The sequence below is a fragment of the Crinia signifera genome, chromosome 3 (assembly GCF_055691185.1).
Source record: "Crinia signifera chromosome 3, ASM5569118v1, whole genome shotgun sequence".
NCBI classification, from domain to species: Eukaryota; Metazoa; Chordata; class Amphibia; order Anura; family Myobatrachidae; genus Crinia; species Crinia signifera.
In genome coordinates, this window is record NC_139219.1 from 246,603,003 (window position 1) to 246,675,091 (window position 72,089).

Below are 72,089 nucleotides of genomic sequence, written 5' to 3' on the forward strand. Positions count from 1 at the left end.
GGTCCAGCCAATCAGCTCCTAACTGTCATGTTACAGGCTGTGTTTAAGAAAGAAGATATGGAACAATGGGCCAAATGTATTAAGCCTTAATAAGTGATAAAAGTGGAGAGTGATAAACGGCCATCCAATCAGCTCCTGTTATTTCTTAAACAAGCCTGTAAAATGACAGCTGATTGGCTGGATGTTTATTACTCTTTATCACTTTATCCACTTTTTAAGGCTTAAAACATTTGGCCTATTGTTCCGTATATTCTCATCTATTTACTATATTATTATTATTATTAATAATAATAGTAATAATAATAATAAAATGAATAATAAAAATAATAAAAACGTCCTTGGTGCAAAGAATGTCCCACAGCGTGTCTTTCACCATCTCCATATTCTGGTTCGCTGTCGCTATTTGTAGAGTGATCTATCTTGGGCACAAGGAATGATATGAATTATAAGTGTTTCATTAAGCCTATAGCTAGCGACTAAAAGAATCTGTCTACATGTCAGGTATTGTATTTGTCATCTGAGTCTTGGGGAAATAATTGTCCGTCATTAAGTCTAGATTTATTAATCTCCATTATACTGTTCAACATGATGTTAATCTCTGGAACATTATATTCTGTAAAAACCAGATAATGTGATATTAATAAAGGGTAATGTTGCATCAAAAGGAATAATTTGGGCATTTGGCGGATTGATGTCCTAATAAGGTATCACTATTACCCTATTCATTAGGATCCAGTGTGATGGCCCCGGCAAATGACTGGGAGGCATTTCCTTCCTTTCTAAACCTGTACCCATGCATAATCATATCCAATAAATGTTAAAGATTAGTTTTACATTAACAAAGTATTTCATGTATATTCAATAATCCCTCACATTTCATTAACTATGACACACCTGACAGAATAATTGTATTTCCTCTTGTTTGATGCATTGCTACAGCTAAAACAATGGCTATTTAATCGGAGGTGATCAAATTACACAAAGGAGGATATCTTAATCTTACACTTCCTACATTAAATTATTAATTGTGGGAAATCTATAAAATATAAATTCTCAGTATCAACAAAAGGAATTACAATTTTCAGGTGAAAGAATTAATTTACCTTGCACAAATTATACGTAATATTATTTATTGACATCTTTATTTCACCTAAAGTCCCAACGTCACATTAAAAACATACTGTATGCACATATTGTAAATTAGTTCATTTCCCCTAAAGCCCTGCCAGTGGCGCTATTGCTAGTGTCTTATGTTCACAGGTACAGTAGATGTTAGTCATATATAATTTGTATTCTGAAAATAATCAAAACACATTTTACTTGATTAATAGGTGGACAATAGTAGTTGAAAAACCACACACCCACAAAGCTTTAATTTATCTGGGATTTTAATATTTTTAAATACATAATGTGTGGTTCTAGAGCAGTGGTCAGGGAAAAAGTGTGAATTACCCCAAATGGGGTAAAAAGGAAATTCCTGGGGGTAATGTACGGTCGCGTTGCTGAGACACAACGGGCATACATATCAATCTATATGCATGCACGTCTGTGTCTCGGCAGCGCAACCGTCCATTACCCCCAGGAATTTCATTTCATTGCATATAGAATCTATATATAGATTCTATATGAATGCCCGGCTGTGTGTTACAGTACTGTAGTGTACAAGGACCTGATGCAGTGCAGTATGTCAAGCCCTTGTGTATAACACGCTTCCTGGCGTGATGCTCCGGGCCCCGCCTCCTTTCTTTGCCTGGTATAGGCTCCTGTCAAAGTTTACCCATCTTTTAGTCTACGGAAAAAATTGGGTACTTTGTGTAGTTTCACGGCGCCATACAATATCGCATGCGATGCGATCGGACCCGATTTTCATGGAAAATGGGACCTTTTCATACCCCCACTATCCAACTACGCATGGAGTTGATTTCATATAGTGTGGTGAGCGCAGAGAGCCACCGAGCCTGAAGCGTGGCGAGCGGATGCGGATGACGTTACATGTATTGCGCACCGCAAGGGACGCGCAATACATGTAAATTAATCCGCGTCCGCTCGCCATGCTTCGGGCTCACTGCGCTCGCCACACTATATAGAATCAACTCCATGTGTAGTTGGATAGTGGGGGTATGAAAAGGTCCCATTTTCCATGAAAATCGGGTCCGATCGCATTGCATGCGATATTTTATCTGGCGCCGTGAAACTACACAAAGTACCAAAAATTGCACGGACTGTCATTATATCATCTTGAAATACTGACATCTTGAAATACCTGGACGTCACATTATCAATGGCTATAGCACACACAGTCTGGCAGCCATTGATAATTACCAAATTTTGTACCACACACAGCCATACATGGCAATCATCATCATCAATGGCTGCCAGGCTGTGCACCGTACTAGCAGGATACATCATCAATTTCTGGGGGCACAGTATGTATTATAATTAAATGATTTAATTCCTTTCAAATCAAGGGGTAACATCAGCGTATCTAAATATATTTTGGGTAAAGAAAGGTAAAAAAGCTCCCTGACAACCGAGAGCTTATACCATGCCTCTAGTCACCGCTGCTTTGCTACGTTTATTAAGCAACAGAAAGAAACTCTACAGTTTACCTGCATACCTCCCAACTGTCCACGGTCAACAAGTAAGATGGAGAAGCAAAGGCACACAGAAAAGGGATATGACCAAGGGGTATGGTCTCACAGGATACAGATGCTGTCTCCACAAGCAAAACTCCTCATTTTTGTCATGCTGAGTTCTTGGGATTCTGTACATTTAAAAAAGAAGGCAATTATTCTTCAATGCTAGCCATGCCATGGGGCATCCTCCAGGTGGCTGTTCTAAGCAACGCGGGTGGCTGGCTCCTCTTCACAGTCTTTGTGCATTGACTGAAGAACATGAGTTATACTATCCATCATTAAAATAAAGTGAAGACAGTGCAATTAAAAGCAATGTACACCTCCCAAAACACCACCCTCCTCCTCCTAACCTCTTTTGCTCCTCCTATCCTGCCTACCCTACCCCTCCATCCATTCCTGCTTATCCTATTGTTTTTTGTTCGTCCACCCACCTCCTTTTAGTCTGTTAACTCTTATGAGTAGGGCCCTCCTTCCTCATGTAGGGTACCTCTTTACCTCACCAGTGCTCCTGCCCTGTTCTTCCCTTCCTCTACTTCATCTTCAGTCTCCTCGAAAATTTTGATACCTACTTCAGAACTGATGCTGATTTTAGTTCTACCAGCTATACCCCTATTTATGCTGTATTTTATCAACACACCATGTACGTTACCTTGGAATTTGTTTTTCTTTTTTTGCTATGTACGGCGCTGCGGACACTTTGTGGCGCCTTATAAATAAACGTACTACTACATTCAATGTCCACCGCCCCTACAATGTCCACAGCATTTCCCCCATCCCTTTCAGTGTCGACATCACAGACCCTCCACCCCCTTTATTGTTTACAGCACTCCACAACCAGCCCCTCCATTGTCCACAGCACAGCATTTAACCCTACAATATCTAAAGCACAGCACCCCCCTAGCCACTTTATTGTTCACAGCACAGCAGTCCCCTCCAGCTCCTTAATGTTCACAGCGCATCATGCTTATGCTGCCCATACACTTGTGAGATATTGCATGCAATCATTCGATTTCAACCACATCTGGCCGATAAATTGAAAGATTGTATGAATTTTTAAGGGACCATTCGACGCTATGTGCGTGCCTGCCGTCGCATGTCATGTCGATAGATAGTATGTGCTACACATAATATCTAGAGAATTGCTGGAGCGATTGCTCAAATGCAGTCCTCGGGTGGCGGGAACACTTTCGGTGCAGTGGGGTTGGGGTGAGGGGGCCGGAGGGACCGCTGGCACATGGAAGAGGGCGGTGGAGTAGCATAAAGAGCTCAGCCAATCAGAGGACTGCCCAGTGTTTTAAACAATTCTGCCACCACCGCTGACCACCACCACCGCCCGCTAGCACTACTTCTAATGCTACGCTACTCCATTGCCCTCTGCCCACCCTCTCCCAAAACACGATGTGCCATCTCAAGATGGCATGCGACATTGGGTGCTGAAAGGGAGCAAGTTTTGCACCATAATATGCAATCGGATTCGGTAGACCACGCACTTCGATGTCACATGAAATCCGATGGCATAAATGTATGGGTAGCATTAGACCACCCTTTACAGCAGCACATTACTACACCGGGGGTCAAAGGAGCGGCAAAGAGCCCTGATGACCAGAAGTCCTCACCGGAGAACCGATCACCAGTCCCTGAGTATGATATTTTTTTTTACACTGTGATCAGTTGGGTGTGCGTTGGACACACATAGCTGATAACACTGGCCTGGTCCCTGCACTGCTTTGTCTGCCTAAAGGCAGGGAAAGTTGTACAGGTTCAGGCATATCGCAATGAGCCCTGTGATTATGCCAGCTGAAGCTGGTGTTATTACCACACTGTGGTATTTGTTACAATTTTCCCCACATTTTTGGCCACATTGCATTTCCCATTGTAGATATGGGAAATGCGATATGAGTACAAAAAAAAGTGAAATATAGGGTTTGGAGCCTATTCAGGTGATACTAAAATAATCCAAAAAGGCAAAACACCATTTTTCACATTATATGAGTAAAACATTTTTTTTTTTTTATAAATCTGCCCCTAAATGTTTTTGGAAGTGAAAATATAGGCCTTATGGTGAGATCAGGTGGAGATAGGGTTGCCACCTCATCCCTTTAATCCTGGAGACACGTTAATTACACAAGTTTTGTGGCTGATTAAAAAAATACAGTTGGAATGAAGTCTGATGGCTGTTTAAAAAAAAAAAAAAAACAGTTGAAATTGAGTCTTGAAGTGAGCCAGCCACAGAACCTGTGTAATTAATATTTCTCCAGGATTAAAGGGATGAGGTGGCAACCCTAGCTTATAATTTATCTAGTTTATTCCATAAAATGATAGGTAGAATCTGCTTGGTTGCTATGGTAACAATTTCACTTGTCTTTTTAAGATGGTTGAATGCTTTATATCAGGAGTCCAGAATGACTATTCTTTATTATAAAGCCCATGTAGAGAAGGATTTAAAATATTACATTGACCACATAACAGTATTATTAGTAGAGAGACCAACTCTTCTATAAGAATGCAGATGTAGCTCCAGGCAGCGGAAATGACGTTGCGTTACCAAGTAACAGATATGGTCTCTGAGGAAACCAGATCCATGAAGTCCTCCTAAAGATCCCTCTGTCACTGCCGGCAGCAGAGGGTTCGCTATGGTGAGCACGCAGAACAGAAACCTGCAAATGAATGTCACATTTATAGAGACACCGTGAAAGAATGACCACATGAAGACATGTCGGAAAGGTGAGACAGCATGAGAAATGGTTGTATTCTGTCTACTATCAGTAGGAAAACCAGGCAGTCTACTGTTACAGGATTAGGTGTCCGTTCTTATAAAGTGTACAGAGGCCTAAACAGCTAAATGAAATGTGCACAAAAACCCCTTGATTCAATGAACCTTGTAGTTTTGATGCTAGCTTAGGTAGGAGGATTTTTTTTATATATGAAGTTTGAAACCAGTTTGAAACTAACTTGCAATTATTTATTGGAGTGACGTTTAAAAGTACTTGGAATTAATCTATTTTGTACTGATTGGCCCTGCTTGTAGCATTCTTCATTAATAACCACTAAATGTTCTTTTGAAGGGAAAAATACAATGTTATTATGTAGAACTATGCAGTTCCATTACATCTCATTCAAAGTGGCATTAAAACAATGTAACATTGGGCCAGATGTACTAAGCTTCAAAAGTGATAAAATGGAAAGTGATAAACCACCAGCCAATCAGCTCCTACCTGCCATACTACAGGATGTGTTTAAAAAATGAGAGGTAAGAGCTAATTGGTTGGTGGTTTTTCACTCTCCATTTTATCACTTTTCAAGAGTTAGTACATCTCACCCATTATGTGGTAAATTTACTAAGATGGGAGTTATATTGAAGATAGGATGTTGCCAATAGCAACCAACCAGATGATATTCTCTTGTAGAAGGTGGCTAATAAATAGGAAGCAGTCTCTGGTTGCCATGGGCAACATCCCATCTTCATTAGAACTCCCATCTTATTAAATTTACCCCTAAATATCTATAATAAAAGCTGTGTTATGTATAATTTTCCATCCCTGCACCTCAGCACTTTGCATTGGACTCTATGGCAATAATGCAGTCACAATCACTTGTAGCAACATACTGCATATAAAAGCAATGAATGAGGAATACTGAATGCGCACTATAATCCCTCACACAGCAAGTGTTCTGCTATAAAGTGCACACAGTATTTGCATCTGATGGCTTCTAATAATGAATGAACACTCCCTGTGTTGGATGTTTCTTATGTAACCATAATCTTGAAGATCGCATTGTTTGCATAGGTTAGTAGGATTGCACTTTAAAGAGGACACTTATGAAAAATGCATGTTGCAGTGCAGCACGGAAACTATTGGTTCTCTGTATTGTGGATGTTCTTTTTCTAGAGAGGAAACAATTTTTTCGGTATTATATCACTGTTATAAGTCTCAAAAATATAAAGATTAAAGTAACAACAAAAGGGCACCTGCTACTTATTACTGAACACACAAGAAATACAAATGCTGATGACTGTGCTGCAGATATTTCAGGAAAAAAGGCTACAGTACAAACCATTGCATTGTGGGTCCAGGCTAGCTATTAGTTTGAACCGGTAACCATAGCAAATCCAATTGCTGCCATTCTGGCTCCTTTTTTTGTAGTAAGATAAAAGCCAGTTCTTCATTATGCTGGATATACTACACGCTAAAAGATGTGTGTAACCAGCAAAGGCATGATACATTGCACCATCCATACACACTGCGTGTTGCAGGGGAACATGGCATGATGTGCTGTTGGCCGCCACATTTAAAATGCATTCTGTCATTCCCTGGGTTACACCTTTGGATATGCAGCATGCCTGACAGGATAATGCAGAGAACAACCTGCAGGAGTGCCCAATCTTGGATACACACTGAACAATGTGGCCGATATATCCTTCCAATCCACATATGGCAGATTAAGGGCCATAGTGTACCGTCTTAATATACTGCTGTAATTTAGTTACACTGTATTATCTCACTGTGTAGTGACAGGTATATTGGCAGGTAGGGATGGAAACATCCACTCAAAGGTTAACCCTTGGTAAGAGAATGCATGAATAGTTAAAAGTATCAAAATGTATTTATTAAACTTTATTATGGTAGGAAATATACTGTATAAATTGCATGACTTCAAAGCAAATAATAGCGGTCCACCTGAGTACTTGCATAGGTACAACTGTAAGCATGGCAGATGAGGCAGCCCTACACATGGTACATTGTTGCATTGCACTCTATACAGTATGGGCCCTAATTCTTGTTCACTCGCAAAAGCAAATTCTCTCTAATGGACAAAACCATGTGCACTGCAGGTGGGGCTGATGTAACATGTGCAGAGAGAGTTACATGAGGGTGGGGTTTGTACTTCAAACTGATATCTATATTGCAGTGTAAAAATAAAGCAGACAGTATTTACCCAGCACAGAAACAAAATAAACCCAAATGTAACTCTCTCTGCTCATTTTACATTTGCCCCGCCTGCAGTGCACATGGTTTTGTCCATTAGAAAGAGAAATTGCTTTTGAGAGTGAACCAGAATCAGGCCCTATATCCTTCTAAGCCAGAATATGTTCCAAGGAGTGCTTAAAGTGGTCATGGAGAGGTGGGGGAACTAATTTTGCTATGCCACCTAATTACCCCCCTCCCCTCCCCCATTAGGCAGAGACAGAGGTAGTGCTTGGGTTTTTGGCACCCCCCCTGCAAACTAGAATGCTTTTCTGTGAGAATTACTGTGCAGGGTAAAAATCTTCCACCTCACCATTTCTCGGTTCCACCCCGTTCCCCCTCATATTAGCACTTACAGGTAGCCCCTGGTTCCGGGCCTACACTATGTGATTATTACATAACAAAACTTGGAATGGAAGCAACATGGCTTCCGTAAGGGAGAGTGTGAAATGAGAGAAGTGCCAATATCTGCAGTAATCTTTCTACAGAGCTATTCTGGCCCATACTGATAGCATCAGCTTTTGGCTAAATGTTACATAACTGACCTGCATTCCAAACAGCTATTGGGAAAGAGAAATACAGTAGAGCTTATTCAGAGTGTGGCTTAATGCACCTGACTAACTTTATACAGTATGTCAGTGATGGCTAACCTTGACACTCCAGCTGTTGTTGAACTACACATCCCAGCATGCCCTACATCAGTTTTACTATTTGGCCATGCTAAAACTGATGCAGGGCATGCTGGGATGTGTAGTTCAACAACAGCTGAAGTGTCAAGGTTAGCCATCACTGTAGTATGTTCATACGATATGCAGTCCCTGCAGGGGCGGATTAAGGTCTGTGGGGGCCCTGGACAACAAAATTGTGGGGTCCCCCACAGACCCCCCCCCCTCCTGACATTTTTTTGCCCTTATGTCGACACACATGTAAACACTAAAACGTACTACCGCGTCCCCTCGTATGGCTTGCTGCGCTCGCCATGTCGGGCACGTTATATCGCTGCGCTCAGCACACTATTTGATTCTCCCACCACGCGCTAGTGGATGGTAGGGCCTGAAACACCGCCTGTCGGCACATAAGTGGTGGCAAAAATGCAGGTGTATTGCATCCGTTTTCGGGCCGTTTCAGATCCCATATCCAGATAAAACGACACTCATTCGCAGCATTAGCATTCATCTCTGAAACAGACTCATAAGGGTAAACTTACTAAAGCTTCTAAAAATGAAGAGGTGATGTTGCCCGAAGCAACCAATCAGATCATGTCTTTCAATTTCTAAGATGCCACAAAGAAATGATATAATCTGATTGGTTCCTACGAGCAATATTACCTCTTATCATTAGTGAATTTACCCCATTGTGTGCATACACAAGCTCATACTATTGTGAACATTCTATCCTGCATTCTGTTACCGTAAAGTGATACCGCCCTGCACGACAGATAACAGTAACACAGGTGTTTCCTGAAATATTCATCAGCAGCTCAAACCAAACTTTTCAAAGAAGTGCTTTCGGAAACAAGATGGTATAATATGCATTCGCAAAGAACTAACATCTGTTTGTGAGACAAATCTGTGTAGTAGGAATATAATGCTGAAATGAGGCATAGCTTGTAATTTCCATGCTCTGTTTACAATGATATCTCCTCAGCTCCTCAGGTGTGAACACAAGCAGTAACAGCTTTTCCAAATCCTATTCATCGCACTGCTCTGATCTAAGCGAAACCAACCCATCTTTACCAGCTTTGCCAAGTAACAGAAGGACACTGCATCAAAGCAGTGATTCCGGCATTTCATCTCCTGTAAGTATTGCCCCAATACCCCTGCCCCCCTTCCCCAATCCTTTTCCTAATTACCTAATAGGGATGTACTTATAAAAAAACTAGAATGTGATTTGTGGAGTTTATCCAGATGCCTACCCTTTAATGCTTTGTATTGCTTTGATCCTTTGAAAGCAGCATGACCCATGTAAGACAGATCCACTGACCTCCAGAATAAATCAAATGGCATTTCGCACACACACTTTTTCGAATTTTCAACTACTTACCTCACTTCGGAGCAGGAAATCAATTCTACACATGTAGATGCAGCAGATGGCACAGTCTTATGGGATATGACCATGTCAGGTAAAGCCCACCGGGCTGTGACCGTATCTCATATGACCATAGAATTTGGTAAGAATGATACCAGTCTGCCCTTGGGGTATTAGAGTTAGGGATTATATTATTATGGATGGAGTATTAGGGTTATTTTAGTGGTTTGGGCTAGTGATGATGCCTTGTAAGTGGTTAAGGCGGAAAAGGTAGATTAAAAGAGGTTTTGATGCATCATGAATTTGGAAAGCATCAGCTATAGGTGTTAATGGGACAAATTAAATCCAGTAGGTGCTTGTAAGCACAAATTCACACCATACAGATTATGCACATAACTAATTGTTTGAAGCGTGCTCCCACAAATTCTTATAATTCCATTGCGGCAATTTCACAGTGATGGAGTGCAGTTCACAGTGATGGAGTGCAGTTCACAGTGGTGGAGTGCAGTTCACAGTGGTTGAGTGCTGTTCACAGTGATGGAGTGCAGTTCACAGTGATGGGGTGCAGTTCACAGTAGTGGAGTGCAATAATTCTATAGCACTTGATTAAGTAAATGAAAGTCAGAAAATCACCATGAACCCCACCAAAATAGCAAGTAAGATAACAGAATAGTATTAGAGGCTGCTAGTGGCTATAAGCAATGTATTTGATGCACTTTATTTTTACATATTTAAAAAGAATACTAGTTGAATTGTGGATGTCGGATGTCACCACTGGAAGGGACGGCTGCCCACCATTATTTATTTATTTACAGTTTCTTATATAGCGCAGCAGATTCCGTTGCGCTTTACAATAGTAGACAGTGATAAAACAAACTGGGTAACAACAGACAGACTTGGAGGAAGGAGAACATTCTAAACTTCTGTGCACAGAACGGCTTCTTGGCCGTGCAGGGTTTCACCGCCCAGCAGGAGCCAGAGCGTGTGAAAGGGGCCTTAGAGGGCCATTGATACTGCCTTTAGGAGGGGAGGCAGCATTTTAATTCTTAGAATGGCTGAAACGCAAATACAAATAGGCCAGATTAAGCTGAGTTAAAGGTGCGGATGAAAGGAAAATCTCTTTTTATTATATATTATTTGCCCTGTAATGCAACATAAAGATATCCTTTCATCAGTGGTCATATATACTATATATATATATATATAGACAGGATGAGGATGGCACTCCACGTGAAGCTTGTGCAATAACTTGCCGGGGTGCACTTGCAGAGGAAAGATATAGGAGGGAAATCAAGGCACACACTCGGACTTGCAGTAAAGAGGACCAACACACAGGGTGTGAAACGTTTCGGGGTTTATTCCGTTTTCAAGGTAAAGAACAACTGACAATGAAACAAACACATACCTTTGTACCCTCTGTTCAGCACCGCGAGCCCAGACATGTGCGCCGGCATCCCCACCTTCCCGCCTGTCAGAGTCCGCCCGCTTAGATGACGTCACCATCTCCAAGCTCCGGGATCTCCTGCCCGGCGTGGGTGGTTGCTAGCCGACACCGAGGTCTGTGCACTGTGTCTGAGATATAGGTGTCACACGCAGCCGCGGCGGTGCGCGGCAGGCATGCTACTCACCCGTCTGCGCCCGCCGTCCGCTAGCGTGTAGTGGTCTCCAGGTCAGCGGCAGCAGGCAGCGGCAGTCTGGTGGGCAGCAGGCAGCGTGGGATGCCGGCAAGTGTAGCGGTGTGTGCTGTAGGGGCGCCGGGAGGCCGGCGCCGCCATCTTGGTTAAGGGCAAATAGCAGATTGGCTCATGTCTGAGGTTTCCGCCCATACTGACCTGACAGCCAATGGCAGCCGCCCTCTAGGGACATAGGGGATCTGCCTAGGCCTGTTCAGTGTCAGTACAAAGAGTCTCCAGAGGCGTTCACAGCTCCCAGCTGACTCCAGCTCTCTGACTCACCTCTCCTGACGTGGTGCCTTGCTTCCAGTGCTCTGTGGTTGATCCAGGTTCTGCTTAACCCCATCGCTGCCAGTTCTCTCCACAGTCTGGTTCCTGCCTGCATCCCTGAGCTCCCTGGCCTCGCTCTTCAAGTCTTCTGCTTCCAAGCAAATTCTTCATTCATCATCCATCTTCTTTCAGTCTTCAAGGATCCTTCATACCATCAAGTACATTCTCTTTCCGGATCCTCTCATTCTTCAAGACCCCAGCCTGCCGTCCTCAGTGCCTTGAACTGTCATTATTTAAATTAACTTTTCTTCTTTCAAAGTGCCGTGCTGGCTCAATTATTATTACCACTAACTGCCACTTAAAGAAAGTATTCAAGTGTGTATTGTTCCATTTATGAATTCTATTATTAAACCTGCACGATTTAATCCTTCCTCCTCTGGTCCGTCTCCGGTTGCTACACACCACACGACTTCATCCAGCCCTTTAGTTGTGACAGTTTGTACTGACCCGATGGAGTCGGGTGAAGAACAGGCTTCCATGGCGGACGCATTTCACAGCATCGTGGCTCATCTGGAGCAAGTAGAGGCTACCCAACGCCAAGTGGCTCAATTTCTTCAGGCCTTGTCTCCTCAGTTTCTGTGGCTACAGCACCAGAGGTTCCAGTTCCTGTTCCTATACCTGGACCTGTAGTTCCTCATCATATGCAATTACCAACCCCCAGCAAATATGATGGTTCACCGAAGGGATGCCGTGGGTTTCTGAACCAATGCGATGTTCATTTCACCTTACAGCCATCTCACTTCCCTACCTCCAAGGCAAAAGTGGCATATATTGTGTCTCTCCTGGCAGGGTCAGCTCTGGACTGGGTGTCCCCTCTCTGGGAACGCGCTGATCTCCTGCTCAATGACTATGAAGCTTTCATTACCTCTTTCTGTCGCATCTTCGATGAACCTGGCAGAGTGTCTTCTGCCGCTACTGAGATCCTGAGGATTCGCCAGGGTAGACGTTCAGTGGGACAATTTGTTGTGCAGTTCCAGACTCTGGCTTCGGAATTAAAATGGAACGAAGAGGCTCTCATCTCCGCCTTCTGGAATGGGCTGGCAGGTCGTATCAAGGACGAATTAACTACCCGTGACTCTCCTGCTACTTTGGTTGAACTCATATCCTTGTGCAACAAAGTAGATATACGGATGCAGGAGCGTCAACTAGAGAGAAATCGCTCCGATCGTCTCCGCCCTCGTTTCACCACCTACGCTGTTCCTGTTCCTAGACCAGGTTCCTCCACAACTACACCACCAGATGAACCCATGCAGATCAACCGCTCCCGGCTCTCCTCAGAAGAAAAATCCCGTAGACGTCGAGAGAATCTTTGCATGGACTGCGGTTCTTCCGCTCATCTGCTGTCTTCCTGTCCACTGCGTCCGGGAAACGACCGCTCCTAACCTCCCCGAGGGAGGTCAGGTTAGGAGTCCTGCTTTCATCTCCCTCCTCAACTGTTTCCACCATTCCGGTTACCCTTGTGTGCCCTCAGGGGAAAATCAAGATTCAGGCCTTACTAGATTCCGGAGTGGCTGGAAACTTCCTTTCTTCTTCTTTCGTCTTTTAACATTCCTTGGCGGTGCAACCTTTGGTCCATCCCTTGGTCCTCACTGCAGTAGATGGGAGTCGCATCAGCAGTGGGCAAATCACTCTTCAAACCAATCCTGTGACGGTTCTCGTGGGTGCTTTACATCAAGAGACTCTAGAGTTTTTGGTCCTTCCTCAGTCGTCACACCAGGTAGTCCTGGGCCTACCATGGCTTGCTAAACACAATCCTCATATTGATTGGTCCAGTATGGAGATCAAAGCCTGGGGTACGAACTGCCTAACTACTTGCATGCCTCGTGTCATTCCACTCCATCAAACCAATCCTCAAGAAGAGGGAGGCCCCAGTCTTTCGTCTTCACCAGCTTCACCCTTGTCGATACCCACACCCTATTCTTCTTTTTCTGACGTCTTCAGCAAGGGAGGTGCCGATACCCTGCCGCCTCATCGTCCCTGGGACTGTCCGATTGAGTTGATGCCTGGGAAGTTTCCACCTCGGGGCCGCATCTACCCCTTGTCTCTACCTGAGACCAAGGTTATGTCTGACTACATTCGTGAGAACTTGAATAAAGGGTTAATTCGCCCATCTACTTCGCCAGCCGGAGCGGGGTTTTTCTTCGTAAAAAAAAAAGATGGAACTCTCCGGCCGTGTATCGACTACAGGGGTCTGAATGATATCACGATCAAGAACCGCTATCCTTTACCCTTTATCACCGAACTTTTTGACAAGATCCGAGGGGCTTCTATTTTTACTAAACTGGATCTAAGAGGGGCGTACAACTTGATCCGGATCCGTTCTGGAGATGAGTGGAAGACGGCTTTCAACACCCGAGACGGCCACTACGAATACCTGGTGATGCCATTTGGTCTTTGCAACGCTCCAGCCGTCTTCCAACAATTTGTAAACGACATATTTCGAGATTTGCTGTATCATTCCATTGTGGTGTATCTCAATGACATCCTCATCTTCTCGTCTAACCTCCATCTCCATCGTCAAACGGTATCTGAAGTCCTGCGGCGTCTTCGCCAAAATAAACTATTCTGCAAGCTAGACAAGTGCGTCTTTGAGGTCACTTCCATTCCATTCCTCGGCCACATCCTCTCCAGCACTGGGATAGAGATGGATCCAGAAAAAGTAAAAGCCATCTTAGACTGGACAGCCCCCACCACGCTCAAAGGCATCCAGAGGTTCCTGGGCTTTTCAAATTGTTATCGTCGCTTCATCCGGAACTTCTCCACCATTGCTGCACCCCTTACTGCTCTAACCCGTAAGGGGTCAGATCCAAGTCAGTGGTCACCTGAGGCCTCTCAAGCCTTCCAGCAACTAAAGAATGCTTTTATCTCCGCCCCAATCCTTCTCCAGCCAAACCTAGACAACCCCTTCATTCTCGAGGTGGACGCATCCTCAGAAGGGGTAGGGGCAATCTTGTCGCAGAGAGGGGAGGACCAGGAACTTCACCCATGTGCCTTCTTCTCCAAGAAGTTTCTTCCAGTGGAAAAGAATTAACCCATTGGGGAGCAGGAGTTACTGGCAGTCAAATCAGCATTGGAGGAGTGGCAGTACCTCCTGGAGGGGGCACGACATAAAATCACTGTATATTCCGACCATAAGAATCTCTCATTCCTCAAGCACGCCCAATGTCTTACAGCTCGTCAAGCCCGCTGGTCCATGTTCTTCGAACGTTTCAATTTTCAAATCAGATTCAGACCCGGGACGATGAATGCCAAGGCCGATGCTCTTTCACGCTCTTTCGAAACCCCAGCAGACCTTGAGACTCCGCCTCGACCAATCCTCGACCTGCTGGTCTTTGCTCAAGTAACAGTCCAGCCTTCACCCCCACCAGGCAAGACCTTCGTTCCTCTCAATCTCCGCAAGAGAGTGCTGTCCTGGGCACACGCTTCCCGTTTTGCAGGGCATACGGGGGCACAGAAGACCTTAATGTTCCTGTTGCGTTCATACTGGTGGCCTACCATTCGTCGTGATGTAACCAGCTTTGTTGCCTCCTGTGTAAAATGCACTCAGCATAAGTCCTCCAGAACGTCCCCTGCCGGTCCTCTTCTACCTCTAGCCATACCAACAGAACCATGGTCCCACCTGTCTATGGACTTTATCTGCGAACTTCCTCCCTCCAAAGGGCATACGGTAATCTGGGTGGTAGTTGACCGGTTTTCTAAAATGGTGCACTTCTTCCCATTAAAAGGCCTCCCATCCGCTCCAGTTTTGGCTCAGCTCTTCATTTCCACCATCTTCAAACAGTACAGTTCGTCGCAAAGTTTTGGAGGGCCCTCTGTTCCACTGTACAAATCAAGCTCAAGTTCTCCACTGCTTTCCACCCACAAACCAACGGACAGACAGAACGTGTCAACCAGGACTTGGAAGCCTTCATTCGTTTGTTCATCTCTTCCTCTCAAGACGACTGGGTAGACCTTCTGCCTTGGGCGGAATTTGCGCACAACAATTCCTATCATTCATCCTCCGGCACCACTCCCTTTTTTACTGTCTTTGGCAAACATCCCCGATCTCCAGAGTTCTCAGATTTATCGTTGTCCCTGCAGCTGCTTCTTCTCTACAACGGTTTGCAAAAATCTGGTCAGACGTTCATACCGCTCTCCTCAAAGCATCCGCTCGATATAAAAGGATGGCGGACAGAAAAAGAAGAGCGGCTCCTAAATTGAAGGTTGGAGATCGAGTATGGCTGTCTACCCGCCATATACGCCTTCGGTTACCCTCCATGAAGCTGGCTCCCCGGTTCATCGGGCCGTACCCAATCACTCAAGTGATTAATCCAGTGGCCTACAGACTACAGCTCCCTTCTTCCTTGAAGATATCGAATTCTTTCCATGTGTCTCTTCTGAAGCCTTTGAGATTGAACTTATATCAGAAGAAGGTGCCTAAGCCACCCAAGATTGGCTCAGAGAGAGAGACAGAGTTCGAGGTGAGGCGCATTATTGACTCACGTTGTCGCAATACCCATCTTCAGTATCTGGTAGAGTGGCTTGGATTCGGTCCTGAAGAGAATTCCTGGGTTGATGCTGCAGATCTCCATGCTCCCCGTCTGGTGAGACAATTCTTTCAAAGGAATCCACACAAGGTGCGTAGGTGCCCTGGGGTCACCCAGAAAGGGGGGGGGGTACTGTCACACGCAGCCGCGGCGGTGCGCGGCGGGCATGCTACTCACCCGTCCGCGCCTGCCGTCGGCTAGCGTGTAGTGGTGTCCAGGTCAGCGGCAGCAGGCAGCGGCAGTCTGGTGGGCAGCAGGCAGCGTGGGACGCCGGCAAGTGTAGCGGTGTGTGCTGTAGGGGCGCCGGGAGGCCGGCGCCGCCATCTTGGTTAAGGGCAAATAGCAGATTGGCTCATGTCTGAGGTTTCCGTCCATACTGACCTGACAGCCAATGGCAGCCGCCCTCTAGGGATATAGGGGATCTGCCTAGGCCTGTTCAGTGTCAGTACAAAGAGTCTCCAGAGGCGTTCACAGCTCCCAGCTGACTCCGGCTCTCTGACTCACCTCTCCTGACGTGGTGCCTTGCTTCCAGTGCTCTGTGGTTGATCCAGGTTCTGCTTAACCCCATCGCTGCCAGTTCTCTCCACAGTCTGGTTCCTGCCTGCATCCCTGAGCTCCCTGGCCTCGCTCTTCAAGTCTTCTGCTTCCAAGCAAATTCTTCATTCATCATCCATCTTCTTTCAGTCTTCAAGGATCCTTCATACCATCAAGTACATTCTCTTTCCGGATCCTCTCATTCTTCAAGACCCCAGCCTGCCGTCCTCAGTGCCTTGAACTGTCATTATTTAAATTAACTTTTCTTCTTTCAAAGTGCCGTGCTGGCTCAATTATTATTACCACTAACTGCCACTTAAAGAAAGTATTCAAGTGTGTATTGTTCCATTTATGAATTCTATTATTAAACCTGCACGATTTAATCCTTCCTCCTCTGGTCCGTCTCCGGTTGCTACACACCACACGACTTCATCCAGCCCTTTAGTTGCCCAAAAGGAATCTCTGTTGCATCTGGTCCAGATTGGCAGCCAGTGCAGATTCTGAGCTGGTGATACGTTTAACTCTTAGAAGTTGTGAGAAGGGTAACCCTCTCTTTAGGGCAGGAGGGTGGTGGCTTTGTGCCCGCAAGAGGGTGTTCCGATCCGTCGGCTTAGAGTAAATGGACGTGCAAAGCCCATCAGACTCTTTGGTGATACAGACGTCGAGGTAGTTGACTGTGTCAAGGCTCATGTTGTAGGTGTATTTGATGGGGCACGGCAAGGCGTTGATGTCGTCCATGGCTTTAATGAACTCCTGTTGAGTGCCCGTCCAAAATAGTAGCACATCGTCGATGTAACGGGTGTAGAAGCTGATGTGGTCTTGCAGCTTGCCACTCAGAAAGATGTCTTGTTCGAGGGAAGCCATGTAGGAATTGGATCAGTAAACTGTCAACACAAGTGTCGACATTTAAGAAAGAACTCATCGAGTTCAAGAAAAATAAATTCAACAAAGTCAACAAAGATTACATGGAGCAGAGTGTCTACAGATGGATATCGGGCCCGCACAGACCCCCGAACAGAGACAGACGATACCAACGCCGGCCAGCTCGCACTACCGCTCAAGACACCAACAGTGATACCTTGTCCTCAGCGAGTGATTCAGGTGCTAGAGCTCCGGTCTCAAAAAACTCCATGCGCCAACCACCAGGAGTCAAGACCCGGGCAGAACGCATAAGAGGCAACGACCCCCTCGACGCGGAGGACAACACCGCAGGCTCCAAAAGCCGAGTGAAAGCAAGCAAGAAGCCCTGATCTTTAACATTTCCAATAGAACCTTATCCCCATTGGAACACAAAGTGCTCAACAAAGGGCTATCATTTGTCCCAACTAATCGTTTTGATCCCTTCGCATGGAAAATTGAGAATATGCACCTTAACCGTAATTCACGGTTACAAGAATACTTCAGCAAAGAGATGCCTGACAGAATGCCACTGCAGCCTTCGATCTATGACAAATTCAAGCTCAAATCTAAATTCGACCCCCTTTCACAGAACATCACCATCCAGAGCTTGGAGATGGTGACGTCATCTAAGCGGGCGGACTCTGACAGGCGGGACGGTGGGGATGCCGGCGCACAGGTCTGGGCTCGTGGTGCTGAACGGAGGGTACAAAGGTATGTGTTTGTTTCATTGTCAGTTGTTCTTTACCTTGAAAACGGAATAAACCCCGAAACATTGGTATCACACCCTGTGTGTTGGTCCTCTTTACTGCAAGTCCGAGTGTGTGCCTTGATTTCCCTCATATATATATATATATATATATATATATATATATATATATATATATATATATATATATATATATATGTAGCAATGTAAAAAGATGTCGGCGACTAATTATTGTAAATGAGATGATTTAGAATAATAAAATATTTAATGGGATGACAATAAAAGGATATGAAAGTAAATAAAAAATAAAAAACAAGTATATATAAATGGACATATATTACACAGTAAAAATTGGTATGAGAGGTATACAGGTGTAAAATAAAGTGTGTATATATAAAATAGGGTGGGGATATATATAAAAAAGATTTTATATATATAAAAAGTTTCGCATATAAAAAAGGTTACATGTAGAAAAAATGCTGATAAAAATAAAATAAAATTCTTAACTTATGAGGTGATAGGAGGTAGGTAGCCCAACGCGTTTCGTCGATGTGACTTCTTCAAGGGAACGTGTTGGGCTACCTACCTCCTATCACCTCATAAGTTAAGAATTTTATTTTATTTTTATCAGCATTTTTTCTACATGTAACCTTTTTTATATGCGAAACTTTTTATATATATAAAATCTTTTTTATATAAATCCCCACCCTATTTTATATATACACACTTTCTTTTACACCTGTATACCTCTCATACCAATTTTTACTGTGTAATATATGTCCATTTATATATAATTGTGTTTTTTTTTTTAATTTACTTTCATATTCTTTTATTGTCATCCCATTAAATATTGTATTATTCTAAATCATCTCATTTACAATAATTAGTCGCCGACATCTTTTTACATTGCTACCTATAAACCCTTAAGTAACATACCATTACTTTTACTTAAAGATAGGCTGACACCCTCTATAACCAAAGGGAATATTATTGTTTGAATACTACCAATCCAGCACAAGTGGCGCCCCCTATACAGATTAACATATATATATTCAGGAAACATGACTTCACAAATCTCTTTTCTCACTATCACAAGACAAAGCTCTTCGCTTCTCTAGATAGAAATGGTGACATTAGTCAGCGTATCATAAGGGCTCTGTAATGTGAATGATGTACAGTACATTATAGGGGAGAGAATGGCAAAGCTTTGTAAAGCAATCAGTTCATTGTTGTATTTAGCATAAACTACAAAGCCACAGAGATAACATGTCTGAAACAGTCAATGGATAATATCTACTAATTTCAGATAAAGAAGAAAAATGTGTTGCTTTGGCTTCCGCAGTCATTATTGTCAGCAGAACCATCCATCACTGGCTCATAATTCATGGGGCATTATAACAATGCTCCAGGAAAATGTATTACACTACTTTTTCTATATACAAAATAACAAATGTGATCACAGCACTTCTACGTCTTAGTGATAAGGACATATAAATATACAGTTTAAACATTTAACAATCATATGTATCATATATAAAACAGGAAAAAACAAAGTATACAAAGTCCACATATTTCTTTTAAAAAAGAGAGAGAGAGAAAGATCATTTAGGCCTCCTGAGAAAACAATAAAAACAAATAGAAATATGAACAATTAAATGTGTTATAGAGCGATGGGGAAAAGAGGTTGCCACAGAATGGGATCAAGGAACTGTGGGGTAGATTTATTAACCACTTGAATGGTATGCCCCCGAAAATCTTCCGGGCTTAGCTGCGCTGCCGCAGCGAGCTGTCCCGGAAAATTTCTGGGCATACCACTATGCAGCAGGTGCGCGCCAGTGGTGCCTCCAGTGGAGCACCACCTCTAGAGCCCCCCCCATCACCCCCCCCCCTCCTGTCAGCCCCACCCACCCTATCCAGGGATCATATGCTGAAGCTCCCCTGTCGCTTCCCCAGCCGCCATTCAACATTTACAGCAGCAACGTAAGCGGCAGGCTCAGGGATGTTCGGGGGGACTCGGGAAGCTCAGGAGTTAAGGCGCCCGAGTCCTCACGAGCCGCCGCAAACATCTCAAACATGTAACCAATATTTCTGAATTCTATTATTATGTAGTGTTAAAGACTGGTTACTGTTTTTTTTCTTCCCAATAAGGCTGGTTTCACACACTCCGGCTCCTGCCGGACGGTGAAATCCCGCACGGCCAGGGAGCCGTGCCGCACACAGTACTTTATCATGGAGGGGATGGTCACAGCCCGGCAGCCGTTCCTTCCAGTGGCGGGATCCGGCTGCAACCGTGCGGCCGGGCCGTGGCCATCCCGTGTGAATGGACACAATAGTGTCCATTCAAGACTACTGTGTGCGGCACGGCTCCCTGGCCGTGCGGGATTTCACCGTCCGGCAGGAGCCGGAGTGTGTGAAATCGGCCTAATAGGTTGGCGCCTGATGTTGGCACAGTGTTATGACCAATGGTATCCTGAATTCTTAAACAGATAGTCCGGTCCAATAAACAGATAAATTGAAGTCCAAATATGATTTTTTTTTCTTCATAAAATTGATGATGTGGCTTCTTTTTTAATCAAACAATAATTAATTTTTCCCCTTTGCATGATTCAAGATAGGTGTCAATAACAATAGTCAGACGAACCCAACGGGCTTCAACCCATAAGAGACTTAATCAGGGGTTTGTCTTCTAGAATAAGTTCAATACATAAAAGACACTCAGACTGGGATATAAGCTTTAAAGTGTAAAGGACGTCCAATAAACCTTGGGTCCTGATTAGGACCTCCTATGATGGCTAATGGTGGTACACCCTCACTAGGCCCATGGTTTTTCAGAATATTTTGGTTTGTTCCCCCCCCCCCCCTTTTTGTCCACGGCGGCCTTCGGGATCCTCTTCAGCAGAATCTGTGGTCCAAGGGATGCATTGCATGAGTGCGCAGGCACACTGGTGATGTCACCGGCGCACTCGCATAATGCACCCCTGGGACCAGAGATGCCGCTAAGGAGGATCCTGAAGGCCGCCATGGACATTGGGGGACCATCAGGGCACCACTAGGGGACCAGGTAAGGATGGAAAAATATATTCCAAAACCTAAAAAAAAAAAAACCCTTATCCTAAATGCTCGTGGTCCCGAGCATTTCGTAGTCAGTGATCACTAAGGGCCTTATTTTGGTTCATTCTTTCTGACAAAATCCTTCTTAGATGGGCAAAAACCATGTGCACTGCAGGTGGGGCAGATGTAACTTGTGCAGAGAATTAGATTTGGGTGGGGTTTTACTTCAAAGTGAGATCTATATTGCAGTGTAAAAATAAAGCAGACAGTATTTTCCCTGCACAGAAACAAAATAACTCACCCAAATCTAATTCTCTCTGCACATGTTACATCTGCCCCCCCTGCAGTGCACATGGTTTTGTCCATCTAAGAAGGATTTTGTCAGAAAGAATGAACCAAAATAAGGCCCTAAGTTACATTGTTAACAGTCATGATTTGTGGCTGACTGTGGCCAGCTGCTGGCCTATTTTTATGTGGAAGCTTGGAACTGTAGCTCCATCTGCCTCATTATTAATCTGGCCCTAGAAATAACATATTACAATATTAATGGACTAGGGCAAACAACTAGTGTACCCCATACTCTTCTGCAGTAACACAAGGCGTATTATTATAATGGTATTATACTGGTAAAGAAAGGCATGTGAAACAGATTGTGAACAGGAGGTCATATTGAGGGCCTTGCATCCAGATGGTACCAAGATAAGTGTCCTTTACATAAAATGGCCCAGGTGCTTTGTGTATAATTCTCAACTGCCTAAAAAAATCTGTCTGTCTAAATGCAGTAAACAGACTTTTTTTACTGTACTGTTGATTAAACATTAGAAAACCTTTTTGACATTTCATTTGCAGAAAACAGGTCATCTGTTGACGTGGAAATAAAACAGTGAAGCGTGGTCTCATTTCACACAGGCGGGATGACAAATGGAGTTTTAGTGACTTTCACAATATATTACTATTAGATGCATTTCACTTCATTTTTTATATTTAAGGGAATAGACAGCTAATATGGCAGTCATACATATGAACGGCTCAGCGAGCTTCTATATATCAGGAAATACTGAACAACTCACAACGAGGATTTAAGCCTATATACCTATCATTATTTTACAGAAATTTACTGGACTATATCAACGTTTGTATTTAGCAATATATTATTATACACATTCTCCAGTGTTTATTCCGCCGCATAGAGAAGACTGCTTTATGGCACTCTCACATTGGTGTGCTCACCAGTTCTGGATGTATAAGCATATAAACCAATAATGACAAGAGGTATAAAATACAGCAGAGGGTGGGCCGCTTCTCACAATGAGGGCCTTTTAAAGGAACCATGAAGGCAAAATAAAATATATATTTTTAATATATTGCTAGGGTTAGCTAGATTTGTATGCTACAGTAATTGTATATATGTAGAATCATTGTACCACCATGGGGGGGCTAGTTGAGGTGGACAGTTGGGGTTTTGGCTTTAAAATTACTTTCACAAAGAGGTTGAGGACCTGTTTGTTAAAAATTAGATAAATGCACTGATGACCAACATTCCTTATGTGGTAGCTTCATAGCAATTTTAGAATGGGTTTATGGGCTACTGTAAGTAGTGAACAGCTGCTTATCACGCACAGTAACAGAACTATGCTTGCACTACATCAAAAGTGAGATTTGATCCAATTTGAGTCAATTTATCTGACAAAATCTGATGTGCCTGATGTGTAGGACACAATCCACAATCCCTTGCCATTGGGTATAACCAAGAGATTGGAAGAGATTGAACCTCCTGCACATAGAATAAATCTCGAGTCAATCAGGTTCAATTTGTTGAACAATAAAGGTGCCCATACACTAGTAAGATTTATCTTCAGATCTGGCTGGTTGGAACAAAAACATGGTTATGGATGAGTGACAGTTTGTCAGTTTTCCAGCATTTCCAAGCAAATGGTCAATTGTCATTTGCTCTCATCCATAACCATGTCTTTGTTCCAACCAGACAGATCTGAAGATAAATCTGCGTGTGTATGGCCACCTTTAGTTGAACAAGTGTAAGGGGGCCTTTACACTGCTGGATTCTGTACTGGCAGCGTACATGTGCCATCTTAGTTCACTCGTGGAGAATCTGAGAGCCTGGGGAAATGGATCCAAAAGATCCACCTTTGTAATCCCAGAGTTGGTTCAGTAGGAAAAAGCAAGCTAACACCACCTGAAGATAACAAAGCTATCGGAGTCAAGCACTGGAAACCATAATATCTCTAAAGGGTACAAATGGAGAAGTTGGCCATAGCCACCATGTAGGTTCTATATATATAATTTGTCAAGTACATAATACATTTTTTCAGCTATAGGTCAGCTAGACTTTGATTGGCTGCTATGGGGAACTTCTCCACCTGACCTCATTAGAAGGTTTTTGGAAAGGCCCTGGAGCTGCCTGGACAGTTACAATAAAACTTATAGAATATAAGGGTTAGGGTCCAAGGTTTATAGGGCTGTGGGTAAAGCATAAATGTGGCCTTCATTGTAATACTACTAAGCCTGAAGCCTATAGGAGTGCACAGTTCTTATGGTAACAGTCTAATTAGATTCAGACACAAAGCTTTATAGCCGATTAGCAAATTGTAGCAAGCACCTATCTTTATAGTGTCGATTAGACGAGTGCATGAGCATAACTGTGATCATTAGTGATCTATAAAGATCTGGCGTGAAAAATCCTGCTGCACATGGCATTGATACAGTACATGCAGTTTGTGGCAATGTTCCATAAAGTACTGGCAGGAGAGGTGGTGGAACTATTTTTGCTCTGCCACCTAATTCCACCCTCTCCCCTTCCCCATTAGGTAGAGGGTATTTGGATCCACCCCTGCATATATATATATATATATATATATATATATATATATATATATATATATATATATTGTTTTTCTGTTTGTATTACTGTTACTGTGCAGGGTCAAAGTGGAGGCTGAACTAGTTCCACCTCACCATTACAGCATGTGGAACTCAGTTCCTCCCTGTTCCCCCCATTTTAACCCCTGGGTGATGGATAATAAAGCTATTTGGTGAATGGCTTACATATTACTTGACAAAACTGCACAGACCTGCAGCTGACCGTAACAGAGCTTGCCTCACAGTAACATTAAGTGATTGTGAGATCTACTGCAGTTAAGCTGTCTACACACTGTGTGATTTTGCCTATGGCCCATTTTGACTATGCGATTTCCCTTGAACTCCCCAGAGCCCAGAATCATACAATCTTGACTATCCTCACTATCAGATTTTGTCTATCTTTGATGATGTGCTATTTGGCCTATGGCCAAATAAATTACAAGCGACATAGTCAAAATTGCCTTGCCTGCACAGTCTACTTAGCGGGGCTTTGCATCGGTGTCGCAAGCAGGGTTAACACTTTGCAATTTTGGCTATCTTTCTATGTGATTTTGACTATATAGTACAAAATGATTAGCATAAAATCACACCATGCGTAAAATCAAACCACAGGTAACTTTTAGTTAAATATTAAATCTAGATTGTCCTTGTATGACTTTGGGGACTTCAAGGTGTTGCTTTTTTGTGGCTTAATCATTTTGAAGTGTTCTGTGAATGCACATGAAAACACTTCAAAACATAATTAGCTCTCTTTCTTCCATGCATTTAAAGCTTCCATGTGATGCCTTCAAATATCTAACTTGGCACAAGTTGAAAGAACATGATGTACAAGGGACTCAACTTCGTTGTCCTAGAGTAAAAGAAGGTAAAGTAAAAACACTTATCTGCAAAAAAAACATTTGCTAAAGCCTTACTATAAAATGTTCCGCCACTCGACCTAAAACATGTAATATATTGGCATCTTTGTCTGCCACTGTTTTTTCTGTTCACATGTGCATACATTTTATTTGAACAAAGGACCATCAGAGGATGAACTAGTAATAAGACGAGAGGTACATCTATTCCAAGAAAGGACGCACACAAATGATAAAGAGATATGGAGACAAAGACTGCAAGAGAACTGGGAGAATTGTGTGGTAAGATGTGGTATTGATTTTTCCATCTTTTTGTCCCTTGAGTCATTGCTAAAACACCGAATCATATTGTATATAACTTTGCCTCTGTTGCAATTTGCACTGAGGAAGCTGTGAAACATATCTGTATTGTGCTCATTAGGCTAAGACAACATTTAGTAAGTATATTTATTTCCTAAGTTTGTGAAGTTACCACTGTTATCAACTCCCATGTCCTTAGCTGTAAGACTGTAATATGGAGCTTAGCTTCCTTTCACTAATGCCACTAATTTTGTTCACTAGTGCCACTAATTGCGTTCACTAATGCACAAGGAGCAGCTATAGATCTTCTTATACCTCCCCTATCTCTTTTTGGATGCCCATACACGGCTGGACTGTTTCCCACACACAGGAGTGAAATCCTGAAAGAATACTTTTGGCCTGTTTATCATGAAATATTTGGAGGATATTCCCAAACACAAATGTTTTGGGGGATACCCGTAAATATTTAGGGTGAGATTCTATGCTATGCGCTAAATGCGCATGTTTTATTTGCGCACTACATCGCCGCAAATCGCCAATTTTAAAATCCCATTTTTCAGTCAAAATGCGCATATTTAATGTGATGCGCATTGGAGGCTGAAAAGTGCGAAGAGGGGCGATTTGCAGCGAAGTGGTGCGCTGTATTTAGTCCTGAAAATGTGCGATTTTCATGTCTGAAAATCGCACATTTGCAGGACAGCGCAAAGTTGTAAAAAAAAAAACGAGCGCGGGGTCCCCCGCCCGAGTATAACCAGCCCCGGGCTCACTGAGCCGGTGCTGGTGACATAAAATCAGGGTCCCCGACAAATAGGGGTCCCCTTGATTTTATGAAACCAGCACCAGACTCAAGGTCCGGCGCTGGTTCCCAAAATACGGGGGACAAAGTGACTAGGGGTCCCCTGTATTTTAAGAACCAGCACCGGACACAACCAGCCAGCAGGGTAATGCCACAGCCGGGGGAAACTTATTATATAAGCTCCCGCGGCCAAAGCATTAACCCCCTGGCTGGTCAGCATGGGCAGGGGTCCTGGGGAAGTGGGGACCCCCCCAATGAAGGGGTCCCCCCCCTCCAGGACTTACCAGCCCATGCTGATAGTCCCCTGGCCGGTGGGCATCGGGCTGATGATTTGTGTAAAAAAAAAAATTAAAACTATTGTTTTACACTGGCGAACTATGAGTCCCAGCAAGCCTACCCCGCATGCTGGGACTTGGGGAACCACAAGTCCCAGCATGCGGGGCATTAAAGGGCCCGCTGGCACTTGTAGTTCTGCAGTGAAAAAAATAGTGCACAAAATCACACTGACACCCTGTAAAATAAAACTTTAATACACACAAAACACACACACACTGATACTTACCTACCTTGAGCCCGTAGGTCGGTCCCTGGATCCTGGGTCCGTCCTCCGGGGCTCCAGGGCAGAAGAGTCCGGTTCCGGGGCCTTGGTCCTGGTTCCGGGGCTGGTCCTGGGGTTCCGGGGCTCCTGGGCTGCAGAATCCGGGGTCCGGGATCCGAGGTAGTCCAGAGGGGTACCTAAGGAAGAGAATCCAACTTACCTGGTCCCCGGCGGCGACCTCGGACTCCTCACCGGTGACTGCGCTTCTCCCATCTGCTACCCGGCTTGCAGGACTTTGACCGGCGCTGAGATGTTTCCTCCTCGGCGTCTCTGGACAGAATGATTTCTTGGCCAATCAGGAGCCGAGAAAGTCGGCTCCTGATTGGCCAGAAATCATTCTGAATACAGACGCCGAGGAAGTAACATCTCAGCGCATCTAGAGCAGAGATGTTTCCTCCTCCGCGTCTCTAGTTAGAATGATTTCTGGCCAATCAGGAGCCGACTTTCTCGGCTCCTGATTGGCCGAGAAACCATTCTGTCCAGAGACGCCGAGGAGGAAACATCTCAGCGCCGGTCAAAGTCCTGCAAGCCGGGTAGCAGATGGGAGAAGCGCAGTCACCGGTGAGGAGTCCGAGGTCGCCGCCGGGGACCAGGTAAGTTGGATTTGCTTCCTTAGGTACCCCTCTGGACTACCTCGGATCCCGGACCCCGGATTCTTCAGGACAGGAGCCCCGGAACCCCAGGACCAGCCCCGGAACCAGGACCAAGGCCCCGGAACCGGACTCTTCTGCCCTGGAGCCCCGGAGGACGGACCCAGGATCCAGGGACCGACCTACGGGCTCAAGGTAGGTAAGTATCAGTGTGTGTGTGTTTTGTGTGTATTAAAGTTTTATTTTACAGGGTGTCAGTGTGATTTTGTGCACTATTTTTTTTACTGCAGAACTACAAGTGCCAGCGGGCCCTTTAATGCCCCGCATGCTGGGACTTGTGGTTCCCCAAGTCCCAGCATGCGGGGTAGGCTTGCTGGGACTCATAGTTCGCCAGTGTAAAACAATAGTTTTAATTCTTTTATTTTACACAAATCATCAGCCCGATGCCCACCGGCCAGGGGCATTGGGGACAGCCCCGGACTATCAGCATGGGCTGGTAAGTCCTGGAGGGGGGGGACCCCTTCATTGGGGGGGTCCCCACTTCCCCAGGACCCCTGCCCATGCTGACCAGCCAGGGGGTTAATGCTTTGGCCGCGGGAGCTTATATAATAAGTTTCCCCCGGCTGTGGCATTACCCTGCTGGCTGGTTGTGTCCGGTGCTGGTTCTTAAAATACGGGGGACCCCTAGTCACTTTGTCCCCCGTATTTTGGGAACCAGCGCCGGACCTTGAGTCTGGTGCTGCTTTCATAAAATCAAGGGGACCCCTATTTGTCGGGGACCCTGATTTTATGTCACCAGCACCGGCTCAGTGAGCCCGGGGCTGGTTATACTCGGGCGGGGGACCCCGCGCTCGTTTTTTTTGTTTTTAACCCTTTCTTTTATTTTTGACAGCAGAACCCTGCACAGAACATTGCGATCTGTGCAGGGTTCTGGCTAATTCGCCTAACAGACCCAGGTCTGAAATTAGTGCGATAATTAGGCACCTAAAAAATGCGATGTGCAAATGCGCATAGCATTAAATATGCGACTTGTATACTTTTGTATTGGAAAACATCTGGATGCGATAAAAATGCGAATTAATCTCGCATTTTTATTCAGCATACCTTATCGCACATAATATGCGATTTCAGTCCCTGAGCGCATCACATTAAATTAGCGATTTCTATGAAAAATGCGATATCGCCATTTTGTGGTCTAATTACCGCAAAATAAGCAAAATCGCATCCCATAGAATGTCACCCCTTAGTATCCTCCAGTTAGGATATGTAATCCATTTCTGCTAGCATCCACAGCCCCTATTGTTTTATGTGGAGGCTGCAAACCTGCCGAGTTTGACACTTTCAGGGTAATGTCATCTTCAGATGGCATTACCCTATAGTATCCTATGGAGTATTAATTTGCATATTTTTGAAGAGGGAACCTCCATCAGCCACCAATGATGCCTGCTGCCTAGAAACAAAACCTTACAGAGTATGATAGCGTTGCATTACTTCCAGCTCTTTGCCAGGATGGGACATTGGCGAGAGTATTTTAATACTTTGTGTGAATTTTGACATTGCGAATGTGGGGGGAAATGATTTATTGGTACTTGTGAGTTATCTGGGCGTCCGATTTTTTGATTGTATGCCTTAAGTTAAGGCATACAATCAGATGCGATGCGATACGATATCGCATCGCATCGCATCGCATCGCATGCGACCATCGGATGCGATGATCCGATTTTTCCATAGGAATCAATGTTAAAATGGACTGAGTCCATTTTAACATGGAATTCAATGGGAAAAAGGGGTCCTTTTCATACCCCTACTATCCAAGTGGGCATGGAGTTGGATATAAACCTGTGGCGAGCGTAGCGAGCCACCGAGCCCGAAGCGTGGCGAGCGAAGCGAGCCCCGCGAGGGGACGGTATTCCGTGTCCCCTCGCGGGGCACGCTACGCTCGCCACGCTTCGGGCTCGGTGGCTCGCTACGCTCGCCACAGGTTTATATCCAACTCCATGCCCACTTGGATAGTAGGGGTATGAAAAGGACCCCTTTTTCCCATTGAATTCCATGTTAAAATGGACTCAGTCCATTTTAACATTGATTCCTATGGAAAAATCGGGTCATCGCATCGCATCGCATCCGATGGTCGCATGCGATGCGATGCGATGTCCCGATCCGACCCGATTTAAAAATCGGACGCCCGGATAACTCACAAGTACCGATTTATTTTATCATTAAAAATGCAGATAGTGATAAATATGCCCCTTTGTCTCTTCTCTGAGATGGCATCTTATCGGATGCGTTGTCCTGGCAAGAGTCACAAAATAATATTATGAAATGCTGTCAACAGTGGTTGTAAGAGATTTTATGTAACGGGGCAGAATTGAAAAACAAAATTGATAAACAGGCACCTAAACCAAATATTGACTGGATGTGATTAGCCCAGACACATTACAATAATTTAATTTACTGGTTGAATTCTTAACAGTGACTAACCATAATCAAAAGGGTCATTAAAAAAAAAACAGATTGAGTGACCTGGGAATCCAACTCTGGCAGTTATCAGGCTTGAACCCAGGTAACTGGGCAGTGTAAACAGCTTGACCAGGCTATGCTTAAAAGCTGCCAATTGCCTATATATACAGGGGCCCTCCTCAAGATAGTGTGAGTGACATGAAGGCCTGCCCAGATTGGATGGAACCATGACCAGAAACTTTGTCGGAACAGGGTTTTTGGTGGTAAAGTGGTATTAGACTCCTCTAATCTATGGGATTCACTCCAGAGGGATATGTCGTGGATCCCTCACAGCATGCCCCATGGCGCCGCCGTCACTGTGCATGTGGGTCTCAGACCCTGACGTCCAGTGACGGGAGAACATAGCAAAGGACATCTCTTATTGGAAGAGCTGTCCTTTCAGTTACTAAATGCATATGTTAGTGCATATGTGATTAGTATGGATGCGATGTGTGGCTGGATGCACCGGGGAAGTTAGTGCATCCCGCCCTATGTGTAATAAGATTGAGGAGGTAAATGAATAGTTTTGCACTGGTGGAATCATTTTGCAGTTATGCCCTTAGCTGTAAATATAGGCATAATGTACAGTATCCTTTACATAGTAAGTGACATAATAGGGTAACAGCAGTTTGTCAATGATGAGCACTAGGGAGTAGAATACAAGCTAAGCCAGGCTTATTAAACATTTACTCCTGTTGCCATTTAAATCTGTTGGCTTCATAAATCTACCGTCATGTGTGTTGACCTGATGCAGGATGATGATATTAGAAATCATTTGTTTCATAAAGGTATTTGGGTGATAATACCTTTATGAAACAAATCCATCAAATGCTGATACGCATGCTGCGTACATTCGCGGGCTGTGAATTGATGTTTTACATAAACATCCATTCGCAGGCTGCGAGGGAACACCCACATTATGCAATGGTCGCCGACCATCGCATGATGTGGAAGACCCACGCACATCTAAAGGTGCCCACAGATGCATCGATCCCGGCGTGCGTTCTGTGCTTAACTAGCACACATCACATCGCATCGTATGCCTTGTGCATGCGATGCGATAGAAAGCTAGTACAAAAAGTATGTGCAGCACATACTTTTTGTACTGTGCGATGAGGTGCCGCGGGAGTGCGCACCCCATCGCATAGCATCGCACCTCCGGGATCGGTGCGTGTGTGGGCACCTTAAGGTTACTCTGAGTAACCTTAGATGTGCGTGGACATTCAGAAGGAAGTGGGCGGGCAGCTGACACACCCCTGGCTCCCATGTCACCAGGCGATTTCCACGGGAATGCTCATGAAACGCTGGGCGTTCCCATGTGCGTGACTATCCGCCGTCACCCCACGCACCCCGCCGCATGCACCCCGCGTATGCATATGTACAGATATGCCCTTGCGCATACGCATAACATTGGTCCCCGTGCGAACGAGCAGCCGCTATGAACGGACCACAATAAGGTCCATTGTCCATGAACTCGGGCTTAATTTTTGGTAGAATGAGTGGATTTACACTACAGCTATGTCTAGCAATCACTTTGAGTCCGATTATGTGCAAATTACAGTATGTTTACTATATTATCTCTGCAACCTTGTAACACTCTTCTCCATTGCTAGACACTGTCAAGTCACATTTTTTTTTGATTAGTTAAAAGCTATTTATTTACTGGCATTATAGTGTAGGCAGTAAAAAAAAACATCCTGTGGTTTATAGCTTCATCTAAGCATCACCAAGCTCTCCCAAGCATCTAACTAAAATATAACACTGACATGTGTCTGGCAGAATAAGGTCACTGCTTTTATTGAATAAATAAATAACATGGATGGCCAAGAAAACATTGTGGTCAAAAGATGCAGAACCAAACCTGATATACACCTGACGCAACCTGACAAATACATGGACAACATATTAAATAAACAACAAAGGTGGAATTAGAAGTAAAAATCATGTAGGATTTTGAAAAATGTTTCCCCAATTGGGGATGTGGAAATTAATCTCCGGGTTCCATATACCTGCAACTCATGCAGCCCAAGGTAATTACCTGTTTTGTTTTGGTCTGTAAATGTACAAGATGTTGTTTAGAATGTGTAGTAACATCAGTCCTCATAACTCAATGCCTAATACTGCAACCTCTCCATAAGCAAGGTATAACATTAAAATCACTACTGAGGTAGTACCAGACTGCTAAAAAATTGGTCTCATTATCATTTCAATGATGAGCCAAACATTTTTTTACGTTTTTACAATAGCTTCCCTGTTATAGACAGCAATTGTTACTTTGGAATATCCAGAGATTTTTCCCTGGCTGCCAATCTGTTAGTATGGGAATAACCTCTTTGTAGAAATGTCTTAGTCATAAGGTCTAATTGGGCTCGTTCCTCTTCTGCATCAGTACAGATTTATTTATTTATTAACAGTTTCTTATATAGCGCACACATATTCCGCAGCGCTTTACAGAGAATATCTGAACATTCACATCAGTCCCTGCCCCAGTGGAGCTTACAATCTATGTTCCCTACCACATGTACACGCACACACACACAGACATTCTAGGGTTAATTTTTGCCCACCAGTATATTTTTGGAATGTGGGAAGAAACCGGAGTACCTGGAGTAAACCCATGCAGGCACGGGGAGAATATACATCCAGACAATGTACACATCATCAATGCAGCATATGAAAAATTAGATTTAGGAGGCAAACAAAGTATTACTGGAAAAATAGATCTCTCTCCACACTAAACATGAAACAAATAGCGTATGTGCTCCCTGCCCCTCCCCCCCCCCCCCCCCATCGCACAGCCTTGCATTTGACTGTAAATTTCACCATTAAAAATTTACAAAAATAGTTTTCACTCGTAATTAAGACGTTGTAAAAAGAGAGTAATCTCTGGGCCAGTATAACTCAGGTAATTAATGATTAATGAATCATCTTCTGGTGGCCTCAATTCCCCTATGATGAGGGATGCTGGGGTAAATACTAACTAAATCTATTGTACATAGCAAGAAATCACCACTGTCTATAGGTAGGTGTCCTCCTCCTGCACCACTGGCAGTACAATGAACCCCAGGCAGCAATGATTGGTCTACCCAGAGGATTTGTTAGACTTTTGTGGATCATGGGAATTAAGTAAAATACAAGGATCCTAGGGATAACATTGATATAGGAGGTACACGCTTAGGAAGGAAGCCTTCCTCAACTCCCATTTTAAGAATGCCATCTAATTCCTTTACAGGATCCTGCTCTAAATTTCTACAACATTAGTATTTCTAGATTGGTTATAGGCTTCCTCAGTATTAAGTACCACTATCCTGCCCCCTTGTCAGCGAGGCGGATAGCAATGTTCTCACACTGCGAAAAAGCACATAAACCCTGTCTTTCTTCTCGGGACAGATTGTTGTATTCAGAGGTAAGAATGTTTGTTTGGTTTTTCAATGGTTTGTGACAGATGCGTTTTGTGAGTTTTAATGGTGTTATTGTTTAATGGTGAATAAAAGAGTTTTTGTTTTAATGTGGAAAATCCCCTTATCTAGTAGTGGTTTGTCCATAGTGTCTTGTATTCCAAAACATTCTTTTAGATGTACAGTAGTTACCGATTGAAGCAATATAAATCCACTTTATATTTAAAGAGTTTACATTTATTGGTACAGACAAAGCTCAAACTATCACGATTACTGGCACGATGATTCCCCAATCTGAAAATCACTGCCGTGACACCTTACTGATTACCTCAGCGCGTGTGGTAAATCAACGTGGTTACTGCCACCAGCCAGTGTTCCGAGTTTAGGGCTTCGCCCAGGGAAAGCTTTGACTCTTACCCGCCAACCAAATGGTAATGCAAAAGAAAACATGATAGCATGCCTCTCAAGGACTAGGCTGGAAAAACACAAAATACCAAAACTAAGATTAAGATGTTTAATCTAAGTCAAAACTTTAAAGTTTATTGTTGCATAAAAAGAAAGTTACTTTATAACAATATACTAGTTTCATAAAAGTAATTTAAACAATAACAATTTCAAGAAAATAGAAGTAGTGAAATAAAACCCACCAATCTGATTACCTGTAGCATGAAGTTGAAGCATTGACGATATTGGCTATCATCATAGAGTCCAAGGAGCACTCGTTGGCTTGCATTAATGATAATGAACCAGGTTTTCATCCAAACATAATTATATCCCCGTTTGGACTGCTCTTGGTCACTGCCCTCTCTGGGATAGTTTTAACACTCTCAAACCCAGGGTGGACTGTTTAGCTGACTGTTACACAGGGTCTCTTGTTTACATGAGCAGGGGTCATTTATTTACCTGTCTCATTTTGCTTTGAAGCCATGGGATCAGGTTTATTTTAATTATGCTGGGACACTTTTACAGCAAGCTGACTAGTGCCGTCTTTCCCACTGGGCTTAATGGGCAGTTGTCCATTGGACCAAGGATTCTAGGGGCCCACCCTAATGGGGAAGATGGCACTGCCCCGGGAAGATGCTGCGACGGCGGGTTGCGGGCAGCGGGGTCTGGGCAGCAGAGGCTGGAACTTTGTAGCACTATTGCCGGATGCTGATTGACTGAATGGGGGAGGAAGGGTGTATATGGGTGGGGGGAGGGGCTCATGCTAATATTCTGCCATGGGGCCCAAACCAATGTTAAGATGTCCTTGAAGCTGACAGGAGAAATTCACCACTTTTGTAGTCAGAGCATCTCCTCTGACCTATAAGGATGATCCACTGTTTTTAGTGTAAACAATGCTTGCCCTGGAATTCTGTCAGGAAGAGAAGACATGACCATTTTGCCATTCCCTACATAAATTGCAGATTATTTTGTGACTTTTGTGCTCCTCTTGCAATGACCTCCACATTTTGTTCCTCCTGATGACGAGAATAAACTTCTCGAAACGTTGATAACAGTAACAGGTCTCTGTCTGAAACACTTTCAAGTCACCAGAGTGCCGCCTACCGTCTGTACTACATTGTGGGATCCTGAGGGATTGCCAGAGGAAAGCACCCAGTGCCAATACCAGGAGCTGAGCTGGGGAGTGCCAGTCTAACACTGTTTATATATATATATATATATATATATATAAACACAATACACATGTCTGTGTGTGTGTGTGTGTGTGTGTGTGTGTGTGTGTGTGTGTGTGTGTGTGTGTGTGTTTATGTATCTGTATAGCTAATGAAACTAAAGTATTTCTGACATCCCAAGCTTGAGGCCAGTACCTTGGTGGCTGATTTCCCTTACTGGTTAAGGTTGTACAGCTTAGCAAACAATGTGTTGCAGACCGCCCCAGGGAACTTAGAGGAATTCAGCTTTAGTGCAGCATGCGTACAATAGAGTGATACATAACAAATTGTAAAACATGACTGACTAAGTGCAAATGACTTGCAACGTATGCTGTGATTGTTATGAAGAAATCCAATTTTCTCTGAGAACAGCTGAAGTGGAACTTTTAGCAGCTTGTTAGGGAGTATGATAAAACTCACAATTCTCCCAGAAATAATATATTTTAATGGAAATTACATATTGCCAGCATTCATAGTATAATAAAACTTCAATTTCCATTTATGTATGGATAGTGTATGACTTCTTCTTAGAGGAAGGAAAATTGGAAAACATGAGAAAGGAATGTGCCTATACATTGATCATAGAGAACAGGGTGAAGAGGTCACACGAAGAGAATGGGGCCTGGTGAATGAATTATGCTTTTTTTCATTTTCAGAACATAAACCTGTCTTATCAGGGTCTCGGGGACCCTTACCAACAAAACAACTTTCATCGTATTCTTCTACGTCTGATAAGGGTAGAAAGGCTTTGGTTGGTTGATAACGCCTTGAAAGACTTGAGTGCCATTCGATTACCAAGGTATCCAAAGCATGCATGCTCAGTTGTTTTTGCATTTGAAAATATACAAAGACCTCATATATAAGGGTACCAAAAAGGTGCTGATATCAGCTTTTTATTTGTACCCATATATTTAAGGCCGACATGTTCAAAAGGTTGGCACATGGTTTTCCATGATTTTTACAGTTAGAGTTAGGGTACGGCTGAGAGGGGACAGTGAGTGTAAGGCACTTGGCGGAAGGTTGAGGTTAGGCATGTGGAAGGGAAACGTTAGGGTTAGACACTAGGGGGTGGTTCGGCTTGTACCCTTTTAGATCACATTCTTGGGTCCAGTCTGGTTCACTGAATGCACTGGTTTCATGTCGTGTCACAGTGGGCTGAAATGAACCCGCAGGCTGGACCCAGGATATGGCTACCTCTGCTGGCGAAATTAAGTGCTTATACATTATATTATGTCTAGTGCTCAGACTGCACAATTTACTTATATGTGTCACTATTGTGTGTTTGAAACATTCTATTACATATATGATGTTATTTTGAAGGAAAGCGCATGACATCATATAGCATTTACATTTCATTTTACCATTCCAAAAAATATTTTGCAGATTGTAGAAGATAATATTACAATTTTTTTATTTATTTTTTCAAACAGAGAAGTAATTTTAATCACTGTATGGCTGAACTTTATTCACAGGACATACATTGTTTAATTTGTTAAAGGGGGGTATTCAATCCAGAATAGTCCCCTAAATTTGAACCAGTCCGTCCAAAAAAAAATCCTTTTTATCTCTCTGCCCATACACTATTATCCACCGACGCCGAAAAGGCATTTGATCGTGTAAACTGGAAATTTATGAAATGCCTACTCGAACACATAGGATTAAAGCCCATCTCCCTACATAGGATACTGGCACTCTACAGTAATCCCACTGCTAGAATTAAGGTCAATGGAAGCCTATCAGACCCAGTGATTATTTCGAATGGAACATGTCAGGGCTGCCCATTGTCCCCCTTGATTTTCGTTCTATGCATGGAGGCTCTAGCGAGATCCATTCGTGCAAACCCTAACATTGCAGGTTTGCGGATAGCAGATACGGAATACAAACTAGCATTATTTGCCGACGACCTCTTAGCAATAATTACCAACCCAAGGGTTTCCCTACCAAACCTAATGAAGGAGTTCAAAGTCTTTGGAGACTTATCCTATTTTAAAATCAATTATAGCAAATCGACTGCTCTTAACCTCACCATCCCCCCAGACACACAAACCCAACTGCAGCAGAGGTTCCCGTTTAGATGGAACCCCACATACATCAAGTATCTAGGGGTTCTCCTTCCGAAACATCTCACATCGACATACTCTCTAAACCTCAACCCGACAATTACCAAACTCCGACACGAACTTTCCTTATGGTCTTCCAAAGGCATATCTTGGTTGGGGAGGATCAATGTAATAAAAATGAATGTTTTACCCCGTATCCTCTATCTACTACAGGCACTGCCGGTGCTAGTCCCCAGGGGCTGGTTCGTAGAGCTTCACCGGATGGTTCGAAATTTTGTATGGAGTGGTAGATCCCCCCGATTCAGACAGGATTACTTATATAGAAGGAAACATTTGGGGGGCTTCCAACTCCCCCATTTTGAAACTTATTATGTAGCCATTCTGCTAAACAGAATTTACGAATGGGCCAATCCTAAAACAACAAGACAATGGGTGACCATAGAAAACTCATTTTATAAGACTCCCCTGGAGACTGTGACATGGCTGCCCCGCATACCCAAGATCATACACCCGACTATAGGCCCAACCCTTGAAATATGGAAACGAAATAGAAGCAAGAAGTACATTTCATCAGTATACTCCCCTATGACACCATTGTTTGATAATCCGAAGTTCTTACCAGGAGACTCCAAAATGGCTTTCAAGCCATGGCGTGAGGCAGGCATCTCGAGATTGGGCCAACTATACAATTCTTCGGGGGTGCTGCCATTCCCAGAGGTCCAATCCAAGTGGCTCCTCCCCAATAAGGAAATTTGGAGATACCTCCAAGTCAAACATTTCCTCCAGTCTAAGGAAATGAAGGAGGCAGGCTCTAGAGACCTAACGCCTTTTGAACAACTAGTCTGTTCACAGAACATGTCAGCGCATACTACATCACACATATACAAATACCTAATTGAAAACCAATTCCCCACTTTACCAAAATTTACCACAGACTGGGAGAACGACCTGAACCTGACAATTAGCGGGCCACAGTGGACTTCCATTTTTGAGAAGTCATGGAGCAGCTCCACTAACATACTCACTTTAGAAACCCACTTCAAAGTTATTTCCCGTTGGTACCGCTGCCCATCCATGCTCTCCAAGATGTTCCCGGGGGTCTCGGCAACTTGTTGGAGATGTGGTTCTGATCTTGGCTCCCCAGTACACATTTGGTGGACATGCCCGACATTACGGCCCTTCTGGAACAATGTGATCGAGATCTCAAAAGAAATACTGGGTCCAGAGATCCCAGACAGTCCAGAATTCTGGCTACTCAACCTACACTCCTCTCCCTTATCAAAATATAAAAAATCTGTACTGAAATATCTCAATAGCGCAGCGAAGGCAGTCATACCAGTCCATTGGAGATCCACCTCCCCACCATCCCTCTTAAACTGGTTCCAAAGAATAGAGCTTTACAGATCAATGGATGACATTATAATGTCCTCCCCAGACAAATTCCAAACATATTCCATGATCTGGCTCCCTTGGCTAGAATTCTGTGAGACAGACAAATACAAAAATATCGTTAACAAGCCTCAACCTCCGTCCTGAGCCCAAGCACACAAATAGGAAACAGCGCAATCCCCGCCAGATGCTTAGCTGGTTCCCACACCCAACTTCTTCCCCTTCCCCTTATTCTCTCTTTCTTTCTTTCCCCCCTTCTCCTTCCTACATAATATATTACTGAGACATATTTTCTGTTGAAACTGCACACAGCAAGTTCATGCTTAAAATGTTTATTGGGAATTATACCCAAACGTAACGCTACCCTTCATGTCACATTCCTGATTTATACCTGATTACAATATATATATATATTTTTTTTTAATGACAGAAGAGATTGTTTAAGTATGAGCCTTTCAAAAACGAAAAGAAAATGTTCCCACTGTTGTAACCATTCATTTGTTTTTTAACTCAAATAAAAATTTAACATGCAAAAAAAAAAAAAAAAATCCTTTTATCTGAGGACCAGATTGGCCTGTAGGGAAAATTTTGTTCCTTGAGAGTTTGGTCATCCCACCAAACTGGATGTGATCATTTGGACTAAGTACATGGCCACAGATCCAGACTTCAACTAGTTGTCCTGAAAAAAACAAACAGCATATCAGCGATGCCTAGGTTCTGCTCAGACGGATAATTGTATGCATATACAGTAGTAGTTTCTGATTCACCACTGATGACTTTTCATCTTTATTACCATAGGCCCCCATGTGTTTTTGAGTGTTAACCAAGTACTTACCAAAGTGTGTATATTTAATAACATTACTTTTTATTCAGAGTAAATGCCTATCAAATCACTACTTGCGCATTTTTAATATATATCACTTCATTATTCTTGAATATATCTTACTATTTACTAAAATATTTGACCCTTTTAATGTATCTGAGATACTCCTTGGTGTAAGTGCAACTGAGTGCCCTGTACAGATGAACACTTAAGGTTTATTTTGCAAATCACTTTCACAAAGCTTTACAATTCTGCGTTGAGTCCTGACTCAAATGGCTACAGAGTACAGAGATGGTGCAATGTAGCAATGTGATTTACCAATACACTGCACCACTGTGCGCACTATATAATCCGATGTACCAATGGCCCAATGTATCATTATATGCTAAAGGTAACTACACTGCATTGGCTGTTGAATCATCCCATTGGATATGCAGCACATCTGATGAGACAAGTCAGTGTGTGATGTCTGGGAACAACAGATTGGGGTACACACTATACAAAGGAGACTCCAACAAGCAGAATTTAATAAGAAAAATATTAAAATTTAGTGGAATGGTCTTAACCTGATAGTACTGTTGGCCAGACTTGATGATTATCCCTTTATCCAACAGTCCCATGTCAGCCCATAATACCACAATGTTATTGCAGACTACATATACATGTTTACTTCAGATAGGTGGTGTAGGCTATTCAGGGTAGTTAAATCGCATTGCATGCCATATTGTATGGCATGCCATGCGATGCGATTTTCCTATGTAATGTATTCACTGCTCTGTGTCAGTGAATCCATTAAAAAGATAGGATGCGATAAGAAAATCGCATTGCATGCCATTATTGTTTGACATGAGATGCAATGAGATATCGGTTCTGATGGAACCTAGAATAATGCCATTTAATGGTAAAATGACATATAATGTCATTTATTCCCCCCCCCACTATCCACATCATCCCGAAGCATAGCGAGCCCCGCGTACACGTCCGACCGACCTTTTCATACCCCCACTATCCACGTCGAGCCCGAAGCGAGCCACCGAGCCCGAAGCGTGGTTAGCGGACGCGTAATACATGTAACATAATACACGTCCCCTCGCCACGCTTCGGGCTCGGTAGCTTGCTGCGCTCGCCACACTATAGAAAATCAGCTCCACGCCGACGTGGATAGTGAGGGTATGAAAAGGTCAGTCGGACGCGTACCGCCGCCGCTCGCCACGCTTGGGGATCACGTTGATACGGAGGGGGGGGCATTAATAAATGACATTATATGTCATTTAATGCTATAGTACATTAAACACCATTATAAGCATCAAAATCGCATCACATCGCATGCCATACCATAACAGTATGCAATGCGATGCGATCCGATTTCACTAAATTTGCATACGTAGTAAATTCGGGCGCCGTGATATTACACAAGTACCAAAAACAGTGACAAATCCCATGTCAACCTTTTGCCTGTCGACATAACCCATGTCAACCTAATGACCCTGTCGACATTTATCACCCTGTCGACCTAACCCATGTAGACCTAGACTCAAGTCGACCTAAATGCATGTCGACCTAGACACATGTTGACCTAAATGCATGTTGACCTAATGAGTGTCTAACAACTTGCTGGTGACCAAATGATCCACACCCATACCAGGGTTGCCGACTTTAAGAATCTCCTCTCTGGGAGAAGCCCAGAGAGGAGACTTTTATCAGCAGTTCTGGGGGCGGGGCTTGAGTGTGGCATCATTAAGCCCCACCCCCATGATGCAAAATAGCCAAAATTCATGGATCTCTTTGGAGGGGGCTGGGCTAAAATGACGCGATTGTGACATTTTAACTCCGCCCCCTGCTCTGAGACCCGCGGATTGCGGCATTTAAATGCCAACGTCGGGGGAAGACGGCCGCGATCGGTGAGCGCAGTGGGGGTCCCCCTGAATCTGGGAGGGTTGCCCACCTTTCCGGGGGGCCGGGAGGGCGACCTGATTTTCGGGAGACTCCCGGCCATTCCGGGAGGGTAGGCAACCCTGACCCATACCTATGTGTCCTGTTGCATCTTTGCCAGCCGTGTCAAATGTGCACAATGTGACATGCTTAATTCTGCCCACGCTGCTGACGCCATGCTTCAGCCCTATTTGCCCTATGCGGGCACTTTACTCATGCCGTGCATGTTGTGGCATCCTGTGGCAGGGCAAAGATGCAACATTACACATCTTTATGTCTGAAGAGCACACAAATGCAATATATTTGCCTATTTGTACACTTTTAATGTATTACAATAGAATGGGTAGAAATTGTTTACGCTACCGTAATTCTCCATATACAGCACTACGGAAACTAAATATAAAGTATAATAATAACATTTCTAAATAATAATTCATTGATTTTGATTATTCCAGGTGCAAAGAACTAAACATAAGCAAAAATCACTTTATATCCTTTAAACAACTGCCAAAGCTTCCTGCAATCCAGCACTTGTCACTAGAAGAAAATAACATTGAATCATTGCATGGACTTTCAGACTTGAAGCATTCTCCACTAGAGTCACTTGTTCTTAAGTCAAATCCATGTGAGTTTTTGGAAGACTATAGATTACGGTACGTTCAATTGTCATTTCAAAGACGGCAGAAAAACTGCCTGTGAGTGTGGTTATTTGTTGCCACCGAGTTGCACCATTAACTGGATATATTTGTTAGACTCTTTGCAGTGTTGTAATCTCTGCCTCATGCAAGCAGAGCTGTTTCCTGTTGTTGTTGTTGTGTAGTCCCGCAACAGAAATGACAAACGACAAACCCCTAACGGTACTTACTTGATGGGAATGTCCTTCTGTTGCGAGGCTCAGTAAGTTTCTACTGATTCTGGAATAGTTCAAAGATTTATCCTACTGACTGATGTCTCATTACTGTTCTGCAAACAAGCTGCAGATTCAAATAGGTTGTACCTATCATAGGTGCAAGGGGTGCAGTTGCTATGGGGCCCAGAGTTGAAGGGGGCCCATCTTTACTGTAAAAGTTCTTTGTGGTATATACACTTATCACCATTAGTTGGTAAATAGGAACCCTCACAAACTTTTGCTTTGGGTCTACGAATATCTAGTTACGCCCCTGGGCACACATATTAAGAGGCGCTTTAGGTGAGGGGAATGGGCTAGGTGTTGCCCATTGCTATGGAAGCACTGGACAAGCCATCCCCTAGCAGGCTGTGTCACACACCAATCTGTCATGGCCAAGTATTTGTTATTCCAAATTCCCAGCTGAAAAAATTGGGAGGCATGTTTTTGTACAGTATATATTTATCATTTATACCTCCAGTATATCCTATCCAGTAAGAGCAATTCAAAATTAGGGAAAAATAAAATCTTGTTCAGACTTACCCCTGACCATTGTGATCTTTGGCATAAAATCTCCAACACCAGCTTTCGAATTAGCCCAGGGTATATACCGTATTTGTGCAGTAAAGATACAGTACATTACATGCTTGTATGATCACATATGTAGAGAAGCATACAGCTCTTCATGTGCATTATTTTCTATGCAGATTTAGGTAAACTGCCAACCATTCAGCTCCTGTAATTTTTCAAACACAGCTTGGGATCAGATGGGATAAATCCAAGCAGAGGTGCAGCCAAAACATTAAAGCTTCTAGGAGACACCGCTTTCTGCAGAGATTGTTCATATTATGCTCTATACTAGTGAATTAGTTAAAGTTATGTCTCATAGCAGTGCCCTAGTTAACATTATGCCCAATAGTATTTCCCAAGCTGATGTATTGACTTACTAATGCCCAAGTTAATGTTATGCCCCATAGAAGTGCCCTTATTAACGTTATGCCCTATAGTATTAACCAAGCTGATGTGTTCCCCATACTAGGGCCCAAGTTAATGCTATGCCCCACAGCAGTGCCCTAGTTAATGTTATGCCCCATAGTATTGCCCAAGTTGATGTGTTACCCCATAGTAGTGCCCTAATTGATTTGTTAACCCATAGTAGTGCCCCAATTGATTTGTTAACCTTTAGTAGTGCAAAAGCTGATGTTATTTAACATAGTAGTACCCTATTAATGTTTTACCTATAGTTGTTCCCTAAATAATTGTTTGCTTTTCATTTTCACCTTCTTTGCCATGGAGATACTTCAAATCTGTATTAAAAACGTTGGAATCTTTCATGACAGCCCCACATCTATAAGTCTTTCAGGGCTGAGAATTGCAGTTAACAGTGAGCGTAAATATGGGAGCAGGGTAGAGGTATCAGCTCTTAGTTTCCTAATGCAGGAAATCTAACTTTGTGTGGAGATCATCTTAATTTAAGCACAATGTCCCTTCTGGACAGTCCAAATCTTGAAGCTCAATCCCGCCCCTCACTACAAAAAGGTTGTAATCAAGGACATTTAATTTCTGAGAGTGTTGTGCTTACTGATTAGCACAGTTGTGCTTGTGTGATGAAACAGAATTACAGGCTATGAATCACATCAGTTTGGCAAGACAGAAACCATCACCAATATGAGCACAGATGAGTCCCAGTTTTCAGGCCAGGGAATTGGTAGACAACGATATTGCTTATAGCCTAGGTGCATAGCCATTTAGGTCTCTGGGCCTCATTGAAATAACACTCTCACTCCCACTATAGCTATGCCCATGCATCTAAGGTAAAACCATTAACATAATTATTCAACCGGTCACTAGCTGTGAAAGTAAAGAAGAGGCAAGCAACTACTGACTAGTGAGCCTTCCATCAGTAGTGGGGAAACTCTTGGAGACACTCTTAACATACAAAATCCCAAACAGCGTAGATTTACTGGTGGGGAGTTCATGGCAAGAAAATTTACTTTTTTTGATTGAGTTACTAAAGTAACAGATCAAGGGGTGCCATAGATGTAACTTATCTAAACTATCGAGACCTACTAACGCTTAATCACAGGGATGAAGTCGGGATCACATCAGCCACGATCCCGACAGTCAGAAAACCTTCAGTGGGTTCCTAAAGGACAGAATCAGGATGGGATCTGGAGGAAAGTACTGGGGTCAGGGTCAAACACTAGGAAGAAGGTTTCAGGAGGCAACAGTTAAAGTTAGGCTGTGGGATGGGAAGATTAGGGGTAGGGTTAAAACACTTAATATTATCCATTGGGATTCTGCTGTCGGTCTTCTGATTGTCAGGATTTTATACTCAACTAATTTCATATCACCGAATGGTAAATAAATTTGAATGCTTGACATTGGATTTTAAGATGGTTGAAAGATTTCACTTTTAGAAGCTTTAGTAAATTTACCCCTAGGAGTCAGTATTTAAGGTGGCTTAAAGCAGGAAAGCCATGTAACAAAGAAAGGAGGAAGCCAAGTCGTATGCTTGGTTACACAGGGAGAGGAACCAGTAGCAGAAAATAGTGATAATATAGAAACAGAAATTGATGGCAGATGAGAACCACTTGGCCCATTTACACTAAACACATCTACATGCACATACAAGGGTTAACTTCATTTGTCAAGCCAGTTGACCTACCACTATATTTCTGGTGTGTGGGAGGAAACCGGTGTACCCGGGGGATATTCACGCACTCATAGGGAGAATGCAGAAACACATACAGTTAGGGCCATGGTGAAAATGTAACCCATGACCCCGTGAGACAGTAATGTTAACCATTACACCATCCATGCTGCATAAATGTCATTGTATAGCTCATTTTTACAGCCTAATCTAGAATACTGTGTTGAGTCTATAAGTATATAAACATATTAGATACTGTAGAAAAATGGTGCATGGCCTATATCACAAAGCTTACCCAAAAATACTAAAATATCTTATATGCATAGTTTGGACCAGAGAATGGACAGGGTGGACATGATAGAAAATATAATGAGGGCTTTAACAAGGTGCAAGTGGGAGAAATTCTATACAGAAATAGAAGTACTAGCACACGAGAACATCTAAATTGGAGAGAAGCATGTTTAGTGGTAATTTGAGGGAACATGTCTTCAGAGAAAGGGCAAAAGCCTCCCATCTGACATGGTCTAATACAGCAGAGACATTTAATCATACTTGGGAAAGACATTAGGATATCCTAGACTCGATGGGCCCAAGTGGCTTTTATCTGCTGTCAAATTCTATGTTTCTTTATTTCTATGTAGAATCATTAGAATCAATCACACAGCTACACTCTTGCTTCATACAAGCCTCGTGGATGAAAATTTCCACGGACTATGATCTAATTATTGAGTTTTCTGTTTAGATTAAATTAATATTGGACAGTCAGCCATACAGTACAAATCAATTCTTTAATCAATTTATGAAAGATGACCATATTAAACTATAGAACTGTAACATGTTCATACAGAAATAATAAGTTACATAACTTATATGTCATCTGGTCTAATGTGATGCAATAAGCTTTAAATAATCCTTTCTTAATATTTTAGAGTGTTCTCCATTTTGCCAAACTTGAAAACATTGGATGGAATTCCCAAACTCCCAGAAGATTGGGCAGCAGCAGAAGAAAGCCATTTTATATTTAGCAAGTGCACAGTTTTGTAGCCCGATTCTTGCACTGGTGCCTGACATCTCATCTGAATGCAAAAGAATGAATTCAAAAACATTTAATTTAACAAAAAATTGTTTTCATGGTGCTAAGCACATTGTACATTTTGATAATAATAAAAAAAACAATAGAATATTTATGTGACTTTGGTCGTCATTTTGAACTCCGATACGAAGATGTGGCTCTATCTCATAGTGAGAAACCATTGCATTGTATGTGGGAGAGACTCAGTATTGTCTCATTAATGTCAGTGGATACCAGCATATTGCTAGGAAGCATTCTGGGTATAGAGATAATGGCTTCCGTGTGTGCGTGTATGTGTTTTCTTTCTTTTCTGCTCTGAATGTCCACTTTTACCATGTACCCACATATCAGAGACTTTCTAGTCACTCTCTTCACCTTATTTCAGTTAATGATGGGCTTTGACAACTTGCCTGTACCAGTGGGCACGCAAATGCCAATGATAATTACCATTAATAGTGAGTGCAATACCTTTTGGCATGCTCAGGTGAGATTTGCTGAACCTGTAAAGTAATACATTTGTCTCTAAAGAAAGGATGTGAGTATATCTGAGTGGGGATTAGCTTTTTAGGGGTGTGAAGAAGAGCTCCTGGGGAGTAAGGGTGGAAAAGCGTTTTGTCTAAGTCAGGGACAGAATATTGATTCAGGTCCAGCAGCCAATCTAGAGCGTACCTGTTCAAGAGAGCTCTTGAGTATAGTACAATATTGGGGAAGCCCAGGCCTCCATCGCTCTTGGGTTGTTGCAATTTCTGCATTGAGATTCTTGGTTTTTTAGATCTCCACATAAAGGTAGTGCAATGTCTGGCTAGCTGGAGTGCATCAGCGTTTGATACTCTGATGGGTAGGAGTTGCATGGCGTATGTAAGTTTGGGTAGAAGAACTGACTTAATAACTTCTGTGTGGCCTAGCAAGGACAAGGGTAGTTCCTGCCATCCCTCCATGGATTTTTGTATTTTTGACAGTAAAGGTGGAAAGTTTAATTTGTATAAGTGTGCTATATTTTTGGGTATCTGGATCCCAAGATACTTAACATGGGATGTTTGTGTGCGTATGGTGCTTAATTCAGGGTCGTTTGGGAATTCTGGTGGGCGGCCACTCAGATTTAGCAATTCTGATTTGTTTACATTGATTTTATATCCGGAAAAGGATCCGAATTGGCGTATCAGTGATAGGGCAATGGGGATTGTATGCTGAGGGTTAGAGAGGAACTTCAACATGTCGTCGGCAAAAATGGACAGTCTATCTGTTTCCTAGTTGTATACCAGTGAATAGTGGGGAGTTTCGTATAGCTACTACTAGGGGCTCCAGGGCCACGGCGAACATTAATGGGGATAATAGACACCCCTGCCTTGTGCCACGCAACACCATAAAGGGTTCAGAGATTGCCCCATTACAAATGATTCTGGAAGAGGATGAGCGGTAAAGGGTTTGTAGCCAGCATATAAAAGTGTCAGGGAAACCAAAGTGGTGAAAGGTGTTATATAGGTGGTCCCAGTGGACCATGTCGAAGACCTTCTCCGCGTCCAGGGATAGTATGGCTCTTGAGGCCCCCGACATGGCGCCCCGGGATTCAGCAACCACCGCCAGGACCCTTCTTAGATTAGTCACTGGGTGTCTACCCGCAACAAATCCTGTCTGGTCCGGGTGGACCAGCGTAGGGACTATCAGCTTAAGACGGTCAGCTATTATTTTTGTAAGTAATTTATAGTCTAAATTCAAAAGAGAAATTGGCCTGTATGAGGCAGGGTCTGTGTGGTCTCTTCCAGGTTTGAGTATAACCCTTATGTTTGCCAAGTTAAAGTATTGGGGGATTTTCTTTTCTTTCAAGATGGTGTTGAACATGGCAGCAAGACAGGGGGCAATATGCGGTGACAGGAGTTTATAATAATCTGAAGTAAATCCATCTGGTCCTGGGGCTATGCCAGATTTAAGGTGGTTGATCGCCCCTGACACCTCTTGTATGGAAATATCCTGGATTAGGGTAGAGGCCATGTCTCTCTGTAGTTGGGGTAGTGTTGTATTATTCCAAAACTGCGCACTCTGGGATTCCTCTGAGTGGGGGAGGGAGTATAAGTCAGAGTAAAAAGTATTAAGAACCTCTGCAATTTGGGTGTTAGACTTGGTTTGGGTGCCATCTGGGCGTTTTAGTGGGTGGATAGTGGAGGGGGTCTCTGGCCCTGTAGGAGGTTTGATAATAGTCTGCTCGATTTATTTCCAAATTTATGGAACTTGCGTTCCCTATTAAATGTGTATCGGGCTTCCATCTTTGCAAATAGTTTATCAAATGAGGATTTATCTCTAGTGTAGTTTGTATGATTTGTGAGGGAGGGATTAGCTTGGAATGCATTGTAAGAATTTGTTAGGTTTGTTTGGGCCAGTAAGTAATCCGAGGCTAATTTACGCTTTTGGTGGGCGTGGGAGAAGATTAAAACACCTCTAATTACTGCTTTTGAGGATTGCCAGTAGAGGAGGGGGTCGGTTGTCAATGTGGAGGCGTTATCTTGATGGAATGTTTCCCAGGCTTTTAAGACTGCATTTCTCAGGGAGGAAGAGGTCGCTAAAGAGGCTGGGCATCGCCATGAAATAAATGATGGGTTTTCATGTGTTAGAGTTATTTTTACCCAGGTAAGTGCATGGTCCGATAATGAGATCGGTTCAATACCAGCCTCTTCTATATTAGGGAGTAGAGTGGTTGAGGTAAGTATATAATCGATTCTTGATAGTTTACCCGTAGCTGAGGATAGGCATGTGAATTCTTTATCTGTGGGGTGTAGAGTGCGCCATATGTCTAGGAGTTGTAGTCTAGTGGCTAGCGCCATTACCCCTAGTTTGGGTTGGCGTGCTTTTGAGGGTTGTAGGATTTGCTTGTCTAGGGTTGGGTAGGCTAGCATGTTTAGATCTCCGCCAAACAAGATAGGGAGTTGCATGTGTGGTGAGATCAAGGATATAAGTTTACACATAAAGGATTTCGAATATACATTTGGAGCATATACATTTACACATACAAAAGACTTATCCGATAAGGTTAAATAGCATATCAAGTATCGCCCATCTGGGTCTGATATAATGTTGGTGGTCTTTGCCTCTAGTGAGGCTCTAGTTAGAATTGCCAAGCCTCTGGCCTTGGAAGTGTATGGAGCGAGAGCCTGAACTTTCCAACCAAGAATCGAGAGCATCAGCGTCTCTGCCTCAGTGAGGTGTGTTTCCTGGAGGTATGCAATATATACATGCAATTTTTTGAGGTAAAGAAGAATTTTCTTTTGTTTGCATGGAGAATTGACACCCCCAATGTTCCATGATCCTAGTTTAATAGACATTGCTGTGTTTCACAGGCAAATAACACGTAAAATATGCCATACTCACAACCCTGTGATGAGGTAAAGAAATCCTTTTCCTTGTCATGGTCTTGGACGGGACTGGAGGGGGGGAGGGAAGGAAAGAGACGGAGAGAAAAAGTGTAGAAAGGGGGGCAAACAAAGTAAACAACATTATAGAGTCAACTTCCGTAATACGGGGCGTAACAGGTGGCACCATAAGTGCAACATAAAATGGCAGAGTCTGCTGCTCCTGAGGCTTTGCCCAGAGCAAGCAAATAATGTAACCATCGCTGGGGGGGGGGTGATGGATTGAGGGGGTATTGCAGTGTCCTTAGTTGTTGAATAGTGGCTGTACATGTGTTGGCAACTCTGTGAGAGCAGTGCACTCGGATAGTCTTTTTGAGAATAACTTCTTCATTCCATTAAGACAATGTCCAGATGTGTAGCGAGTTGGGGATTATGTCAGTGTCCTGGGGAGAATGCAGACGATCGTAGCTTTGTGCAGAGAGGGTCATTTCAGAAGTCTCCGAGGCTGTGTCACTCTCCATAGCATGGGAAAAGTCATCAGTTCTGTATCTGCTGGGGTGGGGATGTGGGGGGGGGGGGGGAGGGGGGGTTGAGTGCGTGAGGGGCTGAGGATCTGCAATGAAGTGAGGATCCGCTCTTTAAGATTGCTTTTGAATAGTTGGGGGTATCTTGAGCTAGTCACAATCTGACATTTGTAAGGAAGGCATATGGTTTGCTTTTTCTTCATCTAAGAAGCCTTCAGCATCTAGGGGTGACATGAAGTCGTCATAGGATGTTCCCGTAAAGATGCGGAGTATTGCTGGGTATAAGAGAGCAAATTTTCTGTTCTCCTTTATCAGTCGGGAGCATACTGGGGAAAAATCTTTCCTAGCTTTTGCTAGTTCCGCTGAGTAGTCTTGGAATAATAATATTTTATTGCCCTCCCACTCCAAATTCCTGTGTTTGCGTGAAGCACTCCATAGCAATTCTTTGTGCAAGAAATTTAAAGTTTTGAAAATTACAGCCCTGGGCCTGGCCCCCTCCTGCGATCTCTGAGGTCCCAGCCTGTGGGCCCTTTCAATGACCAGATCGTCACATCTGTCTTGAACTTCTAGCAAAGTGGGTAATGTCAGCCTTATAAAGTCATAGAGCTCCTGTCCCTTAACCGTTTCCGGCAGACCAATGATCCTTAAATTATTTCTTCTGGATCTGTTTTCCAGATCCTGAAGTTTGTTGTGGATTTGATATATCTCCTTGGTGTGCCTCTGTGACTCCTGCTTGAGTTCTGTGACTGCAGTGATATTTTCACCCACCATGTGTTCATTTACCAGCATTCGCTGGTTTAACTGGGGTATCTGGCGTGTAATATCTGCGGTCTGCTCCTTTAACAGGGGCCCCATTGCCACCCTTATGGCTTGAATCATGTCCCCGTATGTTACTGGGTCTGATGGGGCTGGGAGCGTCTTATTATATTCCTCCATATGGATTGATGAAGTGGTGGGTAGCGGGGGAAACTCACTGTGTGTTTGTGGAGGCTGCTCTTGAGGTCTGGAGCTGGTGCGCTGAGGAGAGGAGTGTGGAGACGCCAGGTCTGATAGAGCGGGTGCCATCTTGGCCGCCCTGTCCTTCTTCTCTCTCTCTCGCTGTGCGCGGCTTTTTGTGCTGGGCATGGAGGAGAGGTAGTGTTCCATGCAGCGGATCGGTGCCTGAATGCCCCGGGGAGGTTTAGGCGATGGTGGGAGGCGTAAAAATGCCGTGATACAGGTATTTGGGCGGCCTGTCAGCGGAGCAGCTCTGCCTAGCTGCCTCTCATAAGGCTGCCGGAACCGGAAGTCCCAGGACAATTACATTTACACAACAAAACGTACATAAAAAAAAGACACAAATACAGGTCATCATATTTTCTATTAACAATGTTTAGACTTCTGCACTCATTTTACCCATTTTAATCCAATTATACCATAGCATCGTTACTTAGTACATGTAGTATCATGTTCCAGTGATTTACTCAGGCATACGTATCTGCCTAACTGTCTTAAGAGAGCATCAATCCAGCCAGCACACTAAATATTGCTTTATTACTGTATATTACCCTTGAACAGTTTGTACTTACTGTGTGCATTATCATTTATCTAATTCAAAGTGCAATATTAAAATATGTAATCCAATAATTCATATCTTTTATACAAAAGTGTTTAAATAGCATTATTTCATATTTCATCCATCATGCCTAAATACATGCATTTTGTAAAAGATGGGATATATAAACCAATGGCGCAAAAAATGATACTTAAAGTTTTTTATGTTCGGGCTCCTCTCCTGGTAGAGTGATGATTGTTCTCAGGTGAGTAGAGTTTACCAGATCACGGTGTTTAGCGTGAAAAAGAAAATATAAAAAACACAAAATTAGAATACTGTGTCTGTGTCTATTTATTATAAACGCTCAGATGCGTAATGTTTTAGGTGTGAAGATGGGTTGATTCCCTCTCGGCGTACCAAAACTCACATGGGTTTTTAATGGTATCCCTCTCATAAAGGTTTCTTTATTGTATTGTCCAGAAGGGATTCAACTTCTCCAAGTGTGTGCTTCTTTACGTGTGTGTGGATTAATCCCAAGATTTTCATATATTCTCGGTAAAAGAGAAAAAAGCAATAGTGTCTGAGATCTACAGTCTCACTGTGTGTACGGAAATTATGATGTGAGGGCTGTACAAATACGATGAATTTTGACAGCGTACCTCACTTACATGAGTGAAGAGGGGGATACACACGTAAAAGGTTTCTTTATTTACTAGAAGGAAAGCGTATCCCTACTCACTGTGTCTCAAGGGGTTTTCAAACCTATAAAGGTTTCTTTTCCCATGTGTTATCCCACTATTATGGTGTCACGGGTGGCTGTGGAGTTCACATGTGCATTCCCGGTTTCAGTGCTCCCAGGTGTATAAAACATAAAAAGGAATTTGTATCACTAAATTTAAGTATAATTATACACCATGTAAGAATTGCGTACCTTACTCACCCCTTTTGGTAGGGGGCAGAAAGCCCGTAAAGGTATCTTTTTCCTATATAGTAGATATTAATCACTGGTGTTCTTGTATGGAACCAGAGAGCCAGTTTGAAGTAAAAAATTCCATATAGTTTAATTAAAAAACACTTTACAATAGTCCCATGGGCAGGTCATGTGGACACATGAAAAACATAAAATCCAAAACTTCCAGAAGAATTCCAGAACCAAAATATCCCAAAAAATAAATAAAACTTTTAAAAATTCAAGTATACATACATCCAGTAGTGTGGCTGTTCACTTTCCTCTGGCAGGATCAACGCGTTTCGGTCTAAGTGACCTTTATCAAGATATCTGATATCAGCCTATAAACACCGTGATCTGGTAAACCTGAGAACAATCATCACTCTACCAGGAGAGGAGCCCGAACATAAAAAACTTTAAGTATCATTTTTTGCGCCATTGGTTTATATATCCCATCTTTTCCAAAATTCTGTATATCGAAGTAAGAGTGTATCTTCAGGGATTTGTAACCTAAGGCAGCATTGCACCACGCACCAACTGTCATTTCCTTGTTTCCTAAATACATGCATTACCTCTCATACATTTAACCCGAGGTGGAATAGCGCACCTTCCCTACATGGTAACTCCCAGGTGGATTTACCTATATTTTCTCTATATACTTTTTATGCTATTGTTAATTTCCACTTTATTTGTGCATTATATAATATATGTGCTATGTATGGTACTCCAGTTATCAATAACAGATAGTTGTAATCAGGTGAATTATTTATCTATGTATCCCATCATTGCTGCCTTTACATTCAGGACTTTACAAGCCTACCACCCACTGATGTAAATGTGTATACACACTGCACACATACATGTATGTGTTTAAGGTTTTTATTTATTTATTTATTTTAATTAGTATATTTTTCACTAATTATACTGACTTGGATTAATGCTCTTCATTCGCTGGATCTTCCTCTATTTCACTTATTTCACATAGGCTGGAATTGAACCATCATTTAGCCATCATATTTCTTGTACAGAACATATACTTTTCATGTTTAATCACATCTTTCACTAATACTCTCCATTTAATTATCTCTGGTTGATTTACCGAGAACCAGGTACGTGCTATCACCACTTTTGCTAAAGTAAGCAAACTGATAATATACTGATATAGTTGTGCTGAAGTATCAGCTCCTAATTGTTCCCCATTTAACTATTAACCCCTTCCCGACATTTGACGTACATTTACGTCATGGCCGGGATGTACTTCCCGACACATGGCGTAAATGTACGTCATGGCTTTAAACTGTCACCGCGTCTATAGACGCGGTGACAGTTTAAACATGTCTGCTGTCCCTGACAGCAGACATGTCCCTGCATGCCCAGGGGGGGCTGCGATGCCGCCCCCCCGTCGGCGATCGCTGTGATTGGCTGTTCAGTGTGAACAGCCAATTACAGCGTTTTCTGTGTCACCGGCGAATAACGTTCGCCGGTGACACAGGGATCGGTGGTGATTGGTGCTGTAAAGTACAGCACCAATCACCACGGGGTGTAAGGGTGACACTGGTGTCACCCCACCTCACCCAACCCGCCCCCAAAGGCCGTGATTGGTTCGTCGGACCGACGGACCAATCACAGCCATGGAGGGGGATTTAAACTAATGGTGACTGCACTGCAGACGCCATTCCGGTCTGGAATTGCGTGCAGTGCGGTCACCGTGCCAATCTGCCGTTTTACTGACCTGATCCTTGCAAAATACTTACCTGATCACAGCTTGTAGCGTTCCTGGAGCTTGTGACTTCCTGTGTTGTGCTGTGTTGTGCTGCTGTGCTGCTGCAGTGTGTTCCAGTTATAGATAGAGAGAGATAGAGAGAGAGAGATAGAGAGAGATAGAGAGGGCTAGTGACAGAGAGTGCTACATTTTGTGCTGCTGCAGTGTGATAGAGTTATAGATAGAGAGATAGAGAGAGATAGAGAGAGATAGAGAGATAGTGACAGATTGTGCTATATATTTTTTATATATATATACAGCTGTACTGCGTGTGCAACTGACTGCTGCCCCCCCCTTTTGTGCTGATCAGTATAAATTAACTGATCAGCAACTTTTTGGGGGCACAGGTTTTTTTTTTATATATATACCAGTGCTGCTGCAGTGTCATAGAGTGGTAGATAGTGAGAGATAGAGAGATAGAGAGAGATAGTGATAGAAAGTGCTATATTTTGGGTCTGCTGCCCCCTTTTTGTGCACCCCCAGCAACTTTTTGGGGGTGCAGGGGTTATTTTTTATATATATAACTGTCAGTGCTGCTGCTGAAGTGTCATAGAGTGATAGATAGTGATAGATAGTGATAGATAGTGATAGATAGTGATAGATAGTGAGAGATGGAGAGAGATAGAGAGAGATAGTGACAGAGAGTGATAGAGAGTGCTATATTTTGTGTCTGCTGCCCCCCCTTTTGTGCTGATCACTATATCTGAGGTGATCAGCAACTTTTTGGGGGTGCAGAGGTTTTTTTTTTATATATACCTGCCAGTTGCACTGTCAGTTGCACCAAAGGTTGTGCACCTGCTGCCCCTCACTGGTAATCAGTGTCGCATCACTGATCACCTTTTTTTTTTTTTTTTTTTGAGGGTGCTGTGGGGTCTTTTTTTAATTTTTTTTGATCAAATTTTTTTGATCAAATTCCTGTTGCCTTTGAGCGCTGTTCAGTGACGGACGTTACTGACCAACATCTGTGCTCAATTTTTGGCGCAGGACCTTTTTTTTTTTTTTTCTGCACTACATACACACTACACACTACATACTACATTGAAATAAAGTTTGTACCCCCCCTACACTATACACGTGTTGAAACATTTCACTACCAGAAACACAAAAATAAAAATGGCATCCCAAATGTCATCCCAAATGTCATCCCAAATGTCATCCCAGTCATCCAGAAGAATGTATTCAGCGGAGGAGGCATATGCCATGCTTGCCTCTGACTCTGACACAGCCAGTGAGGCAAGCGGGGAATTTGAAGGATTCATCTTAAGCTCCTCTTCCTCCTCTAGTGATGAGGGACCCCCTCAAAGACGCCCCCGTAGAGCAGCTGAGACCCCCCCCCCAATAATTGATCTCGTATGGACCCCACCACCAGACAATTTTGAGCCCCAGGTTCCTGAGTTTTTGGCCATCCCAGGAATCCAATTTGATTCAACAGGTCTCAGAGAAATTGACTTTTTCAAATTATTTTTCTCTGATGATTTTATAAATTTAATGGTGGACCAAAGTAATTTATATGACCAGCAGTTTATTGCTCAAAACCCCACGTCATCATTTGCTAGGTGGACCCCTGTAGATGCAGTAGAGATGATGACGTTTTGGGGTCTGGTGTTTCAAATGGGCATAGTAAAAAAGCCAGAAATTAGGCAATATTGGAGTACAGATGTTCTGTACAGCACCCCACTTTACCGTATGGCCATGACCCGGAATCGTTTTGAGTTAATCCTTAAATTTTTGCATTACAACGATAATGCACAGTGCCCACCCAGAGATGATCCCACCTTTGACCGGCTATTCAAAGTCAGGCCGGTCATTGATCACTTCAGTGCCAAATTTGAAGAGATGTACATCCCAGATAAATTCATTTGCATAGACGAGTCCCTTATACATTTTAAAGGAAGGGTTAAATTCCGCCAGTACCTTCCCAGTAAGAGGGCAAGGTATGGCATAAAAATGTATAAGCTGTGTGAAAGCACCTCAGGGTACACCCACAGGTTTAGGGTATATGAAGGGAAGGATTCAAGAATTGAACCGCCAGAATGCCCCCCCTCCCTCGTAGGTGTTAGTGGAAAAATTGTCTGGGATTTAGTGCACCCCTTCCTGGATAAAGGTTATCACCTCTATGTGGATAACTTTTACACCAGCATCCCCCTGTTTAAGGCCCTTGGTTCAAGAGGTACAGCAGCTTGCGGTACTGTGCGCAAGAACCAAAGAGGCCTCCCAAAAACGCACATTGCCCAAGTAATGAGAAGGGGTGAAAGCAGGGGAATATGCACCGAAAATATGTTGTTGGTCAAATATAAGGACAAGAGGGATGTCCTTATACTGACAACAATTCACGGAGACAGTACCACCTCCGTCCCTGTACGAGGTACCAGTACCCACACCTCAAAACCTAATTGTATCCTGGATTACAATAGGTACATGGGCGGAGTGGATCTTTCAGATCAGATACTGAAGCCGTACAGTCCCCTGCGGAAAACAAAAATCTGGTACAAGAAGCTGGCCGTGTATATCATCCAGATGGCACTGTATAACGCTTACGTGCTATTCCGTTCTACCAGCCAGAGGGGGACATTTATGCACTTTCAAGAGGAAGTCATAAAGGGCCTAATATTTGGGAACCAGCAGGCAGAGGGCCCCAGTACTTCTAGTACTGGCCCCCGTATTGTACCAGGGCAGCATTTTCCTGATGAAATCCCCTCCACTGGAAAAAAGGGCAGGACACAAAAAAGGTGCAAAGTTTGCTATAAAAAGGGAATAAGAAAGCAAACTATTTTCCAGTGTGACACTTGCCCCGAAAAACCCGGCCTATGTATAAAGGAGTGTTTTAAAATATACCACACATCTATGGATTATTAGGTTCATCATTTCACCGTGCTTCGGGGGTCTTGCTAATGCCACATAGCACCCACCATTCATTCCACCAGAATCTGAGCCGCAAAATCCAAAAATCACTCCTTCCCTTCTGAGTCCTGCCATTTTTTGGTCACACATGAAGCATTGCCGTACTCGGGAGAAATTGGGGCACAGATTTTGGGGTGCTTTTTCTCCTTCATACCTTATGAAAATGAAAAATTTTGAGCCAGAACTGCATTTTTGTGTAAAAAAATGTAACTTTTCATTTTCACTGCCCAGTTGTATCAAAATTGGTGAAACCCCTGGGGGTTTGAAATGTACACTATACCCCTAGATGAATTCCCTGAGGGGTGTAGTTTGCAAAATGGGGTCACTTGTGGGGGGGTTCCACTGTATTGGTGCTTCGGGGGTCTTGCTAATGCGACATAGCACCCACCAAAATTCCACCAGAATCTGAGCTGCAAAATCCAAATATCACTCCTTCCCTTCTGAGTCCTGCCATTTTTTGGTCACACATGAAGCATTGCCGTACTCGGGAGAAATTGGGGCACAGATTTTGGGGTGCTTTTTCTCCTTCATACCTTATGAAAATGAAAAATTTTGAGCCAGAACTGCATTTTTGTGTAAAAAATTTAATATTTCATTTTCACTGCCCAGTTGTACCACAATTGGTGAAACCCCTGGGGGTTTGAAATGTACATTATACCCCTAGATGAATTCCCAGAGGGGTGTAGTTTGCAAAATGGGGTCACTTGTGGGGGGCTTCCACTGTATTGGTGCTTCGGGGGTCTTGCTAATGCGACATAGCACCCACCAACATTCCACCAGAATCTGAGCTGCAAAATCCAAAAATCACTCCTTCCCTTCTGAGTCCTGCCATGCACCCAACTGGCATTTTTTGGTCACATGTGAGGCATTGCCATACTCGGGAGAAATTGGGGCACAGATTTTGGGGTGCTTTGTCTCCTTCATTCCTTGTGAAAATGAAAACTTTTGAGCCAGAACTGCATTTTTGTGTAAAAAATGTAATTTTTCAGTTGCACAGCCCAGTTGTATCAAAATTGGTGAAACCCCTGGGGGTTTGAAATGTACACTATACCCCTAGATGAATTCCCTGAGGGGTGTAGTTTGCAAAATGGGGTCACTTGTGGGGGGGTTCCACTGTATTGGTGCTTCGGGGGTCTTGCTAATGCGACATAGCACCCACCAACATTCCACCAGAATCTGAGCTGCAAAATCCAAAAATCACTCCTTCCCTTCTGAGTCCTGCCATGCACCCAACTGGTATTTTTTGGTCACATGTGAAGCATTGCCGTACTCGGGAGAAATTGGGGCACAGATTTTGGGGTGCTTTGTCTCCTTCATTCCTTGTGAAAATGACAAATTTGGAGCCAGAACTGCATTTTTGTGTAAAAAAATTTAATTTTTCATTTTCACTGCCCAGTTGTATCAAAATTGGTGAAACCCCTGGGGGTTTGAAATGTACACTATACCCCTAGATGAATTCCCTGAGGGGTGTAGTTTGCAAAATGGGGTCACTTGTGGGGGGGTTCCACTGTATTGGTGCTTTGGGGGTCTTGCTAATGCGACATAGCACCCACCAACATTCCACCAGAATCTGTGCTGCAAAATCCAAAAATCACTCCTTCCCTTCTGAGTCCTGCCATGCACCCAACTGGTATTTTTTGGTCACATGTGAGGCATTGCCATACTCGGGAGAAATTGGGGCACAGATTTTGGGGTGCTTTGTCTCCTTCATTCCTTGTGAAAATGAAAAATTTTGAGCCAGAACTGCATTTTTGTGTAAAAAATGTAATTTTTCATTTGCACAGCCCAGTTGTATCAAAATTGGTGAAACCCCTGGGGGTTTGAAATGTACACTATACCCCTAGATGAATTCCCTGAGGGGTGTAGTTTGCAAAATGGGGTAACTTGTGGGGGGGTTCCTAACTTTTAGCATCTTATGGTGCCTAGAAACCTACATGGTGCCTAAAAAATAATCTCATAAAAAGGAGGCTCCAAAATCAAGTAGGTGCTCCTTCTATTATGAAGCCTGTGGTTTGGTCAACGTGCACACTAGGGCCACATATAGGATATTTATGAAAACAAAAGAATTGGGGGAATCAATTTTTAGTCACATTTCTCTAGTAAAATGTACTGTGTTCCTTAGAAAAATGTATTAAAATTGCAAATCTGCAAAAAAAATGAAATTTTGAAATTTCACCTACACTTTGTTTTAATTCCTGTGAAACACCTAAAGGGTTAACAAACTTCCAAAATGCTGTTTTGAATACTGTGAGGGGTGCAGTTTTTGAAATGGCATCATTTATGGGGGTGTCTCACATACAAGTCCCTCAAAGTCACATCAGAACTGAACTGGTCCCTAAAAAAATCAGTGTTTGAAATTTTCTTGAAAATTTGAAAATTTGCTATTCATATTGTAAGCCTCCTAGTGTCCAAAAAAATTAAAAGGAAGTTGAAATAATGATGGAAACATAAAGTAGACATATGGTCTATGTTAGTTATTAACTATTTTGAGTGGTATGATTATTTGTCTCACAAGCAGAAAATTTAACATTTTGCAAATTGCTAAATTTTCCATTTTTTTCCGACATTTTGGTATTTTTCACAAAAAAACACAGACTGTATCGACGAAAATTTACCACTAACTTGAAGTACAATGTGTCACGAAAAAACAATCTCAAAATCACTGGGATAAGTAAAAGCAAAAAAAAGTTATCCCCACTTAAGTGATACATGTCAGATTTGAAAAAAAGGGCTCTGTCAGGAAGGCAAAAACATGCTGTGTCAGGAAGGGGTTAAACAAATTGTTGCAGTATCTTTTCATGCATATACTGAAATGCATGAAAAGATACTGCATCATTCCTATTTTACACCCAAACTAAAATGTATTATTGGTGATGCGCAAACATCAAACTGCTACAAATGTGGGTCACTGGAGATGATATAATAGATGACACTGGTTTTTGGGGGCATTTATACTCATTGCTTATAAATCTAGTAGGTGCAGCCAAAAATACCATTTTATCCCAATGGAGGTTGGGTGTTGCTGGATAGAAACTTCAATTCAGGAAGAAACAACCACATTTTCTGACACCTGGCTTCATGATGTTCAGACTTTAGGACCCCTTTTAAAATTGATTCAGAACTATATATATATGAATAAACACATTTTATAATGTGATTTTATTTGGTACTTGTTTCCTAGCACGGCGCCCATCGCATAGCATACTTAGTGGTGTGCGATGCATGCAATGCGAGGCGATATTCCCGTTAAATTAACAGGAGTGCTTGTACAATGAAATATCGCACAGCATTGCATGCCAGCAAATGGCATGCGATGCAATTTTTAATTGTACAAGCACCCTGATGGGTGCTTACAATGTTAAATGCACCCCCATTGTCAACTCCAGCCCCACTATCAACGCCAACCCGAAGCGGGCGAGCGCAGCGGTACGAGTCCTCCAACCTTTTCATAACCCCATTATCCACGTCGTCGTGGAGTTGATTTTAGATAGTGTGGCTAGCACAGCGAGCCACCGAGCCCAAAGCGTGGTGAGGGGAGGCGAAATATGAGCCCGAAGCTTGGGGAGCGCATCGAGCCCGGCGAGGGGACGCGGAATACATGTAAAGTAATCCGTGTCCCCTCGCGGGGCTCGCCACTCTTCCGATTTCCGTTAATACTGGGGGTGGCGTTGCCAATGGGGGTTCATTTAACATTGTAAGCACCCATCAGGGTGCTTGTACAATTAAAAATCGAATCGCATCGCATGCCACTATATAGCATGCGATGCGGTGCGATTGTATAAGATGTACTACGATCAAAATATTGGGCGCTGTGCTAGGAAACAAGTATCTTTTATTTGTGTTATGCAACGATTTCAAATTGAATTAATTGATATTGCTGTTTATTATTTATATGTTCTTATATGTGATATTTACGTTTTTCTTGTTAAAATAAGTTTCTCTTTTTATTACCTCTGTCTCTAAATGTTACTGTCTATATAATCTCCCAATAAAAGTATTTAAAAAAAATAATGCTAATAAAAATAATCAGCATTATTTTCACATTTATAACCTTGATTTAAGTTTGCTTTCCTATCACACCACCCATATATGCCTCACCACCCCAGGCTGACTCAATGCCCCCACCTAAAATGAGTAATACCCCTATTTCCAGTGCAACAGTACACCCTGGAGTGAACAAAATCCCCAGTTCGACCTTCCACTGCTTTATTATATACTGTGACACACAGGTATCCGCGTCCCCTCGCGGGGCTCGCTACGTTCGCCACGCTTCGGGCTCGGTGGCTCGCTGCGCTCGCCACACTTTCTATTCTCAACTCCACGCCGACGTGGATAGTGGGGGTATGAAAAGGTCGTAGGACGCGTAACGACGCCCCTCGCGGGCTCGCTGCGCTCGCCACGCTTCGGGTTGACGTTGATAGTGGGGGTGGTGCACTATGAAAAATGGCATTTGGGGGCATTTCACAAGTTTAATACACATTTCAATGCATTTTGATGCATTTCAGTGCAAAATCAGGTGCCATCGCATCGCATCGTATGCCATCGTATGGCATCCGATGCGATCGCATACGATTTTTGAGCCAAAATGCTCAAAAATCGGTAAAAATCGTATCGCATCGTATGCCATCGTATGCCACTACATATGGCATACGATGCCATACGATGGGAGCCTTGATACTCCACAAGTACCGACTAAACATATTAATACATACAAAGTACACTCAGACATAGATGGATGAAATTGAATATAAGAATAACAAATTATTGCTAAGCAGCAGTGCTATTTATTACTTATACTTTAATAAATGTGTTTAATAATCCAAAATGAACATACAGGCATACACATAAACAAACACACATACACACATTTAAACTCTACTCTACTCTAACCCCTATAAAGTACCCACATCCACTCTACCTGCACTCGAGTCTAAACATTATAAAGTAACCCACAGATATAGTACAGTAGATACAGTATAAAAAAAAATCTAACCTCTATATCATGTGACCTAGTGACATCATAAAGCTGTGGTGTCACAATGGGCGCAACAGCAAGAATTATTTTATTTCTCTATTTTGAGAGTGAGAAGAATGGTTCTGTTAATTTATTGTCTACTACTGTTGCAAGGAATTAATTTAAAACTGTCAGATGGACAGCCCATATCAGGTGTGGTCACATTCATTAATTCTTAACTCTCTAAACAATATATTTATTTTACAATATTTCACAAATTATTTTCAAAACCAAGTGTAACCCACATTCAGCATTTCTCCCATACGTATAATCCCTTTCCTCCCACAAATAGTTATCTGACAATTCAGAATATAATGCTATATTATCAGGAGAGAGAGGTTGCTGTACCTGCTGGAACTAGAAAGGGGCACACAGAGATTAGATGTTTGGTTTCCTGCAACATGCAGTTGGCAGTTATAAGCTGATTGGTTGTTATGGGCAACTTTATCTCCATCTAAAGTTTGATACATCTCCCTCTCTTTACCTCACTAGTCACTTCAGGTTGCTAACTGGGGAGGACAGTACCTGTGTGTTCTAAGGCAGAATGCATCATACCCATTACAGCAGCATATAGGCCTGCACTCACATTTAGGGCCTTATTCAGATTTGATCGCAGTACAAATTTATTCTCAAAATGGACAATACCATGTGCACTGCAGGTGGGTCAGATGTAACATGTGCAGAGACAGTTAGATTTGTGTGTTATTCTGTTTCTGTGCAGGGTAAATACTGACTGCATTATTTTTACACTGCAAATTAGATTTCAATTTCAACACCCCCACCCAAATGTAACTCTCTCTGCACATGTTACATCTGCCCCACTTGCAGTGCACATGGTGTTGCCCATTTTGAGAACAAATTTGTACTGCTGTGGTACAGGCTGTGTTTGAGAAATGACAGAAGGTGATTGGTTGCTAGGAGTCCAGAAACATCAGGAAGAGAGGACTGGAGGAAAACCTGTCATATGTCAGGTCCAGAAAAGGAAGGGGGGATCATAATAAGCTTTTACAGTATTTTAAAGATACAACTCTACAGATATAATAATGGGAATAAAAATTATTTTCTCTATGCCAGCCTTTGAACGTGAGATTTCTTCTCCATATTCAGTACAAACACATATAATACTAAGCTTTGCTTTCACATAAGTTTCTATTTCTGATTAAAAACCCTTGTATTTCTGTAGGTGGTCCGGCTATTGCTGGAGAGCCTGTCACAGACCTGAGAGGTAATGTATATGATATTGTGTGTTATGTAGTACTGTATGTGTAGCCAACAATGACTACGTAATGAGTGATGTAAGCACAGGAAAAGTTAATATGCCTTGTGCTTAGGAATAGTATTAATGAATATGCCCCCAATGTATAACTGTCTTTGTTTTCAGATCTAGATATAGCTCCGGCAGACAGTGATTCAGCTCCAGCAGACAGTGAGAATGAAGATGTCCTGCCAGAAAGTAGGCTATTAAATCCCTCTCACATACAGTATGTCACTATAACACACATCATACGGGTGCCGGATGCAGTGGCGTGACTACCTATTTTGCGAAAACTGTCTGCAGTATGGGGGTAGCCATTTTCTAAGTGTCAGTTTTCATTATAGAAGCAGGAGCCAGTGCTGGGAGAGACAGGACTGTGACGCAGAACCCCGGCGCCCAAACTTTCTCTGCGCCTCCCCGCCACCGCGGTGGCTGCGGAGCTATAGTTACGCCACTGGCCGGATGACAGCCCAACAGTCGTGATTCCGATGGTCAGTGTTTGAGATCTGAATCTCAACTGTTTAAATGCCCATCAGTCGGAATCTTGACTGACAGCGGCTATTCTCCCTCATGGGGGTTTATTGCGCTCACCCCCTGTCAGAGTACCGGCGGTCTGGAATCCAATGTTGGTATACTGACCATAGGAATCCTGATGGTCGGCCGCCATACCACACCTCAATATACAGTACAGTATAGTTGCTTTATTCTTTTCTCTTAACATTTATGAAATGGAACCATTTCAAGATGACAGACTGCAGTGATTAAAAGTGATTAAAGCATGATTAAAAGTTAAGAGGGTAAAATAAATCCATGGCCTAAATGATCTTCTGACATGTAACCTGTTTGGCTAAAGTTCATCTTAAGCCAGGTATACCCTGGAGCGACGGGGAGTCTTTCCAACATCCGCCTCAGCCCAGATCACACATACACCAGGCAACGTTGTGAAGGAAAGTTGGAACCTTAACATGAAAGATGTCGCTAGTTTTGATGTGCAGCATATCCCAAGTCACAAGTGACCGCAGGAACATGCATATCACACGTACACACACACGTACTCATTATGCCGGTCCGATCTGTCAGACCAGGCGGCATCAATAATGTCTACCAGGGGATCATAATCTTATAAATAAAACAACAGATAGATATACATGTTTGCAAATAAAATGACACGGAACCAGATTTAAATAGGTATTATTTAAATAATGTTATAATAAACCATCTGCTGAAGTCATGGTTCTGGATGCACACAGGACTGGCATCACACCTGAGCTGCACCTATATACTGTAGGCGTTACTGTACACAAGGAGAATTTCTACGAAAAAAAATTAATTCCTTGCAAACTGTAGGATTGGGGATAAGCCAATTCACAGCCAGCAGGAACCCCAGCGCTCTAGATTCAGACCCAAAATAAGGTGTTAAATAGGTCTGTAAATATAAATATAACCAATATGTGGCAGCTGCTGCAAGTCACACCTGTGGGTTTGCCTATACCCACAAACAATCAATACTAGAAAAAGGAAAAAAAGGTGGGTGGTGTGTATTGCGCTGCTGACCACAATTATAAATTAGGGTATATATTCCAAATGAGAAAATGACCAACGTGCAGGGAATGACACGGACACACTGCTTAAAAAAGTATAAATTTTATACAATAAATCGCATCAAACAATACATGAAAAACACTAATGATAATAATCAAGAGCAAAAAAATACATATATAAGAAAAATAAAAAAACACATTAAGTACACTATGACTAGAATGATACCTTAGTTACAAATATAAAGGATAGGATAAAAAGAGGGGGAAGGATTGGAGGCTAAATGTGTAGAGCCTGGTAATTAACAGTCCTTAATGGGACTAAGAATGGACGTTTGTTGGGGGTGCTCCGCTGTTAATAAGCCACACAAATGAATAGATGCCAGATGGTTAGTAGGCGTCTCAAAAATGCTGTTATTTTAGTCTGGTTAGTATGGTTAATGAAATGAATGTCCGATGAATGGTTATTGTTTTATAGGGTGAGATGAGTATAGGTCAACAGTCACTTTGACGTGTAAGTAACACGCAATATAGATGGAGAATGGCTGAACTCCACATCTGTAGCAGTAAATATACAGCAGTTGAATATGCAGCGATTGGTTGCAGGGAGTTAAGGTTTTTTTTATCTACCCCTGTTTATATGGTGGTCAATACCGCTTGTCAGGTCTGATGGTTGCTCCGTTCACGGAGGGAGGATTGCGGCCGGTAATTGTCCTCTGTGGGTCACCTCACTTTAGGCGCCGGCAGCTGCTGGTTCCTTCCCAGAGGGACGGAGCGTCCCGAATGTACAGACGGCGGTGCTGTTAGATGTGCGCTGATCTTCAGTAGAGCGCCGGGAGGCTGTGTGTACAGCGTGTTAGCAAGTGGCGGCGGACAGCCCCAACGTCCCAGTAAGATGACGTCAACGCGTTTTGTCTCCTTCGTGGTGTGGAGACTTTTTCAAGACGGATACTAGTACTTGTTCTGTATCCCTTTTATACGTTGAGATGTGTATTATTAGGCTAATTGAGCCAATTATCCTGTTCCACAAGCAACCAGCTATAAATATCAGGGAATTAGAGTATTCATATAATTTGCTCCCTGGCCATCCTGCCTTAAGGGTACAGAACCCGCTGTGCTTTGCAGTCAAAATTATGTTTTACTAGTCACTGATTAGAAATGTTGGCATATTTTGTAAGTAACATGGCCGTGACTGAGGGTCAGACACAGACGGGAGAGCTAATACATGAGATGGTGGGGGTTATTCTGATTCACTCAGAAAGGCACAATCACTCCCTAATGGACAAAACCATATGAACTGCAGGTGGGGCTGAATTAACATATGCAGAGAGAGTTAGATTTGGGTGGGGGTGTACTTTAAAATTATATCTATATTGCAGTGTAAAAATAAAGCAGCCAGTATTTACCCTGCACAGAAACAATAAAACAACCAAGTCTAAAGGTGCCCATACACGTACCAATTACCCGGTCCTTTTTGTGCTAAAATAGCATCGTTGTGCATATGTTGTGCATGGGATGCGATGCTATTTTAGCACAAAAAGTACCGGGTAATTGGTACGTGTATGGGCACCTTAACTCTCTCTGCATGTTACATCAGCCCAGGGTTGCCAACTTATACAGCCTCCTCTCTAGAAGAACCCTGGAGAGGAGACTGTCAGCAGCACTACTGGGGTCGGGGCCTGATGGAGACATCATTAATCCCTGCCCCCAGTGATGCAAATCCTGCAATTCTCGGGTCTCCGGGAGGGGCTAAATTGCGCAATTTGCATATTTAACCCGGCCCCTCCGACAAAAAGCCGTGAATCGCTGCAATTTAAAACTCTGCCAGTGGGGAAATGTGGGGGTCCGTCGGTATCTGGGAGGGTTGCCCACCTTTCCGGGGGGCCAGGAGGGGGGCCAGATTTTCGGGACCCTCCCGGCCATTCCGGGGAGGTAGGCAACCATGCATCTGCCCCACCAGCAGTGCATATTGTTTTGACCGTGGGGCCGGGAGGGCGACCCGATTTTCGGGACCCTCACGGACATTCAGGGAGGGTAGGCAACCCTGCATCAGCCCCACGAGGAGTGCATATGGTTTTGTCCATTAGAGAGTGATTGTGCCTTTCCGAGTGAATCAGTATAACCCCTCCCCCGGTGTGCGTTATTAGTATGTGTAGTTTACAGTTACTACTTATTGAATCATGTACTGTGAGCACAGGTGAAGTAAATATGAATTGCTGTTAGGAATGTCATTTGTCTTTGTTTTCAGATCTAGATCCACCGCTGTCAGAGTGGGAAACTCTGGAGGAAGAGCTCATTCCTGAAAGTAAGCTACTCAGCACTGTGTAAGACACATCATACAGTACATTACAGAGCTTTTATATGGGATGGTATGGGGATCCCAGGACTTGGGATGACGGCAGTCAGAAGACCGACAGCAGCCAGGATCCGGACACCTTTTAGTTAATTATGGTAACCCTCCCCTTACCCTCCCTACCGGCAGCCTAACCCTAGCTCTCCCTCCTTAGTGCCTAACCCTAACCATCCCTCCCCTGCAGTGTAACCCTAGCTCTCCCTCCTTAGTGCCTAACCCTAACCATCGCTCCCCTGCAGACTAAACCTAGCGCTCCCTCCTTAGTGCCTAACCCTAACCATCCCTCCCCTGCAGTGTAACCCTAGCTCTCCCTCCTTAGTGCCTAACCCTAACCATCGCTCCCCTGCAGCCTAACCCTAGCGCTCCCTCCTTAGTGCCTAACCCTAACCATCCCTCCCCTGCAGCCTAACCCTAGCTCTCCCTCCTTAGTGCCTAACCCTAACCATCGCTCCCCTGCAGCCTAACCCTAGCGCTCCCTCCTTAGTGCCTAACCCTAACCATCCCTCCCCTGCAGCCTAACCCTAGCTCTCCCTCCTTAGTGCCTAACCCTAACCATCGCTCCCCTGCAGCCTAACCCTAGCGCTCCCTCCTTAGTGCCTAACCCTAACCATCCCTCCCCTGCAGCCTAACCCTAGCTCTCCCTCCTTAGTGCCTAACCCTAACCATCCCTCCCCTGCAGCCTAACCCTAGCGCTCCCTCCTTAGTGCCTAACCCTAACCATCGCTCCCCTGCAGCCTAACCCTAGCGCTCCCTCCTTAGTGCCTAACCATCCCTCCCCTGCAGTGTAACCCTAGCTCTCCCTCCTTAGTGCCTAACCCTAACCATCGCTCCCCTGCAGCCTAACCCTAGCGCTCCCTCCTTAGTGCCTAACCCTAACCATCCCTCCCCTGCAGCCTAACCCTAGCTCTCCCTCCTTAGTGCCTAACCCTAACCATCCCTCCCCTGCAGCCTAACCCTAGCGCTCCCTCCTTAGTGCCTAACCCTAACCATCGCTCCCCTGCAGCCTAACCCTAGCGCTCCCTCCTTAGTGCCTAACCCTAACCATCCCTTCCCTGCAGCCTAACCCTAGCGCTCCCTCCTTAGTGCCTAACCCTAACCATCGCTCCCCTGCAGCCTAACCCTAGCACTCCCTCCTTAGTGCCTAACCCTAACCATCCCTCCCCTGCAGTGTAACCCTAGCTCTCCCTCCTTAGTGCCTAACCCTAACCATCGCTCCCCTGCAGCCTAACCCTAGCGCTCCCTCCTTAGTGTCTAACCCTAACCATCCCTCCCCTGCAGCCTAACCCTAGCTCTCCCTCCTTAGTGCCTAACCCTAACCATCCCTCCCCTGCAGCCTAACCCTAGCGCTCCCTCCTTAGTGCCTAACCCTAACCATCCCTCCCCTGCAGCCTAACCCTAGCGCTCCCTCCTTAGTGCCTAACCCTAGCGCTCCCTCCTTAGTGCCTAACCCTAACCATCGCTCCCCTGCAGTCTAACCCTAGCGCTCCCTCCTTAGTGCCTAACCCTAACCATCCCTTCCCTGCAGCCTAACCCTAGCGCTCCCTCCTTAGTGCCTAACCTTAACCATTGCTCCCCTGCAGCCCAACTCTAACCATACCCCCTTAATGCCTAACAGTGGTATTCTAACTGCCAGCATCCTGATTGGCGTTATGCTAACCGGATCCCATTTTATACCCCTGTCTGCCCATATCTGAAATGTGACAATAAATGATAGGAATCAATCTTCTGACATGTAACCTGTATTTGGGTTATTTCTGACAGTATAGTGTCTTACTGACAGCTGTTCTGCCAGAGATCCTCATACAGCACAATACATATTCATTTATTAATAATATTTTTTGTTTTAAGTTTTGTGTAAGATGCTTTATGGTTATGATTGGATTCATATGATTTTGTTTTGTTTGCTGATTAGAATCCTTGGAAATAATGAACGCGCGCATGGCTGCTGCTGCTGCTGCTGCGGAGGAGGAGACAAGCACTGACATGAGAGGTAATGTATGAGATTGGTGGCCTGATTCTGAGCTGCACGCAGCGCTGGGGGCTCACAGGGTTCAGTTATATTCTTCTATTGCATGTGCCCAAAAATGCCTACAAACAAGCATACGTTATACTGTTTGTATGTACAGAGACAGTTATGAGTAATCAGAGATGTACTGGAAATGTGTGGGGCATTCCTGGGCGGTAACTAGTCAATGGATCGACAGTGTCTAGGTCAAACACATTTGGTCGACAGGCAGTAAGTCGACACATGGAAAAGACCACCATGCAATAGGTCAACTTTGACAAAAGGTCAACTCAAGTTTTTCATGATTTTTTTAAAACCGACTTGTTCTTACTTTACAATCCATGTCGGCAACGAGTGAGATTATTATGTGTTGACCATTGCAATATCAGGCGTTTCCTTGTGTCGATCTTTTATCAATGTTGACTTACTGCATGTTGACCTTTTCAGTGTGTCAACCAGTGTGTCCGGAACCTTCCCTAGCATTCCTGGGCAGTGGCTTTTCAGTGGCTATTCAGATGTCTGGGGAAGGTTCCTATTACAGGCGTGTTATGGGATAGTCCTGGGCATGCTGCATAACTGGTTACATACAGTACTAATCACTGACATTGCTTGCCACGCTGTGATGTAGTACCTGCACCTAGTACAAGGCAGGGGCAAGTTTTGTGGACACCCCAAGTAGTACTACAGTATCTACTGTGCATATGCACAAAGTGGGTGTCTCAGACCTTCCGCATTTAGCTGCACCCTTTTACACCAGGGGAAGGGCTGATACTATCATTAGCATGAAGCCAGTGACACAACTGTGACAAAAGACGCTGAGGGTCTAATTCAATAACCAGGGTAAATTCCTGCAGGATAATTGATCTGCCAGCGCTTTTCATTTATAGCTCATGGCAGCCAATGTTCAGCCACAGGCGTCAGTTAATGTCGATCTAATGAGGCTCGAACAGAAAAACGTGTTAACTGTCCTGATCATGGGAACCACAAAGCTGTTACCCCATAGCTCTGGGAACTTATCTCAGAGTCTATGTGGTAATGCACGGTATCAGGTCATGTAACTCCCAAGGAAAACGGGGCTCTAACAGACTAGCCATCATTGTTAAAGCCGAGGCTCCGACACTTTTTCAGCATGGTAAATTACCGCATGAAGTTGCATTTGGTCCCAAAGCTATGGCAGCAGTGTACAAACCAGAACCAGGCCCTGTGTCCATACCTCCCAACTGTCACGATTTTAGAGGGACAGTCCCGATTTTCGGGTCCTGTCCCGCTGTCCCACCCGCGGCAGGCATTGTCCCGCTGCGGGGGGTGACAGTTGGGAGACCCCCAATCTAGTAGAATAGACGCTGTGCGCATGCGCACAGCGTCTATTCTCGTATGAAAATGAGGTCGCGGCTAATTAGCATAAGCCGCGCCCTCATTTGCATATGCCCCGCCCCCTTTTCGGGCGCTCGCGCGGCTTCGCTGCGCGAGTGTCCCTATTTCATACGGGCAGAAGTTGGGAGGTATGCTGTGTCTGTTATATAGTGTGAATTCACCTATATGTTGCCTAGCAGCAGGGGGCGTAAGTTCGTCCCAGTAGCCCAGAGGCAAGATAAATATTTGTGCCCCCCAAATAGCTTAATCAGTAAGGTGTCTGTCTCCAATAAAATAGGTCATGGGTTCTAATACCGAGTGTGACACTTGCAAAAATGATGTTGGGAAGGGAAGTCAGCCACATAAGTGATATAGATGGCTTTTAATTAACGGATTTAAACTTGCGGGGGGGAGAGGTGACCCTTGGGAGCAGGAGCCCGGCGGCAGATGACTCCATTGCCTCTGCCTACCAGGATATGATGTGTATAATTATTTACACAACACATGTAGCAGTGATATATAACAAGATGTAGTGGCACACCCAATAGACACAACTGCATCTGACCCTGCTACTGAAAATGGGGATGGTTGGATAATCATATGTCGGGTGTGGGAGAGGATACTGAATAAGCATTTCAAAAAAATACTATAAAACAAGATGATGACAATATATAGTTTTAAAGAGCTAAGAATTTGTAAGAAATCACATAGAAATATCTTTTCACTTTTAGGGGATCTTGCTGATTATTTGGAAGACCTGGAAAATGATATAAAAAAACAGCATGAACAAAGCACTTTGATAATCTGCATTGCTGTCATAATCTGCACCCTGCTGTGTGTGATAACTGTCCTGGGCATCTACTGCGGTCTTGTTTTTAAATTCAAAAAGTATGTATCGTGTTACTTTTTTATTCTCTTTTCCACAGGTTCTCAAAGTTGGTCCTCACGACCCCACACAGTGCATGTTTTGCAGGTCTCCTCACTTAGGGCAAGATGCACTAAGCTTCAAAAGTGATAAATTGGAGAGTGATAAGCAACCAACCAATCAGCTCCTACCTGACATTTTTCAAACACAGTCTGTGACATGGCAGGTAGTATCTGATTGGCTGTTTGTTTATCACTCTCCATTTTATCACTTTTGAAGCTTAGTGCATCTGGCCCAGAATCACAAGTGAAATAATTAGCTCCACCTGTGGATATTTTCAAATGTGTCAATGAATAATGAGTGCACCTGTGCACCTGCGGGGTGACCTGAAAAATGTGAACTGTGTGGGGTCCTGATGACTGACTTTTAGAACCCATGCTCTATTCTAATCATCTTCAGAATAATGAAGTTTTATTAATGCTTTATGTATTAATATCCAATGTAATTAGGTTGACCAGAGGAAACAGCAGCCCCAACAAAAGTGTACAGGGTAAGTAGAAAGATTATTTCCATACAGAATGTTATAGAGTTACAGGTGTGTCCTCATACACCGATCCCTCTTCCGCCATGTGTTGTGAGAACCCGTGGGCCATTCCCATGCTGCATCCTTTCCCGAACCTGGCTAGTTTTCCTGCTATGTTTCCATTATTGTGCTCTGTTGTCCTCAAACCTTACTGTAGCTCATAAATAGTTTACTAGGCTTTTGTCACAAAGGAATTGGTATAAAGGCACAGATGAAGCATAATGATGCATGGCCGTGGTCACTGTATCAGATCTAACCTGTGTACTGTTCTTTTTTTTCATTTGCTACTTTTTCCTTCTAACTATCCTACAGGGGCATAACTAGAACTTTGTGGGCCCCATAGCAAAATTTTAAAAGGGTCCCCCACTATTGTCACTAC

The 72,089-nt window shown here is 43.5% G+C and overlaps 2 protein-coding genes across 5 annotated transcripts in view; both read left to right on the forward strand.

Moving 5' to 3' along the window:
* Window positions 1-5,178: 5,178 nt before the first annotated feature.
* LOC146064380 (acidic leucine-rich nuclear phosphoprotein 32 family member A-like) lies at window positions 5,179-45,818 on the forward strand. Of its 2 annotated transcripts, none has more exons than XM_083177820.1 (7): window positions 5,179-5,360; window positions 9,251-9,401; window positions 25,000-25,093; window positions 25,246-25,364; window positions 35,575-35,717; window positions 41,578-41,747; window positions 45,591-45,728. In XM_083177820.1, coding segments are annotated over exons 1-7 (690 nt in total). In that variant the 5' UTR covers window positions 5,179-5,349; the 3' UTR covers window positions 45,593-45,728. The 2 variants fall into 2 exon arrangements, with proteins under 2 accessions (XP_083033946.1, XP_083033945.1); XM_083177819.1 differs by having other exon boundaries at window positions 5,180-5,360; window positions 41,578-41,775; window positions 45,591-45,818.
* A 16,007-nt stretch (window positions 45,819-61,825) lies between these two features.
* The window catches only part of LOC146062692 (uncharacterized), an 11,707-nt gene continuing 1,443 nt past the window's right edge, over window positions 61,826-72,089 (forward strand). Inside the window, exons 1-7 of one of the 3 annotated variants that reach the window (XM_083174749.1) lie at window positions 61,826-61,911; window positions 62,942-62,983; window positions 63,140-63,211; window positions 66,800-66,856; window positions 68,817-68,894; window positions 70,994-71,150; window positions 71,637-71,677. In XM_083174749.1, coding sequence (XP_083030875.1) covers window positions 61,836-61,911; window positions 62,942-62,983; window positions 63,140-63,211; window positions 66,800-66,856; window positions 68,817-68,894; window positions 70,994-71,150; window positions 71,637-71,677 — 523 coding nt within the window. In that variant the 5' untranslated portion in view covers window positions 61,826-61,835. The remainder of the gene's footprint in view (window positions 61,912-62,941; window positions 62,984-63,139; window positions 63,212-66,799; window positions 66,857-68,816; window positions 68,895-70,993; window positions 71,151-71,636; window positions 71,678-72,089) is intronic. The other 2 variants (XM_083174750.1, XM_083174752.1) reach the window with 2 other exon arrangements.

Bases quoted from the DNA above. Each gene is read 5' to 3' on its own strand.
- LOC146064380 (XM_083177819.1), top strand. The intron at 25,365-35,574 runs GTAAGATGTGGT...TTTCATTTTCAG, and splicing joins AGAACTGGGAGAATTGTGTG to AACATAAACCTGTCTTATCA. The intron at 41,776-45,590 runs GTACGTTCAATT...TTAATATTTTAG, and splicing joins TTGGAAGACTATAGATTACG to AGTGTTCTCCATTTTGCCAA.